Here is a 72,089-nt window from a genome sequence, read left to right on the forward strand (position 1 = left end):
TGGAGAAAAATGTGTTCATTTCATGTATGCGCGAAATGCCTTAAAAATGGCTTTAAAATGGATTTGGAGCATGGAGACGATTATCTCGGGATTGCAAGATAACCAAACAAAACTTTTAGTGGATTTCTACTTATTTTATTAAATATCATCTCCACCAAACAGGACAAGCTTGCATCTGTTATAGTTTTGGAGAAAAATGTGTTCATTTCATGTATGCGCGAAATGCCTTAAAAATGGCTTTAAAATGGATTTGGAGCATGGAGACGATTATCTCGGGATTGCAAGATAACCAAACAAAACTTTTAGTGGATTTCTACTTATTTTATTAAATATCATCTCCACCAAACAGGACAAGCTTGCATCTGTTATAGTTTTGGTGAAAAATGTGTTCATTTCATGTATGCGCGAAATGCCTTAAAAATGGCTTTAAAATGGATTTGGAGCATGGAGACGATTATCTCGGGATTGCAAGATAACCAAACAAAACTTTTAGTGGATTTCTACTTATTTTATTAAATATCATCTCCACCAAACAGGACAAGCTTGCATGTGTTATAGTTTTGGAGAAAAATGTGTTCATTTCATGTATGCGCAAAATGCCTTTGAAATGGCTTTAAAATGGATTTGGAGCATGGAGACGATTATCTCAGGATGGCAATATAAACAAACGAAACTTTTAGTAGATTTCTACTTATTTTATTAAATATTATCTCCACCAAACAGGACAAGCTTGCATCTGTTATAGTTTTGGAGAAAAATGTGTTCATTTCATGTATGCGCGAAATGCCTTAAAAATGGCTTTAAAATGGATTTGGAGCATGGAGACGATTATCTCGTGATTGCAAGATAACCAAACAAAACTTTTAGTGGATTTCTACTTATTTTATTAAATATCATCTCCACCAAACAGGACAAGCTTGCATCTGTTATAGTTTTGGAGAAAAATGTGTTCATTTCATGTATGCGCGAAATGCCTTAAAAATGGCTTTAAAATGGATTTGGAGCATGGAGACGATTATCTCGGGATTGCAAGATAACCAAACAAAACTTTTAGTGGATTTCTACTTATTTTATTAAATATCATCTCCACCAAACAGGACAAGCTTGCATCTGTTATAGTTTTGGAGAAAAATGTGTTCATTTCATGTATGCGCAAAATGCCTTTGAAATGGCTTTAAAATGGATTTGGAGCATGGAGACGATTATCTCAGGATGGCAATATAAACAAACGAAACTTTTTGTAGATTTCTACTTATTTTATTAAATATTATCTCCACCAAACAGGACAAGCTTGCATCTGTTATAGTTTTAAAGAAAAATGTGTTCATTTCATTTATGCGCGAAATGCCTTAGAAATGGGTTTTAAGAGCATTTGAAGCATGGAGACGATTATCTCGAGATTGCAAGATAACCAAACAAAACTTTTAGTGGATTTCTACTTATTTTATTAAATATCATCTCCACCAAACAGGACAAGCTTGCATCTGTTATAGTTTTGGAGAAAAATGTGTTCATTTCATGTATGCGCGAAATGCCTTAAAAATGGCTTTAAAATTGATTTGGAGCATGGAGACGATTATCTCGGGATTGCAAGATAACCAAACAAAACTTTTAGTGGATTTTTACTTATTTTATTAAATATCATCTCCACCAAACAGGACAAGCTTGCATCTGTTATAGTTTTGGAGAAAAATGTGTTCATTTCATGTATGCGCAAAATGCCTTTGAAATGGCTTTAAAATGGATTTGGAGCATGGAGACGATTATCTCAGGATGGCAATATAAGCAAACGAAACTTTTAGTAGATTTCTACTTATTTTATTAAATATTATCTCCACCAAACAGGACAAGCTTGCATCTGTTATAGTTTTGGAGAAAAATGTGTTCATTTCATGTATGCGCGAAATGCCTTAAAAATGGCTTTAAAATGGATTTGGAGCATGGAGACGATTATCTCGGGATTGCAAGATAACCAAACAAAACTTTTAGTGGATTTCTACTTATTTTATTAAATATCATCTCCACCAAACAGGACAAGCTTGCATCTGTTATAGTTTTGGAGAAAAATGTGTTCATTTCATGTATGCGCGAAATGCCTTAAAAATGGCTTTAAAATGGATTTGGAGCATGGAGACGATTATCTCGGGATTGCAAGATAACCAAACAAAACTTTTAGTGGATTTCTACTTATTTTATTAAATATCATCTCCACGAAACAGGACAAGCTTGCATCTGTTATAGTTTTAAAGAAAAATGTGTTCATTTCATGTATGCGCAAAATGCCTTTGAAATGGCTTTAAAATGGATTTGGAGCATGGAGACGATTATCTCAGGATGGCAATATAAACAAACGAAACTTTTAGTAGATTTCTACTTATTTTATTAAATATTATCTCCACCAAACAGGACAAGCTTGCATCTGTTATAGTTTTGGAGAAAAATGTGTTCATTTCATGTATGCGCGAAATGCCTTAAAAATGGCTTTAAAATGGATTTGGAGCATGGAGACGATTATCTCGGGATTGCAAGATAACCAAACAAAACTTTTAGTGGATTTCTACTTATTTTATTAAATATCATCTCCACCAAACAGGACAAGCTTGCATCTGTTATAGTTTTGGAGAAAAATGTGTTCATTTCATGTATGCGCGAAATGCCTTAAAAATGGCTTTAAAATGGATTTGGAGCATGGAGACGATTATCTCGGGATTGCAAGATAACCAAACAAAACTTTTAGTGGATTTCTACTTATTTTATTAAATATCATCTCCACCAAACAGGACAAGCTTGCATCTGTTATAGTTTTGGAGAAAAATGTGTTCATGTATGCGCGAAATGCCTTAAAAATGGCTTTAAAATGGATTTGGAGCATGGAGACGATTATCTCGGGATTGCAAGATAACCAAACAAAACTTTTAGTGGATTTCTACTTATTTTATTAAATATCATCTCCACCAAACAGGACAAGCTTGCATCTGTTATAGTTTTGGAGAAAAATGTGTTCATTTCATGTATGCGCGAAATGCCTTAAAAATGGCTTTAAAATGGATTTGGAGCATGGAGACGATTATCTCGGGATTGCAAGATAACCAAACAAAACTTTTAGTGGATTTCTACTTATTTTATTAAATATCATCTCCACCAAACAGGACAAGCTTGCATGTGTTATAGTTTTGGAGAAAAATGTGTTCATTTCATGTATGCGCAAAATGCCTTTGAAATGGCTTTAAAATGGATTTGGAGCATGGAGACGATTATCTCAGGATGGCAATATAAACAAACGAAACTTTTAGTAGATTTCTACTTATTTTATTAAATATTATCTCCACCAAACAGGACAAGCTTGCATCTGTTATAGTTTTGGAGAAAAATGTGTTCATTTCATGTATGCGCGAAATGCCTTAAAAATGGCTTTAAAATGGATTTGGAGCATGGAGACGATTATCTCGGGATTGCAAGATAACCAAACAAAACTTTTAGTGGATTTCTACTTATTTTATTAAATATCATCTCCACCAAACAGGACAAGCTTGCATCTGTTATAGTTTTGGAGAAAAATGTGTTCATTTCATGTATGCGCGAAATGCCTTAAAAATGGCTTTAAAATGGATTTGGAGCATGGAGACGATTATCTCGGGATTGCAAGATAACCAAACAAAACTTTTAGTGGATTTCTACTTATTTTATTAAATATCATCTCCACCAAACAGGACAAGCTTGCATCTGTTATAGTTTTGGAGAAAAATGTGTTCATTTCATGTATGCGCAAAATGCCTTTGAAATGGCTTTAAAATGGATTTGGAGCATGGAGACGATTATCTCAGGATGGCAATATAAACAAACGAAACTTTTAGTAGATTTCTACTTATTTTATTAAATATTATCTCCACCAAACAGGACAAGCTTGCATCTGTTATAGTTTTGGAGAAAAATGTGTTCATTTCATGTATGCGCGAAATGCCTTAAAAATGGCTTTAAAATGGATTTGGAGCATGGAGACGATTATCTCGGTATTGCAAGATAACCAAACAAAACTTTTAGTGGATTTCCACTTATTTTATTAAATATCATCTCCACCAAACAGGACAAGCTTGCATCTGTTATAGTTTTAAAGAAAAATGTGTTCATTTCATTTATGCGCGAAATGCCTTAGAAATGGGTTTTAAGAGCATTTGAAGCATGGAGACGATTATCTCGAGATTGCAAGATAACCAAACAAAACTTTTAGTGGATTTCTACTTATTTTATTAAATATCATCTCCACCAAACAGGACAAGCTTGCATCTGTTATAGTTTTGGAGAAAAATGTGTTCATTTCATGTATGCGCGAAATGCCTTAAAAATGGCTTTAAAATGGATTTGGAGCATGGAGACGATTATCTCGGGATTGCAAGATAACCAAACAAAACTTTTAGTGGATTTCTACTTATTTTATTAAATATCATCTCCACCAAACAGGACAAGCTTGCATCTGTTATAGTTTTGGAGAAAAATGTGTTCATTTCATGTATGCGCGAAATGCCTTAAAAATGGCTTTAAAATGGATTTGGAGCATGGAGACGATTATCTCGGGATTGCAAGATAACCAAACAAAACTTTTAGTGGATTTCTACTTATTTTATTAAATATCATCTCCACCAAACAGGACAAGCTTGCATGTGTTATAGTTTTGGAGAAAAATGTGTTCATTTCATGTATGCGCAAAATGCCTTTGAAATGGCTTTAAAATGGATTTGGAGCATGGAGACGATTATCTCAGGATGGCAATATAAACAAACGAAACTTTTAGTAGATTTCTACTTATTTTATTAAATATTATCTCCACCAAACAGGACAAGCTTGCATCTGTTATAGTTTTGGAGAAAAATGTGTTCATTTCATGTATGCGCGAAATGCCTTAAAAATGGCTTTAAAATGGATTTGGAGCATGGAGACGATTATCTCGGGATTGCAAGATAACCAAACAAAACTTTTAGTGGATTTCTACTTATTTTATTAAATATCATCTCCACCAAACAGGACAAGCTTGCATCTGTTATAGTTTTGGAGAAAAATGTGTTCATTTCATGTATGCGCGAAATGCCTTAAAAATGGCTTTAAAATGGATTTGGAGCATGGAGACGATTATCTCGGGATTGCAAGATAACCAAACAAAACTTTTAGTGGATTTCTACTTATTTTATTAAATATCATCTCCACCAAACAGGACAAGCTTGCATCTGTTATAGTTTTGGAGAAAAATGTGTTCATTTCATGTATGCGCAAAATGCCTTTGAAATGGCTTTAAAATGGATTTGGAGCATGGAGACGATTATCTCAGGATGGCAATATAAACAAACGAAACTTTTAGTAGATTTCTACTTCATTTATTAAATATTATCTCCACCAAACAGGACAAGCTTGCATCTGTTATAGTTTTGGAGAAAAATGTGTTCATTTCATGTATGCGCGAAATGCCTTAAAAATGGCTTTAAAATGGATTTGGAGCATGGAGACGATTATCTCGGTATTGCAAGATAACCAAACAAAACTTTTAGTGGATTTCTACTTATTTTATTAAATATCATCTCCACCAAACAGGACAAGCTTGCATCTGTTATAGTTTTAAAGAAAAATGTGTTCATTTCATTTATGCGCGAAATGCCTTAGAAATGGGTTTTAAGAGCATTTGAAGCATGGAGACGATTATCTCGAGATTGCAAGATAACCAAACAAAACTTTTAGTGGATTTCTACTTATTTTATTAAATATCATCTCCACCAAACAGGACAAGCTTGCATCTGTTATAGTTTTGGAGAAAAATGTGTTCATTTCATGTATGCGCGAAATGCCTTAAAAATGGCTTTAAAATGGATTTGGAGCATGGAGACGATTATCTCGGGATTGCAAGATAACCAAACAAAACTTTTAGTGGATTTCTACTTATTTTATTAAATATCATCTCCACCAAACAGGACAAGCTTGCATCTGTTATAGTTTTGGAGAAAAATGTGTTCATTTCATTTATGCGCGAAATGCCTTAGAAATGGGTTTTAATAGCATTTGAAGCATGGAGACGATTATCTCGAGATTGCAAGATAACCAAACAAAACTTTTAGTGGATTTCTACTTATTTTATTAAATATCATCTCCACCAAACAGGACAAGCTTGCATGTGTTATAGTTTTGGAGAAAAATGTGTTCATTTCATGTATGCGCAAAATGCCTTTGAAATGGCTTTAAAATGGATTTGGAGCATGGAGACGATTATCTCAGGATGGCAATATAAACAAACGAAACTTTTAGTAGATTTCTACTTATTTTATTAAATATTATCTCCACCAAACAGGACAAGCTTGCATCTGTTATAGTTTTGGAGAAAAATGTGTTCATTTCATGTATGCGCGAAATGCCTTAAAAATGGCTTTAAAATGGATTTGGAGCATGGAGACGATTATCTCGGGATTGCAAGATAACCAAACAAAACTTTTAGTGGATTTCTACTTATTTTATTAAATATCATCTCCACCAAACAGGACAAGCTTGCATCTGTTATAGTTTTGGAGAAAAATGTGTTCATTTCATGTATGCGCGAAATGCCTTAAAAATGGCTTTAAAATGGATTTGGAGCATGGAGACGATTATCTCGGGATTGCAAGATAACCAAACAAAACTTTTAGTGGATTTCTACTTATTTTATTAAATATCATCTCCACCAAACAGGACAAGCTTGCATCTGTTATAGTTTTGGAGAAAAATGTGTTCATTTCATGTATGCGCAAAATGCCTTTGAAACGGCTTTAAAATGGATTTGGAGCATGGAGACGATTATCTCAGGATAGCAATATAAACAAACGAAACTTTTAGTAGATTTCTACTTATTTTAATAAATATTATCTCCACCAAACAGGACAAGCTTGCATCTGTTATAGTTTTGGAGAAAAATGTGTTCATTTCATGTATGCGCGAAATGCCTTAAAAATGGCTTTAAAATGGATTTGGAGAATGGAGACGATTATCTCGGGATTGCAAGATAACCAAACAAAACTTTTAGTGGATTTCTACTTATTTTATTAAATATCATCTCCACCAAACAGGACAAGCTTGCATCTGTTATAGTTTTGGAGAAAAATGTGTTCATTTCATGTATGCGCGAAATGCCTTAAAAATGGCTTTAAAATGGATTTGGAGCATGGAGACGATTATCTCGGGATTGCAAGATAACCAAACAAAACTTTTAGTGGATTTCTACTTATTTTATTAAATATCATCTCCACCAAACAGGACAAGCTTGCATCTGTTATAGTTTTGGAGAAAAATGTGTTCATTTCATGTATGCGCAAAATGCCTTTGAAATGGCTTTAAAATGGATTTGGAGCATGGAGACGATTATCTCAGGATGGCAATATAAACAAACGAAACTTTTAGTAGATTTCTACTTATTTTATTAAATATTATCTCCACCAAACAGGACAAGCTTGCATCTGTTATAGTTTTGGAGAAAAATGTGTTCATTTCATTTATGCGCGAAATGCCTTAGAAATGGGTTTTAATAGCATTTGAAGCATGGAGACGATTATCTCGAGATTGCAAGATAACCAAACAAAACTTTTAGTGGATTTCTACTTATTTTATTAAATATCATCTCCACCAAACAGGACAAGCTTGCATCTGTTATAGTTTTGGAGAAAAATGTGTTCATTTCATGTATGCGCGAAATGCCTTAAAAATGGCTTTAAAATGGATTTGGAGCATGGAGACGATTATCTCGGGATTGCAAGATAACCAAACAAAACTTTTAGTGGATTTCTACTTATTTTATTAAATATCATCTCCACCAAACAGGACAAGCTTGCATGTGTTATAGTTTTGGAGAAAAATGTGTTCATTTCATGTATGCGCAAAATGCCTTTGAAATGGCTTTAAAATGGATTTGGAGCATGGAGACGATTATCTCAGGATGGCAATATAAACAAACGAAACTTTTAGTAGATTTCTACTTATTTTATTAAATATTATCTCCACCAAACACGACAAGCTTGCATCTGTTATAGTTTTGGAGAAAAATGTGTTCATTTCATGTATGCGCGAAATGCCTTAAAAATGGCTTTAAAATGGATTTGGAGCATGGAGACGATTATCTCGGGATTGCAAGATAACCAAACAAAACTTTTAGTGGATTTCTACTTATTTTATTAAATATCATCTCCACCAAACAGGACAAGCTTGCATCTGTTATAGTTTTGGAGAAAAATGTGTTCATTTCATGTATGCGCGAAATGCCTTAAAAATGGCTTTAAAATGGATTTGGAGCATGGAGACGATTATCTCGGGATTGCAAGATAACCAAACAAAACTTTTAGTGGATTTCTACTTATTTTATTAAATATCATCTCCACCAAACAGGACAAGCTTGCATCTGTTATAGTTTTGGAGAAAAATGTGTTCATTTCATGTATGCGCGAAATGCCTTAAAAATGGCTTTAAAATGGATTTGGAGCATGGAGACGATTATCTCGGGATTGCAAGATAACCAAACAAAACTTTTAGTGGATTTCTACTTATTTTATTAAATATCATCTCCACCAAACAGGACAAGCTTGCATCTGTTATAGTTTTGGAGAAAAATGTGTTCATTTCATGTATGCGCGAAATGCCTTAAAAATGGCTTTAAAATGGATTTGGAGCATGGAGACGATTATCTCGGGATTGCAAGATAACCAAACAAAACTTTTAGTGGATTTCTACTTATTTTATTAAATATCATCTCCACCAAACAGGACAAGCTTGCATCTGTTATAGTTTTGGAGAAAAATGTGTTCATTTCATGTATGCGCGAAATGCCTTAAAAATGGCTTTAAAATGGATTTGGAGCATGGAGACGATTATCTCGGGATTGCAAGATAACCAAACAAAACTTTTAGTGGATTTCTACTTATTTTATTAAATATCATCTCCACCAAACAGGACAAGCTTGCATGTGTTATAGTTTTGGAGAAAAATGTGTTCATTTCATGTATGCGCAAAATGCCTTTGAAATGGCTTTAAAATGGATTTGGAGCATGGAGACGATTATCTCAGGATGGCAATATAAACAAACGAAACTTTTAGTAGATTTCTACTTATTTTATTAAATATTATCTCCACCAAACAGGACAAGCTTGCATCTGTTATAGTTTTGGAGAAAAATGTGTTCATTTCATGTATGCGCGAAATGCCTTAAAAATGGCTTTAAAATGGATTTGGAGCATGGAGACGATTATCTCGTGATTGCAAGATAACCAAACAAAACTTTTAGTGGATTTCTACTTATTTTATTAAATATCATCTCCACCAAACAGGACAAGCTTGCATCTGTTATAGTTTTGGAGAAAAATGTGTTCATTTCATGTATGCGCGAAATGCCTTAAAAATGGCTTTAAAATGGATTTGGAGCATGGAGACGATTATCTCGGGATTGCAAGATAACCAAACAAAACTTTTAGTGGATTTCTACTTATTTTATTAAATATCATCTCCACCAAACAGGACAAGCTTGCATCTGTTATAGTTTTGGAGAAAAATGTGTTCATTTCATGTATGCGCAAAATGCCTTTGAAATGGCTTTAAAATGGATTTGGAGCATGGAGACGATTATCTCAGGATGGCAATATAAACAAACGAAACTTTTTGTAGATTTCTACTTATTTTATTAAATATTATCTCCACCAAACAGGACAAGCTTGCATCTGTTATAGTTTTGGAGAAAAATGTGTTCATTTCATGTATGCGCGAAATGCCTTAAAAATGGCTTTAAAATGGATTTGGAGCATGGAGACGATTATCTCGGTATTGCAAGATAACCAAACAAAACTTTTAGTGGATTTCTACTTATTTTATTAAATATCATCTCCACCAAACAGGACAAGCTTGCATCTGTTATAGTTTTAAAGAAAAATGTGTTCATTTCATTTATGCGCGAAATGCCTTAGAAATGGGTTTTAAGAGCATTTGAAGCATGGAGACGATTATCTCGAGATTGCAAGATAACCAAACAAAACTTTTAGTGGATTTCTACTTATTTTATTAAATATCATCTCCACCAAACAGGACAAGCTTGCATCTGTTATAGTTTTGGAGAAAAATGTGTTCATTTCATGTATGCGCGAAATGCCTTAAAAATGGCTTTAAAATGGATTTGGAGCATGGAGACGATTATCTCGGGATTGCAAGATAACCAAACAAAACTTTTAGTGGATTTCTACTTATTTTATTAAATATCATCTCCACCAAACAGGACAAGCTTGCATCTGTTATAGTTTTGGAGAAAAATGTGTTCATTTCATTTATGCGCAAAATGCCTTAGAAATGGGTTTTAATAGCATTTGAAGCATGGAGACGATTATCTCGAGATTGCAAGATAACCAAACAAAACTTTTAGTGGATTTCTACTTATTTTATTAAATATCATCTCCACCAAACAGGACAAGCTTGCATCTGTTATAGTTTTGGAGAAAAATGTGTTCATTTCATGTATGCGCGAAATGCCTTAAAAATGGCTTTAAAATGGATTTGGAGCATGGAGACGATTATCTCGGGATTGCAAGATAACCAAACAAAACTTTTAGTGGATTTCTACTTATTTTATTAAATATCATCTCCACCAAACAGGACAAGCTTGCATCTGTTATAGTTTTGGAGAAAAATGTGTTCATGTCATGTATGCGCGAAATGCCTTAAAAATGGCTTTAAAATGGATTTGGAGCATGGAGACGATTATCTCGGGATTGCAAGATAACCAAACAAAACTTTTAGTGGATTTCTACTTATTTTATTAAATATCATCTCCACCAAACAGGACAAGCTTGCATCTGTTATAGTTTTGGAGAAAAATGTGTTCATTTCATGTATGCGCAAAATGCCTTTGAAATGGCTTTAAAATGGATTTGGAGCATGGAGACGATTATCTCAGGATGGCAATATAAACAAACGAAACTTTTAGTAGATTTCTACTTATTTTATTAAATATTATCTCCACCAAACAGGACAAGCTTGCATCTGTTATAGTTTTGGAGAAAAATGTGTTCATTTCATGTATGCGCGAAATGCCTTAAAAATGGCTTTAAAATGGATTTGGAGCATGGAGACGATTATCTCGGGATTGCAAGATAACCAAACAAAACTTTTAGTGGATTTCTACTTATTTTATTAAATATCATCTCCACCAAACAGGACAAGCTTGCATCTGTTATAGTTTTAAAGGAAATATGTGTTCATTTCATTTATGCGCGAAATGCCTTAGAAATGGGTTTTAAGAGCATTTGAAGCATGGAGACGATTATCTCGAGATTGCAAGATAACCAAACAAAACTTTTAGTGGATTTCTACTTATTTTATTAAATATCATCTCCACCAAACAGGACAAGCTTGCATCTGTTATAGTTTTAAAGGAAATATGTGTTCATTTCATTTATGCGCGAAATGCCTTAGAAATGGGTTTTAAGAGCATTTGAAGCATGGAGACGATTATCTCGAGATTGCAAGATAACCAAACAAAACTTTTAGTGGATTTCTACTTATTTTATTAAATATCATCTCCACCAAACAGGACAAGCTTGCATCTGTTATAGTTTTGGAGAAAAATGTGTTCATTTCATGTATGCGCGAAATGCCTTAAAAATGGCTTTAAAATGGATTTGGAGCATGGAGACGATTATCTCGGGATTGCAAGATAGCCAAACAAAACTTTTAGTGGATTTCTACTTATTTTATTAAATATCATCTCCACCAAACAGGACAAGCTTGCATCTGTTATAGTTTTGGAGAAAAATGTGTTCATTTCATGTATGCGCGAAATGCCTTAAAAATGGCTTTAAAATGGATTTGGAGCATGGAGACGATTATCTCGGGATTGCAAGATAACCAAACAAAACTTTTAGTGGATTTCTACTTATTTTATTAAATATCATCTCCACCAAACAGGACAAGCTTGCATGTGTTATAGTTTTGGAGAAAAATGTGTTCATTTCATGTATGCGCAAAATGCCTTTGAAATGGCTTTAAAATGGATTTGGAGCATGGAGACGATTATCTCAGGATGGCAATATAAACAAACGAAACTTTTAGTAGATTTCTACTTATTTTATTAAATATTATCTCCACCAAACAGGACAAGCTTGCATCTGTTATAGTTTTGGAGAAAAATGTGTTCATTTCATGTATGCGCGAAATGCCTTAAAAATGGCTTTAAAATGGATTTGGAGCATGGAGACGATAATCTCGTGATTGCAAGATAACCAAACAAAACTTTTAGTGGATTTCTACTTATTTTATTAAATATCATCTCCACCAAACAGGACAAGCTTGCATCTGTTATAGTTTTGGAGAAAAATGTGTTCATTTCATGTATGCGCGAAATGCCTTAAAAATGGCTTTAAAATGGATTTGGAGCATGGAGACGATTATCTCGGGATTGCAAGATAGCCAAACAAAACTTTTAGTGGATTTCTACTTATTTTATTAAATATCATCTCCACCAAACAGGACAAGCTTGCATCTGTTATAGTTTTGGAGAAAAATGTGTTCATTTCATGTATGCGCGAAATGCCTTAGAAATGGGTTTTAAGAGCATTTGAAGCATGGAGACGATTATCTCGAGATTGCAAGATAACCAAACAAAACTTTTAGTGGATTTCTACTTATTTTATTAAATATCATCTCCACCAAACAGGACAAGCTTGCATCTGTTATAGTTTTGGAGAAAAATGTGTTCATTTCATGTATGCGCGAAATGCCTTAAAAATGGCTTTAAAATGGATTTGGAGCATGGAGACGATTATCTCGGGATTGCAAGATAGCCAAACAAAACTTTTAGTGGATTTCTACTTATTTTATTAAATATCATCTCCACCAAACAGGACAAGCTTGCATCTGTTATAGTTTTGGAGAAAAATGTGTTCATTTCATGTATGCGCGAAATGCCTTAAAAATGGCTTTAAAATGGATTTGGAGCATGGAGACGATTATCTCGGGATTGCAAGATAACCAAACAAAACTTTTAGTGGATTTCTACTTATTTTATTAAATATCATCTCCACCAAACAGGACAAGCTTGCATGTGTTATAGTTTTGGAGAAAAATGTGTTCATTTCATGTATGCGCAAAATGCCTTTGAAATGGCTTTAAAATGGATTTGGAGCATGGAGACGATTATCTCAGGATGGCAATATAAACAAACGAAACTTTTAGTAGATTTCTACTTATTTTATTAAATATTATCTCCACCAAACAGGACAAGCTTGCATCTGTTATAGTTTTGGAGAAAAATGTGTTCATTTCATGTATGCGCGAAATGCCTTAAAAATGGCTTTAAAATGGATTTGGAGCATGGAGACGATTATCTCGTGATTGCAAGATAACCAAACAAAACTTTTAGTGGATTTCTACTTATTTTATTAAATATCATCTCCACCAAACAGGACAAGCTTGCATCTGTTATAGTTTTAAAGAAAAATGTGTTCATTTCATTTATGCGCGAAATGCCTTAGAAATGGGTTTTAAGAGCATTTGAAGCATGGAGACGATTATCTCGAGATTGCAAGATAACCAAACAAAACTTTTAGTGGATTTCTACTTATTTTATTAAATATCATCTCCACCAAACAGGACAAGCTTGCATCTGTTATAGTTTTGGAGAAAAATGTGTTAATTTCATGTATGCGCGAAATGCCTTAAAAATGGCTTTAAAATGGATTTGGAGCATGGAGACGATTATCTCGGGATTGCAAGATAACCAAACAAAACTTTTAGTGGATTTCTACTTATTTTATTAAATATCATCTCCACCAAACAGGACAAGCTTGCATGTGTTATAGTTTTGGAGAAAAATGTGTTCATTTCATGTATGCGCAAAATGCCTTTGAAATGGCTTTAAAATGGATTTGGAGCATGGAGACGATTATCTCAGGATGGCAATATAAACAAACGAAACTTTTAGTAGATTTCTACTTATTTTATTAAATATTATCTCCACCAAACAGGACAAGCTTGCATCTGTTATAGTTTTGGAGAAAAATGTGTTCATTTCATGTATGCGCGAAATGCCTTAAAAATGGCTTTAAAATGGATTTGGAGCATGGAGACGATTATCTCGGGATTGCAAGATAACCAAACAAAACTTTTAGTGGATTTCTACTTATTTTATTAAATATCATCTCCACCAAACAGGACAAGCTTGCATCTGTTATAGTTTTAAAGGAAATATGTGTTCATTTCATTTATGCGCGAAATGCCTTAGAAATGGGTTTTAAGAGCATTTGAAGCATGGAGACGATTATCTCGAGATTGCAAGATAACCAAACAAAACTTTTAGTGGATTTCTACTTATTTTATTAAATATCATCTCCACCAAACAGGACAAGCTTGCATCTGTTATAGTTTTAAAGGAAATATGTGTTCATTTCATTTATGCGCGAAATGCCTTAGAAATGGGTTTTAAGAGCATTTGAAGCATGGAGACGATTATCTCGAGATTGCAAGATAACCAAACAAAACTTTTAGTGGATTTCTACTTATTTTATTAAATATCATCTCCACCAAACAGGACAAGCTTGCATCTGTTATAGTTTTGGAGAAAAATGTGTTCATTTCATGTATGCGCGAAATGCCTTAAAAATGGCTTTAAAATGGATTTGGAGCATGGAGACGATTATCTCGGGATTGCAAGATAGCCAAACAAAACTTTTAGTGGATTTCTACTTATTTTATTAAATATCATCTCCACCAAACAGGACAAGCTTGCATCTGTTATAGTTTTGGAGAAAAATGTGTTCATTTCATGTATGCGCGAAATGCCTTAAAAATGGCTTTAAAATGGATTTGGAGCATGGAGACGATTATCTCGGGATTGCAAGATAACCAAACAAAACTTTTAGTGGATTTCTACTTATTTTATTAAATATCATCTCCACCAAACAGGACAAGCTTGCATGTGTTATAGTTTTGGAGAAAAATGTGTTCATTTCATGTATGCGCAAAATGCCTTTGAAATGGCTTTAAAATGGATTTGGAGCATGGAGACGATTATCTCAGGATGGCAATATAAACAAACGAAACTTTTAGTAGATTTCTACTTATTTTATTAAATATTATCTCCACCAAACAGGACAAGCTTGCATCTGTTATAGTTTTGGAGAAAAATGTGTTCATTTCATGTATGCGCGAAATGCCTTAAAAATGGCTTTAAAATGGATTTGGAGCATGGAGACGATAATCTCGTGATTGCAAGATAACCAAACAAAACTTTTAGTGGATTTCTACTTATTTTATTAAATATCATCTCCACCAAACAGGACAAGCTTGCATCTGTTATAGTTTTGGAGAAAAATGTGTTCATTTCATGTATGCGCGAAATGCCTTAAAAATGGCTTTAAAATGGATTTGGAGCATGGAGACGATTATCTCGGGATTGCAAGATAGCCAAACAAAACTTTTAGTGGATTTCTACTTATTTTATTAAATATCATCTCCACCAAACAGGACAAGCTTGCATCTGTTATAGTTTTGGAGAAAAATGTGTTCATTTCATGTTTGCGCGAAATGCCTTAGAAATGGGTTTTAAGAGCATTTGAAGCATGGAGACGATTATCTCGAGATTGCAAGATAACCAAACAAAACTTTTAGTGGATTTCTACTTATTTTATTAAATATCATCTCCACCAAACAGGACAAGCTTGCATCTGTTATAGTTTTGGAGAAAAATGTGTTCATTTCATGTATGCGCGAAATGCCTTAAAAATGGCTTTAAAATGGATTTGGAGCATGGAGACGATTATCTTGGGATTGCAAGATAGCCAAACAAAACTTTTAGTGGATTTCTACTTATTTTATTAAATATCATCTCCACCAAACAGGACAAGCTTGCATCTGTTATAGTTTTGGAGAAAAATGTGTTCATTTCATGTATGCGCGAAATGCCTTAAAAATGGCTTTAAAATGGATTTGGAGCATGGAGACGATTATCTCGGGATTGCAAGATAACCAAACAAAACTTTTAGTGGATTTCTACTTATTTTATTAAATATCATCTCCACCAAACAGGACAAGCTTGCATGTGTTATAGTTTTGGAGAAAAATGTGTTCATTTCATGTATGCGCAAAATGCCTTTGAAATGGCTTTAAAATGGATTTGGAGCATGGAGACGATTATCTCAGGATGGCAATATAAACAAACGAAACTTTTAGTAGATTTCTACTTATTTTATTAAATATTATCTCCACCAAACAGGACAAGCTTGCATCTGTTATAGTTTTGGAGAAAAATGTGTTCATTTCATGTATGCGCGAAATGCCTTAAAAATGGCTTTAAAATGGATTTGGAGCATGGAGACGATTATCTCGTGATTGCAAGATAACCAAACAAAACTTTTAGTGGATTTCTACTTATTTTATTAAATATCATCTCCACCAAACAGGACAAGCTTGCATCTGTTATAGTTTTAAAGAAAAATGTGTTCATTTCATTTATGCGCGAAATGCCTTAGAAATGGGTTTTAAGAGCATTTGAAGCATGGAGACGATTATCTCGAGATTGCAAGATAACCAAACAAAACTTTTAGTGGATTTCTACTTATTTTATTAAATATCATCTCCACCAAACAGGACAAGCTTGCATCTGTTATAGTTTTGGAGAAAAATGTGTTCATTTCATGTATGCGCGAAATGCCTTAAAAATGGCTTTAAAATGGATTTGGAGCATGGAGACGATTATCTCGGGATTGCAAGATAACCAAACAAAACTTTTAGTGGATTTCTACTTATTTTATTAAATATCATCTCCACCAAACAGGACAAGCTTGCATGTGTTATAGTTTTGGAGAAAAATGTGTTCATTTCATGTATGCGCAAAATGCCTTTGAAATGGCTTTAAAATGGATTTGGAGCATGGAGACGATTATCTCAGGATGGCAATATAAACAAACGAAACTTTTAGTAGATTTCTACTTATTTTATTAAATATTATCTCCACCAAACAGGACAAGCTTGCATCTGTTATAGTTTTGGAGAAAAATGTGTTCATTTCATGTATGCGCGAAATGCCTTAAAAATGGCTTTAAAATGGATTTGGAGCATGGAGACGATTATCTCGGTATTGCAAGATAACCAAACAAAACTTTTAGTGGATTTCTACTTATTTTATTAAATATCATCTCCACCAAACAGGACAAGCTTGCATCTGTTATAGTTTTAAAGAAAAATGTGTTCATTTCATTTATGCGCGAAATGCCTTAGAAATGGGTTTTAAGAGCATTTGAAGCATGGAGACGATTATCTCGAGATTGCAAGATAACCAAACAAAACTTTTAGTGGATTTCTACTTATTTTATTAAATATCATCTCCACCAAACAGGACAAGCTTGCATCTGTTATAGTTTTGGAGAAAAATGTGTTCATTTCATGTATGCGCGAAATGCCTTAAAAATGGCTTTAAAATGGATTTGGAGCATGGAGACGATTATCTCGGGATTGCAAGATAACCAAACAAAACTTTTAGTGGATTTCTACTTATTTTATTAAATATCATCTCCACCAAACAGGACAAGCTTGCATCTGTTATAGTTTTGGAGAAAAATGTGTTCATTTCATTTATGCGCGAAATGCCTTAGAAATGGGTTTTAATAGCATTTGAAGCATGGAGACGATTATCTCGAGATTGCAAGATAACCAAACAAAACTTTTAGTGGATTTCTACTTATTTTATTAAATATCATCTCCACCAAACAGGACAAGCTTGCATCTGTTATAGTTTTGGAGAAAAATGTGTTCATTTCATGTATGCGCGAAATGCCTTAAAAATGGCTTTAAAATGGATTTGGAGCATGGAGACGATTATCTCGGGATTGCAAGATAACCAAACAAAACTTTTAGTGGATTTCTACTTATTTTATTAAATATCATCTCCACCAAACAGGACAAGCTTGCATCTGTTATAGTTTTGGAGAAAAATGTGTTCATGTCATGTATGCGCGAAATGCCTTAAAAATGGCTTTAAAATGGATTTGGAGCATGGAGACGATTATCTCGGGATTGCAAGATAACCAAACAAAACTTTTAGTGGATTTCTACTTATTTTATTAAATATCATCTCCACCAAACAGGACAAGCTTGCATCTGTTATAGTTTTGGAGAAAAATGTGTTCATTTCATGTATGCGCAAAATGCCTTTGAAATGGCTTTAAAATGGATTTGGAGCATGGAGACGATTATCTCAGGATGGCAATATAAACAAACGAAACTTTTAGTAGATTTCTACTTATTTTATTAAATATTATCTCCACCAAACAGGACAAGCTTGCATCTGTTATAGTTTTGGAGAAAAATGTGTTCATTTCATGTATGCGCGAAATGCCTTAAAAATGGCTTTAAAATGGATTTGGAGCATGGAGACGATTATCTCGGGATTGCAAGATAACCAAACAAAACTTTTAGTGGATTTCTACTTATTTTATTAAATATCATCTCCACCAAACAGGACAAGCTTGCATCTGTTATAGTTTTAAAGGAAATATGTGTTCATTTCATTTATGCGCGAAATGCCTTAGAAATGGGTTTTAAGAGCATTTGAAGCATGGAGACGATTATCTCGAGATTGCAAGATAACCAAACAAAACTTTTAGTGGATTTCTACTTATTTTATTAAATATCATCTCCACCAAACAGGACAAGCTTGCATCTGTTATAGTTTTGGAGAAAAATGTGTTCATTTCATGTATGCGCGAAATGCCTTAAAAATGGCTTTAAAATGGATTTGGAGCATGGAGACGATTATCTCGGGATTGCAAGATAGCCAAACAAAACTTTTAGTGGATTTCTACTTATTTTATTAAATATCATCTCCACCAAACAGGACAAGCTTGCATCTGTTATAGTTTTGGAGAAAAATGTGTTCATTTCATGTATGCGCGAAATGCCTTAAAAATGGCTTTAAAATGGATTTGGAGCATGGAGACGATTATCTCGGGATTGCAAGATAACCAAACAAAACTTTTAGTGGATTTCTACTTATTTTATTAAATATCATCTCCACCAAACAGGACAAGCTTGCATCTGTTATAGTTTTGGAGAAAAATGTGTTCATTTCATGTATGCGCAAAATGCCTTTGAAATGGCTTTAAAATGGATTTGGAGCATGGAGACGATTATCTCAGGATGGCAATATAAACAAACGAAACTTTTAGTAGATTTCTACTTATTTTATTAAATATTATCTCCACCAAACAGGACAAGCTTGCATCTGTTATAGTTTTGGAGAAAAATGTGTTCATTTCATGTATGCGCGAAATGCCTTAAAAATGGCTTTAAAATGGATTTGGAGCATGGAGACGATTATCTCGGGATTGCAAGATAACCAAACAAAACTTTTAGTGGATTTCTACTTATTTTATTAAATATCATCTCCACCAAACAGGACAAGCTTGCATCTGTTATAGTTTTGGAGAAAAATGTGTTCATTTCATGTATGCGCGAAATGCCTTAAAAATGGCTTTAAAATGGATTTGGAGCATGGAGACGATTATCTCGGGATTGAAAGATAACCAAACAAAACTTTTAGTGGATTTCTACTTATTTTATTAAATATCATCTCCACCAAACAGGACAAGCTTGCATCTGTTATAGTTTTGGAGAAAAATGTGTTCATTTCATGTATGCGCAAAATGCCTTTGAAATGGCTTTAAAATGGATTTGGAGCATGGAGACGATTATCTCAGGATGGCAATATAAACAAACGAAACTTTTAGTAGATTTCTACTTATTTTATTAAATATTATCTCCACCAAACAGGACAAGCTTGCATCTGTTATAGTTTTGGAGAAAAATGTGTTCATTTCATGTATGCGCGAAATGCCTTAAAAATGGCTTTAAAATGGATTTGGAGCATGGAGACGATTATCTCGGTATTGCAAGATAACCAAACAAAACTTTTAGTGGATTTCTACTTATTTTATTAAATATCATCTCCACCAAACAGGACAAGCTTGCATCTGTTATAGTTTTAAAGAAAAATGTGTTCATTTCATTTATGCGCGAAATGCCTTAGAAATGGGTTTTAAGAGCATTTGAAGCATGGAGACGATTATCTCGAGATTGCAAGATAACCAAACAAAACTTTTAGTGGATTTCTACTTATTTTATTAAATATCATCTCCACCAAACAGGACAAGCTTGCATCTGTTATAGTTTTGGAGAAAAATGTGTTCATTTCATGTATGCGCGAAATGCCTTAAAAATGGCTTTAAAATGGATTTGGAGCATGGAGACGATTATCTCGGGATTGCAAGATAACCAAACAAAACTTTTAGTGGATTTCTACTTATTTTATTAAATATCATCTCCACCAAACAGGACAAGCTTGCATCTGTTATAGTTTTGGAGAAAAATGTGTTCATTTCATTTATGCGCGAAATGCCTTAGAAATGGGTTTTAATAGCATTTGAAGCATGGAGACGATTATCTCGAGATTGCAAGATAACCAAACAAAACTTTTAGTGGATTTCTACTTATTTTATTAAATATCATCTCCACCAAACAGGACAAGCTTGCATGTGTTATAGTTTTGGAGAAAAATGTGTTCATTTCATGTATGCGCAAAATGCCTTTGAAATGGCTTTAAAATGGATTTGGAGCATGGAGACGATTATCTCAGGATGGCAATATAAACAAACGAAACTTTTAGTAGATTTCTACTTATTTTATTAAATATTATCTCCACCAAACAGGACAAGCTTGCATCTGTTATAGTTTTGGAGAAAAATGTGTTCATTTCATGTATGCGCGAAATGCCTTAAAAATGGCTTTAAAATGGATTTGGAGCATGGAGACGATTATCTCGGGATTGCAAGATAACCAAACAAAACTTTTAGTGGATTTCTACTTATTTTATTAAATATCATCTCCACCAAACAGGACAAGCTTGCATCTGTTATAGTTTTGGAGAAAAATGTGTTCATTTCATGTATGCGCGAAATGCCTTAAAAATGGCTTTAAAATGGATTTGGAGCATGGAGACGATTATCTCGGGATTGCAAGATAACCAAACAAAACTTTTAGTGGATTTCTACTTATTTTATTAAATATCATCTCCACCAAACAGGACAAGCTTGCATCTGTTATAGTTTTGGAGAAAAATGTGTTCATTTCATGTATGCGCAAAATGCCTTTGAAATGGCTTTAAAATGGATTTGGAGCATGGAGACGATTATCTCAGGATGGCAATATAAACAAACGAAACTTTTAGTAGATTTCTACTTATTTTAATAAATATTATCTCCACCAAACAGGACAAGCTTGCATCTGTTATAGTTTTGGAGAAAAATGTGTTCATTTCATGTATGCGCGAAATGCCTTAAAAATGGCTTTAAAATGGATTTGGAGCATGGAGACGATTATCTCGGGATTGCAAGATAACCAAACAAAACTTTTAGTGGATTTCTACTTATTTTATTAAATATCATCTCCACCAAACAGGACAAGCTTGCATCTGTTATAGTTTTGGAGAAAAATGTGTTCATTTCATGTATGCGCGAAATGCCTTAAAAATGGCTTTAAAATGGATTTGGAGCATGGAGACGATTATCTCGGGATTGCAAGATAACCAAACAAAACTTTTAGTGGATTTCTACTTATTTTATTAAATATCATCTCCACCAAACAGGACAAGCTTGCATCTGTTATAGTTTTGGAGAAAAATGTGTTCATTTCATGTATGCGCAAAATGCCTTTGAAATGGCTTTAAAATGGATTTGGAGCATGGAGACGATTATCTCAGGATGGCAATATAAACAAACGAAACTTTTAGTAGATTTCTACTTATTTTAATAAATATTATCTCCACCAAACAGGACAAGCTTGCATCTGTTATAGTTTTGGAGAAAAATGTGTTCATTTCATGTATGCGCGAAATGCCTTAAAAATGGCTTTAAAATGGATTTGGAGCATGGAGACGATTATCTCGGGATTGCAAGATAACCAAACAAAACTTTTAGTGGATTTCTACTTATTTTATTAAACATCATCTCCACGAAACAGGACAAGCTTGCATCTGTTATAGTTTTAAAGAAAAATGTGTTCATTTCATTTATGCGCGAAATGCCTTAGAAATGGGTTTTAAGAGCATTTGAAGCATGGAGACGATTATCTCGAGATTGCAAGATAACCAAACAAAACTTTTAGTGGATTTCTACTTATTTTATTAAATATCATCTCCACCAAACAGGACAAGCTTGCATCTGTTATAGTTTTGGAGAAAAATGTGTTCATTTCATGTATGCGCGAAATGCCTTAAAAATGGCTTTAAAATGGATTTGGAGCATGGAGACGATTATCTCGGGATTGCAAGATAACCAAACAAAACTTTTAGTGGATTTCTACTTATTTTATTAAATATCATCTCCACCAAACAGGACAAGCTTGCATGTGTTATAGTTTTGGAGAAAAATGTGTTCATTTCATGTATGCGCAAAATGCCTTTGAAATGGCTTTAAAATGGATTTGGAGCATGGAGACGATTATCTCAGGATGGCAATATAAACAAACGAAACTTTTAGTAGATTTTTACTTATTTTATTAAATATTATCTCCACCAAACAGGACAAGCTTGCATCTGTTATAGTTTTGGAGAAAAATGTGTTAATTTCATGTATGCGCGAAATGCCTTAAAAATGGCTTTAAAATGGATTTGGAGCATGGAGACGATTATCTCGGGATTGCAAGATAACCAAACAAAACTTTTAGTGGATTTCTACTTATTTTATTAAATATCATCTCCACCAAACAGGACAAGCTTGCATCTGTTATAGTTTTGGAGAAAAATGTGTTCATTTCATGTATGCGCAAAATGCCTTTGAAATGGCTTTAAAATGGATTTGGAGCATGGAGACGATTATCTCAGGATGGCAATATAAACAAACGAAACTTTTAGTAGATTTCTACTTATTTTATTAAATATTATCTCCACCAAACAGGACAAGCTTGCATCTGTTATAGTTTTGGAGAAAAATGTGTTCATTTCATGTATGCGCGAAATGCCATAAAAATGGCTTTAAAATGGATTTGGAGCATGGAGACGATTATCTCGGGATTGCAAGATAACCAAACAAAACTTTTAGTGGATTTCTACTTATTTTATTAAATATCATCTCCACCAAACAGGACAAGCTTGCATCTGTTATAGTTTTGGAGAAAAATGTGTTCATTTCATGTATGCGCGAAATGCCTTAAAAATGGCTTTAAAATGGATTTGGAGCATGGAGACGATTATCTCGGGATTGCAAGATAACCAAACAAAACATTTAGTGGATTTCTACTTATTTTATTAAATATCATCTCCACCAAACAGGACAAGCTTGCATCTGTTATAGTTTTGGAGAAAAATGTGTTCATTTCATGTATGCGCAAAATGCCTTTGAAATGGCTTTAAAATGGATTTGGAGCATGGAGACGATTATCTCAGGATGGCAATATAAACAAACGAAACTTTTAGTAGATTTCTACTTATTTTATTAAATATTATCTCCACCAAACAGGACAAGCTTGCATCTGTTATAGTTTTGGAGAAAAATGTGTTCATTTCATGTATGCGCGAAATGCCTTAAAAATGGCTTTAAAATGGATTTGGAGCATGGAGACGATTATCTCGGTATTGCAAGATAACCAAACAAAACTTTTAGTGGATTTCTACTTATTTTATTAAATATCATCTCCACCAAACAGGACAAGCTTGCATCTGTTATAGTTTTAAAGAAAAATGTGTTCATTTCATTTATGCGCGAAATGCCTTAGAAATGGGTTTTAAGAGCATTTGAAGCATGGAGACGATTATCTCGAGATTGCAAGATAACCAAACAAAACTTTTAGTGGATTTCTACTTATTTTATTAAATATCATCTCCACCAAACAGGACAAGCTTGCATCTGTTATAGTTTTGGAGAAAAATGTGTTCATTTCATGTATGCGCGAAATGCCTTAAAAATGGCTTTAAAATGGATTTGGAGCATGGAGACGATTATCTCGGGATTGCAAGATAACCAAACAAAACTTTTAGTGGATTTCTACTTATTTTATTAAATATCATCTCCACCAAACAGGACAAGCTTGCATCTGTTATAGTTTTGGAGAAAAATGTGTTCATTTCATGTATGCGCGAAATGCCTTAAAAATGGCTTTAAAATGGATTTGGAGCATGGAGACGATTATCTCGGGATTGCAAGATAACCAAACAAAACTTTTAGTGGATTTCTACTTATTTTATTAAATATCATCTCCACCAAACAGGACAAGCTTGCATCTGTTATAGTTTTGGAGAAAAATGTGTTCATTTCATGTATGCGCAAAATGCCTTTGAAATGGCTTTAAAATGGATTTGGAGCATGAAGACGATTATCTCAGGATGGCAATATAAACAAACGAAACTTTTAGTAGATTTCTACTTATTTTATTAAATATTATCTCCACCAAACAGGACAAGCTTGCATCTGTTATAGTTTTGGAGAAAAATGTGTTCATTTCATGTATGCGCGAAATGCCTTAAAAATGGCTTTAAAATGGATTTGGAGCATGGAGACGATTATCTCGGGATTGCAAGATAACCAAACAAAACTTTTAGTGGATTTCTACTTATTTTATTAAATATCATCTCCACCAAACAGGACAAGCTTGCATGTGTTATAGTTTTGGAGAAAAATGTGTTCATTTCATGTATGCGCAAAATGCCTTTGAAATGGCTTTAAAATGGATTTGGAGCATGGAGACGATTATCTCAGGATGGCAATATAAACAAACGAAACTTTTAGTAGATTTCTACTTATTTTATTAAATATTATCTCCACCAAACAGGACAAGCTTGCATCTGTTATAGTTTTGGAGAAAAATGTGTTCATTTCATGTATGTGCGAAATGCCTTAAAAATGGCTTTAAAATGGATTTGGAGCATGGAGACGATTATCTCGGGATTGCAAGATAACCAAACAAAACTTTTAGTGGATTTCTACTTATTTTATTAAATATCATCTCCACCAAACAGGACAAGCTTGCATCTGTTATAGTTTTGGAGAAAAATGTGTTCATTTCATGTATGCGCGAAATGCCTTAAAAATGGCTTTAAAATGGATTTGGAGCATGGAGACGATTATCTCGGGATTGCAAGATAACCAAACAAAACTTTTAGTGGATTTCTACTTATTTTATTAAATATCATCTCCACCAAACAGGACAAGCTTGCATCTGTTATAGTTTTAAAGAAAAATGTGTTCATTTCATTTATGCGCGAAATGCCTTAGAAATGGGTTTTAAGAGCATTTGAAGCATGGAGACGATTATCTCGAGATTGCAAGATAACCAAACAAAACTTTTAGTGGATTTCTACTTATTTTATTAAATATCATCTCCACCAAACAGGACAAGCTTGCATCTGTTATAGTTTTGGAGAAAAATGTGTTCATTTCATGTATGCGCGAAATGCCTTAAAAATGGCTTTAAAATGGATTTGGAGCATGGAGACGATTATCTCGGGATTGCAAGATAACCAAACAAAACTTTTAGTGGTTTTCTACTTATTTTATTAAATATCATCTCCACCAAACAGGACAAGCTTGCATCTGTTATAGTTTTGGAGAAAAATGTGTTCATTTCATTTATGCGCGAAATGCCTTAGAAATGGGTTTTAATAGCATTTGAAGCATGGAGACGATTATCTCGAGATTGCAAGATAACCAAACAAAACTTTTAGTGGATTTCTACTTATTTTATTAAATATCATCTCCACCAAACAGGACAAGCTTGCATCTGTTATAGTTTTGGAGAAAAATGTGTTCATTTCATGTATGCGCGAAATGCCTTAAAAATGGCTTTAAAATGGATTTGGAGCATGGAGACGATTATCTCGGGATTGCAAGATAACCAAACAAAACTTTTAGTGGATTTCTACTTATTTTATTAAATATCATCTCCACCAAACAGGACAAGCTTGCATGTGTTATAGTTTTGGAGAAAAATGTGTTCATTTCATGTATGCGCAAAATGCCTTTGAAATGGCTTTAAAATGGATTTGGAGCATGGAGACGATTATCTCAGGATGGCAATATAAACAAACGAAACTTTTAGTAGATTTCTACTTATTTTATTAAATATTATCTCCACCAAACAGGACAAGCTTGCATCTGTTATAGTTTTGGAGAAAAATGTGTTCATTTCATGTATGCGCGAAATGCCTTAAAAATGGCTTTAAAATGGATTTGGAGCATGGAGACGATTATCTCGGGATTGCAAGATAACCAAACAAAACTTTTAGTGGATTTCTACTTATTTTATTAAATATCATCTCCACCAAACAGGACAAGCTTGCATCTGTTATAGTTTTGGAGAAAAATGTGTTCATTTCATGTATGCGCGAAATGCCTTAAAAATGGCTTTAAAATGGATTTGGAGCATGGAGACGATTATCTCGGGATTGCAAGATAACCAAACAAAACTTTTAGTGGATTTCTACTTATTTTATTAAATATCATCTCCACCAACCAGGACAAGCTTGCATCTGTTATAGTTTTAAAGAAAAATGTGTTCATTTCATTTATGCGCGAAATGCCTTAGAAATGGGTTTTAAGAGCATTTGAAGCATGGAGACGATTATCTCGAGATTGCAAGATAACCAAACAAAACTTTTAGTGGATTTCTACTTATTTTATTAAATATCATCTCCACCAAACAGGACAAGCTTGCATCTGTTATAGTTTTGGAGAAAAATGTGTTCATTTCATTTATGCGCGAAATGCCTTAAAAATGGCTTTAAAATGGATTTGGAGCATGGAGACGATTATCTCGGGATTGCAAGATAACCAAACAAAACTTTTAGTGGTTTTCTACTTATTTTATTAAATATCATCTCCACCAAACAGGACAAGCTTGCATCTGTTATAGTTTTGGAGAAAAATGTGTTCATTTCATTTATGCGCGAAATGCCTTAGAAATGGGTTTTAATAGCATTTGAAGCATGGAGACGATTATCTCGAGATTGCAAGATAACCAAACAAAACTTTTAGTGGATTTCTACTTATTTTATTAAATATCATCTCCACCAAACAGGACAAGCTTGCATCTGTTATAGTTTTGGAGAAAAATGTGTTCATTTCATGTATGCGCGAAATGCCTTAAAAATGGCTTTAAAATGGATTTGGAGCATGGAGACGATTATCTCGGGATTGCAAGATAACCAAACAAAACTTTTAGTGGATTTCTACTTATTTTATTAAATATCATCTCCACCAAACAGGACAAGCTTGCATCTGTTATAGTTTTGGAGAAAAATGTGTTCATTTCATGTATGCGCAAAATGCCTTTGAAATGGCTTTAAAATGGATTTGGAGCATGGAGACGATTATCTCAGGATGGCAATATAAACAAACGAAACTTTTAGTAGATTTCTACTTATTTTATTAAATATTATCTCCACCAAACAGGACAAGCTTGCATCTGTTATAGTTTTGGAGAAAAATGTGTTCATTTCATGTATGCGCGAAATGCCTTAAAAATGGCTTTAAAATGGATTTGGAGCATGGAGACGATTATCTCGGGATTGCAAGATAACCAAACAAAACTTTTAGTGGATTTCTACTTATTTTATTAAATATCATCTCCACCAAACAGGACAAGCTTGCATCTGTTATAGTTTTAAAGAAAAATGTGTTCATTTCATTTATGCGCGAAATGCCTTAGAAATGGGTTTTAAGAGCATTTGAAGCATGGAGACGATTATCTCGAGATTGCAAGATAACCAAACAAAACTTTTAGTGGATTTCTACTTATTTTATTAAATATCATCTCCACCAAACAGGACAAGCTTGCATCTGTTATAGTTTTGGAGAAAAATGTGTTCATTTCATGTATGCGCGAAATGCCTTAAAAATGGCTTTAAAATGGATTTGGAGCATGGAGACGATTATCTCGGGATTGCAAGATAACCAAACAAAACTTTTAGTGGTTTTCTACTTATTTTATTAAATATCATCTCCACCAAACAGGACAAGCTTGCATCTGTTATAGTTTTGGAGAAAAATGTGTTCATTTCATTTATGCGCGAAATGCCTTAGAAATGGGTTTTAATAGCATTTGAAGCATGGAGACGATTATCTCGAGATTGCAAGATAACCAAACAAAACTTTTAGTGGATTTCTACTTATTTTATTAAATATCATCTCCACCAAACAGGACAAGCTTGCATCTGTTATAGTTTTGGAGAAAAATGTGTTCATTTCATGTATGCGCGAAATGCCTTAAAAATGGCTTTAAAATGGATTTGGAGCATGGAGACGATTATCTCGGGATTGCAAGATAACCGAACAAAACTTTTAGTGGATTTCTACTTATTTTATTAAATATCATCTCCACCAAACAGGACAAGCTTGCATGTGTTATAGTTTTGGAGAAAAATGTGTTCATTTCATGTATGCGCAAAATGCCTTTGAAATGGCTTTAAAATGGATTTGGAGCATGGAGACGATTATCTCAGGATGGCAATATAAACAAACGAAACTTTTAGTAGATTTCTACTTATTTTATTAAATATTATCTCCACCAAACAGGACAAGCTTGCATCTGTTATAGTTTTGGAGAAAAATGTGTTCATTTCATGTATGCGCGAAATGCCTTAAAAATGGCTTTAAAATGGATTTGGAGCATGGAGACGATTATCTCGGGATTGCAAGATAACCAAACAAAACTTTTAGTGGATTTCTACTTATTTTATTAAATATCATCTCCACCAAACAGGACAAGCTTGCATCTGTTATAGTTTTGGAGAAAAATGTGTTCATTTCATGTATGCGCGAAATGCCTTAAAAATGGCTTTAAAATGGATTTGGAGCATGGAGACGATTATCTCGGGATTGCAAGATAACAAAACAAAACTTTTAGTGGATTTCTACTTATTTTATTAAATATCATCTCCACCAAACAGGACAAGCTTGCATCTGTTATAGTTTTGGAGAAAAATGTGTTCATTTCATGTATGCGCAAAATGCCTTTGAAATGGCTTTAAAATGGATTTGGAGCATGGAGACGATTATCTCAGGATGGCAATATAAACAAACGAAACTTTTAGTAGATTTCTACTTATTTTATTAAATATCATCTCCACCAAACAGGACAAGCTTGCATCTGTTATAGTTTTGGAGAAAAATGTGTTCATTTCATGTATGCGCGAAATGCCTTAAAAATGGCTTTAAAATGGATTTGGAGCATGGAGACGATTATCTCGGGATTGCAAGATAACCAAACAAAACTTTTAGTGGATTTCTACTTATTTTATTAAATATCATCTCCACCAAACAGGACAAGCTTGCATCTGTTATAGTTTTAAAGAAAAATGTGTTCATTTCATTTATGCGCGAAATGCCTTAGAAATGGGTTTTAAGAGCATTTGAAGCATGGAGACGATTATCTCGAGATTGCAAGATAACCAAACAAAACTTTTAGTGGATTTCTACTTATTTTATTAAATATCATCTCCACCAAACAGGACAAGCTTGCATCTGTTATAGTTTTGGAGAAAAATGTGTTCATTTCATGTATGCGCGAAATGCCTTAAAAATGGCTTTAAAATGGATTTGGAGCATGGAGACGATTATCTCGGGATTGCAAGATAACCAAACAAAACTTTTAGTGGATTTCTACTTATTTTATTAAATATCATCTCCACCAAACAGGACAAGCTTGCATCTGTTATAGTTTTGGAGAAAAATGTGTTCATTTCATTTATGCGCGAAATGCCTTAGAAATGGGTTTTAATAGCATTTGAAGCATGGAGACGATTATCTCGAGATTGCAAGATAACCAAACAAAACTTTTAGTGGATTTCTACTTATTTTATTAAATATCATCTCCACCAAACAGGACAAGCTTGCATCTGTTATAGTTTTGGAGAAAAATGTGTTCATTTCATGTATGCGCGAAATGCCTTAAAAATGGCTTTAAAATGGATTTGGAGCATGGAGACGATTATCTCGGGATTGCAAGATAACCAAACAAAACTTTTAGTGGATTTCTACTTATTTTATTAAATATCATCTCCACCAAACAGGACAAGCTTGCATCTGTTATAGTTTTAAAGAAAAATGTGTTCATTTCATTTATGCGCGAAATGCCTTAGAAATGGGTTTTAAGAGCATTTGAAGCATGGAGACGATTATCTCGAGATTGCAAGATAACCAAACAAAACTTTTAGTGGATTTCTACTTATTTTATTAAATATCATCTCCACCAAACAGGACAAGCTTGCATCTGTTATAGTTTTGGAGAAAAATGTGTTCATTTCATGTATGCGCGAAATGCCTTAAAAATGGCTTTAAAATGGATTTGGAGCATGGAGACGATTATCTCGGGATTGCAAGATAACCAAACAAAACTTTTAGTGGATTTCTACTTATTTTATTAAATATCATCTCCACCAAACAGGACAAGCTTGCATCTGTTATAGTTTTGGAGAAAAATGTGTTCATTTCATTTATGCGCGAAATGCCTTAGAAATGGGTTTTAATAGCATTTGAAGCATGGAGACGATTATCTCGAGATTGCAAGATAACCAAACAAAACTTTTAGTGGATTTCTACTTATTTTATTAAATATCATCTCCACCAAACAGGACAAGCTTGCATCTGTTATAGTTTTGGAGAAAAATGTGTTCATTTCATGTATGCGCGAAATGCCTTAAAAATGGCTTTAAAATGGATTTGGAGCATGGAGACGATTATCTCGGGATTGCAAGATAACCAAACAAAACTTTTAGTGGATTTCTACTTATTTTATTAAATATCATCTCCACCAAACAGGACAAGCTTGCATGTGTTATAGTTTTGGAGAAAAATGTGTTCATTTCATGTATGCGCAAAATGCCTTTGAAATGGCTTTAAAATGGATTTGGAGCATGGAGACGATTATCTCAGGATGGCAATATAAACAAACGAAACTTTTAGTAGATTTCTACTTATTTTATTAAATATTATCTCCACCAAACAGGACAAGCTTGCATCTGTTATAGTTTTGGAGAAAAATGTGTTCATTTCATGTATGCGCGAAATGCCTTAAAAATGGCTTTAAAATGGATTTGGAGCATGGAGACGATTATCTCGGGATTGCAAGATAACCAAACAAAACTTTTAGTGGATTTCTACTTATTTTATTAAATATCATCTCCACCAAACAGGACAAGCTTGCATCTGTTATAGTTTTGGAGAAAAATGTGTTCATTTCATGTATGCGCGAAATGCCTTAAAAATGGCTTTAAAATGGATTTGGAGCATGGAGACGATTATCTCGGGATTGCAAGATAACAAAACAAAACTTTTAGTGGTTTTCTACTTATTTTATTAAATATCATCTCCACCAAACAGGACAAGCTTGCATCTGTTATAGTTTTGGAGAAAAATGTGTTCATTTCATGTATGCGCAAAATGCCTTTGAAATGGCTTTAAAATGGATTTGGAGCATGGAGACGATTATCTCAGGATGGCAATATAAACAAACGAAACTTTTAGTAGATTTCTACTTATTTTATTAAATATCATCTCCACCAAACAGGACAAGCTTGCATCTGTTATAGTTTTGGAGAAAAATGTGTTCATTTCATGTATGCGCGAAATGCCTTAAAAATGGCTTTAAAATGGATTTGGAGCATGGAGACGATTATCTCGGGATTGCAAGATAACCAAACAAAACTTTTAGTGGATTTCTACTTATTTTATTAAATATCATCTCCACCAAACAGGACAAGCTTGCATCTGTTATAGTTTTAAAGAAAAATGTGTTCATTTCATTTATGCGCGAAATGCCTTAGAAATGGGTTTTAAGAGCATTTGAAGCATGGAGACGATTATCTCGAGATTGCAAGATAACCAAACAAAACTTTTAGTGGATTTCTACTTATTTTATTAAATATCATCTCCACCAAACAGGACAAGCTTGCATCTGTTATAGTTTTGGAGAAAAATGTGTTCATTTCATGTATGCGCGAAATGCCTTAAAAATGGCTTTAAAATGGATTTGGAGCATGGAGACGATTATCTCGGAATTGCAAGATAACCAAACAAAACTTTTAGTGGATTTCTACTTATTTTATTAAATATCATCTCCACCAAACAGGACAAGCTTGCATCTGTTATAGTTTTGGAGAAAAATGTGTTCATTTCATTTATGCGCGAAATGCCTTAGAAATGGGTTTTAATAGCATTTGAAGCATGGAGACGATTATCTCGAGATTGCAAGATAACCAAACAAAACTTTTAGTGGATTTCTACTTATTTTATTAAATATCATCTCCACCAAACAGGACAAGCTTGCATCTGTTATAGTTTTGGAGAAAAATGTGTTCATTTCATGTATGCGCGAAATGCCTTAAAAATGGCTTTAAAATGGATTTGGAGCATGGAGACGATTATCTCGGGATTGCAAGATAACCAAACAAAACTTTTAGTGGATTTCTACTTATTTTATTAAATATCATCTCCACCAAACAGGACAAGCTTGCATGTGTTATAGTTTTGGAGAAAAATGTGTTCATTTCATGTATGCGCAAAATGCCTTTGAAATGGCTTTAAAATGGATTTGGAGCATGGAGACGATTATCTCAGGATGGCAATATAAACAAACGAAACTTTTAGTAGATTTCTACTTATTTTATTAAATATTATCTCCACCAAACAGGACAAGCTTGCATCTGTTATAGTTTTGGAGAAAAATGTGTTCATTTCATGTATGCGCGAAATGCCTTAAAAATGGCTTTAAAATGGATTTGGAGCATGGAGACGATTATCTCGGGATTGCAAGATAACCAAACAAAACTTTTAGTGGATTTCTACTTATTTTATTAAATATCATCTCCACCAAACAGGACAAGCTTGCATCTGTTATAGTTTTGGAGAAAAATGTGTTCATTTCATGTATGCGCAAAATGCCTTTGAAATGGCTTTAAAATGGATTTGGAGCATGGAGACGATTATCTCAGGATGGCAATATAAACAAACGAAACTTTTAGTAGATTTCTACTTATTTTATTAAATATTATCTCCACCAAACAGGACAAGCTTGCATCTGTTATAGTTTTGGAGAAAAATGTGTTCATTTCATGTATGCGCGAAATGCCTTAAAAATGGCTTTAAAATGGATTTGGAGCATGGAGACGATTATCTCGGGATTGCAAGATAACCAAACAAAACGTTTAGTGGATTTCTACTTATTTTATTAAATATCATCTCCACCAAACAGGACAAGGTTTCATCTGTTATAGTTTTAAAGAAAAATGTGTTCATTTCATTTATGCGCGAAATGCCTTAGAAATGGGTTTTAAGAGCATTTGAAGCATGGAGACGATTATCTCGAGATTGCAAGATAACCAAACAAAACTTTTAGTGGATTTCTACTTATTTTATTAAATATCATCTCCACCAAACAGGACAAGCTTGCATCTGTTATAGTTTTGGAGAAAAATGTGTTCATTTCATGTATGCGCGAAATGCCTTAAAATGGCTTTAAAATGGATTTGGAGCATGGAGACGATTATCTCGGGATTGCAAGATAACCAAACAAAACTTTTAGTGGATTTCTACTTATTTTATTAAATATCATCTCCACCAAACAGGACAAGCTTGCATGTGTTATAGTTTTGGAGAAAAATGTGTTCATTTCATGTATGCGCAAAATGCCTTTGAAATGGCTTTAAAATGAATTTGGAGCATGGAGACGATTATCTCAGGATGGCAATATAAACAAACGAAACTGTTAGTAGATTTCTACTTATTTTATTAAATATTATCTCCACCAAACAGGACAAGCTTGCATCTGTTATAGTTTTGGAGAAAAATGTGTTCATTTCATGTATGCGCGAAATGCCTTAAAAATGGCTTTAAAATGGATTTGGAGCATGGAGACGATTATCTCGGGATTGCAAGATAACCAAACAAAACTTTTAGTGGATTTCTACTTATTTTATTAAATATCATCTCCACCAAACAGGACAAGCTTGCATGTGTTATAGTTTTGGAGAAAAATGTGTTTATTTCATGTATGCGCAAAATGCCTTTGAAATGGCTTTAAAATGGATTTGGAGCATGGAGACGATTATCTCAGGATGGCAATATAAACAAACGAAACTTTTAGTAGATTTCTACTTATTTTATTAAATATTATCTCCACCAAACAGGACAAGCTTGCATCTGTTATAGTTTTGGAGAAAAATGTGTTCATTTCATGTATGCGCGAAATGCCTTAAAAATGGCTTTAAAATGGATTTGGAGCATGGAGACGATTATCTCGGGATTGCAAGATAACCAAACAAAACTTTTAGTGGATTTCTACTTATTTTATTAAATATCATCTCCACCAAACAGGACAAGCTTGAATCTGTTATAGTTTTGGAGAAAAATGTGTTCATTTCATGTATGCGCGAAATGCCTTAAAAATGGCTTTAAAATGGATTTGGAGCATGGAGACGATTATCTCGGGATTGCAAGATAACCAAACAAAACTTTTAGTGGATTTCTACTTATTTTATTAAATATCATCTCCACCAAACAGGACAAGCTTGCATCTGTTATAGTTTTGGAGAAAAATGTGTTCATTTCATTTATGCGCGAAATGCCTTAGAAATGGGTTTTAAGAGCATTTGAAGCATGGAGACGATTATCTCGAGATTGCAAGATAACCAAACAAAACTTTTAGTGGATTTCTACTTATTTTATTAAATATCATCTCCACCAAACAGGACAAGCTTGCATCTGTTATAGTTTTGGAGAAAAATGTGTTCATTTCATGTATGCGCGAAATGCCTTAAAAATGGCTTTAAAATGGATTTAGAGCATGGAGACGATTATCTCGGGATTGCAAGATAACCAAACAAAACTTTTAGTGGATTTCTACTTATTTTATTAAATTTCATCTCCACCAAACAGGACAAGCTTGAATCTGTTATAGTTTTGGAGAAAAATGTGTTCATTTCATTTATGCGCGAAATGCCTTAGAAATGGGTTTTAATAGCATTTGAAGCATGGAGACGATTATCTCGAGATTGCAAGATAACCAAACAAAACTTTTAGTGGATTTCTACTTATTTTATTAAATATCATCTCCACCAAACAGGACAAGCTTGCATCTGTTATAGTTTTGGAGAAAAATGTGTTCATTTCATGTATGCGCGAAATGCCATAAAAATGGCTTTAAAATGGATTTGGAGCATGGAGACGATTATCTCGGGATTGCAAGATAACCAAACAAAACTTTTAGTGGATTTCTACTTATTTTATTAAATATCATCTCCACCAAACAGGACAATCTTGAATGTGTTATAGTTTTGGAGAAAAATGTGTTCATTTCATGTATGCGCAAAATGCCTTTGAAATGGCTTTAAAATGGATTTGGAGCATGGAGACGATTATCTCAGGATGGCAATATAAACAAACGAAACTTTTAGTAGATTTCTACTTATTTTATTAAATATTATCTCCACCAAACAGGACAAGCTTGCATCTGTTATAGTTTTGGAGAAAAATGTGTTCATTTCATGTATGCGCAAAATGCCTTTGAAATGGCTTTAAAATGGATTTGGAGCATGGAGACGATTATCTCAGGATGGCAATATAAACAAACGAAACGTTTAGTAGATTTCTACTTATTTTATTAAATATTATCTCCACCAAACAGGACAAGCTTGCATCTGTTATAGTTTTGGAGAAAAATGTGTTCATTTCATGTATGCGCGAAATGCCTTAAAAATGGCTTTAAAATGGATTTGGAGCATGGAGACGATTATCTCGGGATTGCAAGATAACCAAACAAAACTTTTAGTGGATTTCTACTTATTTTATTAAATATCATCTCCACCAAACAGGACAAGCTTGCATCTGTTATAGTTTTGGAGAAAAATGTGTTCATTTCATTTATGCGCGAAATGCCTTAGAAATGGGTTTTAATAGCATTTGAAGCATGGAGACGATTATCTCGAGATTGCAAGATAGCCAAACAAAACTTTTAGTGGATTTCTACTTATTTTATTAAATATCATCTCCACCAAACAGGACAAGCTTGCATCTGTTATAGTTTTGGAGAAAAATGTGTTCATTTCATGTATGCGCGAAATGCCTTAAAAATGGCTTTAAAATGGATTTGGAGCATGGAGACGATTATCTCGGGATTGCAAGATAACCAAACAAAACTTTTAGTGGATTTCTACTTATTTTATTAAATATCATCTCCACCAAACAGGACAAGCTTGCATGTGTTATAGTTTTGGAGAAAAATGTGTTCATTTCATGTATGCGCAAAATGCCTTTGAAATGGCTTTAAAATGGATTTGGAGCATGGAGACGATTATCTCAGGATGGCAATATAAACAAACGAAACTTTTAGTAGATTTCTACTTATTTTATTAAATATTATATCCACCAAACAGGACAAGCTTGCATCTGTTATAGTTTTGGAGAAAAATGTGTTCATTTCATGTATGCGCGAAATGCCTTAAAAATGGCTTTAAAATGGATTTGGAGCATGGAGACGATTATCTCGGGATTGCAAGATAACCAAACAAAACTTTTAGTGGATTTCTACTTATTTTATTAAATATCATCTCCACCAAACAGGACAAGCTTGCATCTGTTATAGTTTTGGAGAAAAATGTGTTCATTTCATGTATGCGCGAAATGCCTTAAAAATGGCTTTAAAATGGATTTGGAGCATGGAGACGATTATCTCGGGATTGCAAGATAACCAAACAAAACTTTTAGTGGATTTCTACTTATTTTATTAAATATCATCTCCACCAAACAGGACAAGCTTGCATCTGTTATAGTTTTGGAGAAAAATGTGTTCATTTCATGTATGCGCAAAATGCCTTTGAAATGGCTTTAAAATGGATTTGGAGCATGGAGACGATTATCTCAGGATGGCAATATAAACAAACGAAACTTTTAGTAGATTTCTACTTATTTTATTAAATATTATCTCCACCAAACAGGACAAGCTTGCATCTGTTATAGTTTTGGAGAAAAATGTGTTCATTTCATGTATGCGCGAAATGCCTTAAAAATGGCTTTAAAATGGATTTGGAGCATGGAGACGATTATCTCGGGATTGCAAGATAACCAAACAAAACTTTTAGTGGATTTCTACTTATTTTATTAAATCCATCTCCACCAAACAGAACAAGCTTGCATCTGTTATAGTTTTAAAGAAAAATGTGTTCATTTCATGTATGCGCGAAATGCCTTAAAAATGGCTTTAAAATGGATTTGGAGCATGGAGACGATTATCTCGGGATTGCAAGATAACCAAACAAAAGTTTTAGTGGATTTCTACTTATTTTATTAAATATCATCTCCACCAAACAGGACAAGCTTTCATCTGTTATAGTTTTGGAGAAAAATGTGTTCATTTCATTTATGCGCGAAATGCCTTAGAAATGGGTTTTAATAGCATTTGAAGCATGGAGACGATTATCTCGAGTTTGCAAGATAGCCAAACAAAACTTTTAGTGGATTTCTACTTATTTTATTAAATATCATCTCCACCAAACAGGACAAGCTTGCATCTGTTATAGTTTTGGAGAAAAATGTGTTCATTTCATGTATGCGCGAAATGCCTTAAAAATGGCTTTAAAATGGATTTGGAGCATGGAGACGATTATCTCGGGATTGCAAGATAACCAAACAAAACTTTTAGTGGATTTCTACTTATTTTATTAAATATCATCTCCACCAAACAGGACAAGCTTGCATGTGTTATAGTTTTGGAGAAAAATGTGTTCATTTCATGTATGCGCAAAATGCCTTTGAAATGGCTTTAAAATGGATTTGGAGCATGGAGACGATTATCTCAGGATGGCAATATAAACAAACGAAACTTTTAGTAGATTTCTACTTATTTTATTAAATATTATCTCCACCAAACAGGACAAGCTTGCATCTGTTATAGTTTTGGAGAAAAATGTGTTCATTTCATGTATGCGCGAAATGCCTTAAAAATGGCTTTAAAATGGATTTGGAGCATGGAGACGATTATCTCGGGATTGCAAGATAACCAAACAAAACTTTTAGTGGATTTCTACTTATTTTATTAAATATCATCTCCACCAAACAGGACAAGCTTGCATCTGTTATAGTTTTGGAGAAAAATGTGTTCATTTCATGTATGCGCGAAATGCCTTAAAAATGGCTTTAAAATGGATTTGGAGCATGGAGACGATTATCTCGGGATTGCAAGATAACCAAACAAAACTTTTAGTGGATTTCTACTTATTTTATCAAATATCATCTCCACCAAACAGGACAAGCTTGCATCTGTTATAGTTTTGGAGAAAAATGTGTTCATTTCATGTATGCGCAAAATGCCTTTGAAATGGCTTTAAAATGGATTTGGAGCATGGAGACGATTATCTCAGGATGGCAATATAAACAAACGAAACTTTTAGTAGATTTCTACTTATTTTATTAAATATTATCTCCACCAAACAGGACAAGCTTGCATCTGTTATAGTTTTGGAGAAAAATGTGTTCATTTCATGTATGCGCGAAATGCCTTAAAATGGCTTTAAAATGGATTTGGAGCATGGAGACGATTATCTCGGGATTGCAAGATAACCAAACAAAACTTTTAGTGGATTTCTACTTATTTTATTAAATATCATCTCCACCAAACAGGACAAGCTTGCATCTGTTATAGTTTTAAAGAAAAATGTGTTCATTTCATTTATGCGCGAAATGCCTTAGAAATGGGTTTTAAGAGCATTTGAAGCATGGAGACGATTATCTCGAGATTGCAAGATAACCAAACAAAACTTTTAGTGGATTTCTACTTATTTTATTAAATATCATCTCCACCAAACAGGACAAGCTTGCATCTGTTATAGTTTTGGAGAAAAATGTGTTCATTTCATGTATGCGCGAAATGCCTTAAAAATGGCTTTAAAATGGATTTGGAGCATGGAGACGATTATCTCGGGATTGCAAGATAACCAAACAAAACCTTTAGTGGATTTCTACTTATTTTATTAAATATCATCTCCACCAAACAGGACAAGCTTGCATCTGTTATAGTTTTGGAGAAAAATGTGTTCATTTCATGTATGCGCGAAATGCCTTAAAAATGGCTTTAAAATGGATTTGGAGCATGGAGACGATTATCTCGGGATTGCAAGATAACCAAACAAAACTTTTAGTGGATTTCTACTTATTTTATTAAATATCATCTCCACCAAACAGGACAAGATTGCATCTGTTATAGTTTTGGAGAAAAATGTGTTCATTTCATGTATGCGCAAAATGCCTTTGAAATGGCTTTAAAATGGATTTGGAGCATGGAGACGATTATCTCAGGATGGCAATATAAACAAACGAAACTTTTAGTAGATTTCTACTTATTTTATTAAATATTATCTCCACCAAACAGGACAAGCTTGCATCTGTTATAGTTTTGGAGAAAAATGTGTTCATTTCATGTATGCGCGAAATGCCTTAAAAATGGCTTTAAAATGGATTTGGAGCATGGAGACGATTATCTCGGGATTGCAAGATAACCAAACAAAACTTTTAGTGGATTTCTACTTATTTTATTAAATATCATCTCCACCAAACAGGACAAGCTTGCATCTGTTATAGTTTTGGAGAAAAATGTGTTCATTTCATGTATGCGCGAAATGCCTTAAAAATGGCTTTAAAATGGATTTGGAGCATGGAGACGATTATCTCGGGATTGCAAGATAACCAAACAAAACTTTTAGTGGATTTCTACTTATTTTATTAAATATCATCTGCACCAAACAGGACAAGCTTGCATCTGTTATAGTTTTGGAGAAAAATGTGTTCATTTCATGTATGCGCAAAATGCCTTTGAAATGGCTTTAAAATGGATTTGGAGCATGGAGACGATTATCTCAGGATGGCAATATAAACAAACGAAACTTTTAGTAGATTTCTACTTATTTTATTAAATATTATCTCCACCAAACAGGACAAGCTTGCATCTGTTATAGTTTTGGAGAAAAATGTGTTCATTTCATGTATGCGCGAAATGCCTTAAAAATGGCTTTAAAATGGATTTGGAGCATGGAGACGATTATCTCGGGATTGCAAGATAACCAAACAAAACTTTTAGTGGATTTCTACTTATTTTATTAAATATCATCTCCACCAAACAGGACAAGCTTGCATGTGTTATAGTTTTGGAGAAAAATGTGTTCATTTCATGTATGCGCAAAATGCCTTTGAAATGGCTTTAAAATGGATTTGGAGCATGGAGACGATTATCTCAGGATGGCAAGATAAACAAACGAAACTTTTAGTAGATTTCTACTTATTTTATTAAATATTATCTCCACCAAACAGGACAAGCTTGCATCTGTTATAGTTTTGGAGAAAAATGTGTTCATTTCATGTATGCGCGAAATGCCTTAAAAATGGCTTTAAAATGGATTTGGAGCATGGAGACGATTATCTCGGGATTGCAAGATAACCAAACAAAACTTTTAGTGGATTTCTACTTATTTTATTAAATATCATCTCCACCAAACAGGACAAGCTTGCATCTGTTATAGTTTTGGAGAAAAATGTGTTCATTTCATGTATGCGCGAAATGCCTTAAAAATGGCTTTAAAATGGATTTGGAGCATGGAGACGATTATCTCAAGATTGCAAGATAACCAAACAAAACTTTTAGTGGATTTCTACTTATTTTATTAAATATCATCTCCACCAAACAGGACAAGCTTGCATCTGTTATAGTTTTGGAGAAAAATGTGTTCATTTCATGTATGCGCAAAATGCCTTTGAAATGGCTTTAAAATGGATTTGGAGCATGGAGACGATTATCTCAGGATGGCAATATAAACAAACGAAACTTTTAGTAGATTTCTACTTATTTTATTAAATATTATCTCCACCAAACAGGACAAGCTTGCATCTGTTATAGTTTTGGAGAAAAATGTGTTCATTTCATGTATGCGCGAAATGCCTTAAAAATGGCTTTAAAATAGATTTGGAGCATGGAGACGATTATCTCGGGATTGCAAGATAACCAAATAAAACTTTTAGTGGATTTCTACTTATTTTATTAAATATCATCTCCACCAAACAGGACAAGCTTGCATCTGTTATAGTTTTAAAGAAAAATGTGTTCATTTCATTTATGCGCGAAATGCCTTAGAAATGGGTTTTAAGAGCATTTGAAGCATGGGGACGATTATCTCGAGATTGCAAGATAACCAAACAAAACTTTTAGTGGATTTCTACTTATTTTATTAAATATCATCTCCACCAAACAGGACAAGCTTGCATCTGTTATAGTTTTGGAGAAAAATGTGTTCATTTCATGTATGCGCGAAATGCCTTAAAAATGGCTTTAAAATGGATTTGGAGCATGGAGACGATTATCTCGGGATTGCAAGATAACCAAACAAAACTTTTAGTGGATTTCTACTTATTTTATTAAATATCATCTCCACCAAACAGGACAAGCTTGCATCTGTTATAGTTTTGGAGAAAAATGTGTTCATTTCATGTATGCGCAAAATGCCTTTGAAATGGCTTTAAAATGGATTTGGAGCATGGAGACGATTATCTCAGGATGGCAATATAAACAAACGAAACTTTTAGTAGATTTCTACTTATTTTATTAAATATTATCTCCACCAAACAGGACAAGCTTGCATCTGTTATAGTTTTGGAGAAAAATGTGTTCATTTCATGTATGCGCGAAATGCCTTAAAAATGGCTTTAAAATGGATTTGGAGCATGGAGACGATTATCTCGGGATTGCAAGATAACCAAACAAAACTTTTAGTGGATTTCTACTTATTTTATTAAATATCATCTCCACCAAACAGGACAAGCTTGCATCTGTTATAGTTTTGGAGAAAAATGTGTTCATTTCATGTATGCGCGAAATGCCTTAAAAATGGCTTTAAAATGGATTTGGAGCATGGAGACGATTATCTCAAGATTGCAAGATAACCAAACAAAACTTTTAGTGGATTTCTACTTATTTTATTAAATATCATCTCCACCAAACAGGACAAGCTTGCATCTGTTATAGTTTTGGAGAAAAATGTGTTCATTTCATGTATGCGCAAAATGCCTTTGAAATGGCTTTAAAATGGATTTGGAGCATGGAGACGATTATCTCAGGATGGCAATATAAACAAACGAAACTTTTAGTAGATTTCTACTTATTTTATTAAATATTATCTCCACCAAACAGGACAAGCTTGCATCTGTTATAGTTTTGGAGAAAAATGTGTTCATTTCATGTATGCGCGAAATGCCTTAAAAATGGCTTTAAAATGGATTTGGAGCATGGAGACGATTATCTCGGGATTGCAAGATAACCAAATAAAACTTTTAGTGGATTTCTACTTATTTTATTAAATATCATCTCCACCAAACAGGACAAGCTTGCATCTGTTATAGTTTTAACGAAAAATGTGTTCATTTCATTTATGCGCGAAATGCCTTAGAAATGGGTTTTAAGAGCATTTGAAGCATGGAGACGATTATCTCGAGATTGCAAGATAACCAAACAAAACTTTTAGTGGATTTCTACTTATTTTATTAAATATCATCTCCACCAAACAGGACAAGCTTGCATCTGTTATAGTTTTGGAGAAAAATGTGTTCATTTCATGTATGCGCGAAATGCCTTAAAAATGGCTTTAAAATGGATTTGGAGCATGGAGACGATTATCTCGGGATTGCAAGATAACCAAACAAAACTTTTAGTGGATTTCTACTTATTTTATTAAATATCATCTCCACCAAACAGGACAAGCTTGCATGTGTTATAGTTTTGGAGAAAAATGTGTTCATTTCATGTATGCGCAAAATGCCTTTGAAATGGCTTTAAAATGGATTTGGAGCATGGAGACGATTATCTCAGGATGGCAAGATAAACAAACGAAACTTTTAGTAGATTTCTACTTATTTTATTAAATATTATCTCCACCAAACAGGACAAGCTTGCATCTGTTATAGTTTTGGAGAAAAATGTGTTCATTTCATGTATGCGCGAAATGCCTTAAAAATGGCTTTAAAATGGATTTGGAGCATGGAGACGATTATCTCGGGATTGCAAGATAACCAAACAAAACTTTTAGTGGATTTCTACTTATTTTATTAAATATCATCTCCACCAAACAGGACAAGCTTGCATCTGTTATAGTTTTGGAGAAAAATGTGTTCATTTCATGTATGCGCGAAATGCCTTAAAAATGGCTTTAAAATGGATTTGGAGCATGGAGACGATTATCTCAAGATTGCAAGATAACCAAACAAAACTTTTAGTGGATTTCTACTTATTTTATTAAATATCATCTCCACCAAACAGGACAAGCTTGCATCTGTTATAGTTTTGGAGAAAAATGTGTTCATTTCATGTATGCGCAAAATGCCTTTGAAATGGCTTTAAAATGGATTTGGAGCATGGAGACGATTATCTCAGGATGGCAATATAAACAAACGAAACTTTTAGTAGATTTCTACTTATTTTATTAAATATTATCTCCACCAAACAGGACAAGCTTGCATCTGTTATAGTTTTGGAGAAAAATGTGTTCATTTCATGTATGCGCGAAATGCCTTAAAAATGGCTTTAAAATAGATTTGGAGCATGGAGACGATTATCTCGGGATTGCAAGATAACCAAATAAAACTTTTAGTGGATTTCTACTTATTTTATTAAATATCATCTCCACCAAACAGGACAAGCTTGCATCTGTTATAGTTTTAAAGAAAAATGTGTTCATTTCATTTATGCGCGAAATGCCTTAGAAATGGGTTTTAAGAGCATTTGAAGCATGGGGACGATTATCTCGAGATTGCAAGATAACCAAACAAAACTTTTAGTGGATTTCTACTTATTTTATTAAATATCATCTCCACCAAACAGGACAAGCTTGCATCTGTTATAGTTTTGGAGAAAAATGTGTTCATTTCATGTATGCGCGAAATGCCTTAAAAATGGCTTTAAAATGGATTTGGAGCATGGAGACGATTATCTCGGGATTGCAAGATAACCAAACAAAACTTTTAGTGGATTTCTACTTATTTTATTAAATATCATCTCCACCAAACAGGACAAGCTTGCATCTGTTATAGTTTTGGAGAAAAATGTGTTCATTTCATGTATGCGCAAAATGCCTTTGAAATGGCTTTAAAATGGATTTGGAGCATGGAGACGATTATCTCAGGATGGCAATATAAACAAACGAAACTTTTAGTAGATTTCTACTTATTTTATTAAATATTATCTCCACCAAACAGGACAAGCTTGCATCTGTTATAGTTTTGGAGAAAAATGTGTTCATTTCATGTATGCGCGAAATGCCTTAAAAATGGCTTTAAAATGGATTTGGAGCATGGAGACGATTATCTCGGGATTGCAAGATAACCAAACAAAACTTTTAGTGGATTTCTACTTATTTTATTAAATATCATCTCCACCAAACAGGACAAGCTTGCATCTGTTATAGTTTTGGAGAAAAATGTGTTCATTTCATGTATGCGCGAAATGCCTTAAAAATGGCTTTAAAATGGATTTGGAGCATGGAGACGATTATCTCAAGATTGCAAGATAACCAAACAAAACTTTTAGTGGATTTCTACTTATTTTATTAAATATCATCTCCACCAAACAGGACAAGCTTGCATCTGTTATAGTTTTGGAGAAAAATGTGTTCATTTCATGTATGCGCAAAATGCCTTTGAAATGGCTTTAAAATGGATTTGGAGCATGGAGACGATTATCTCAGGATGGCAATATAAACAAACGAAACTTTTAGTAGATTTCTACTTATTTTATTAAATATTATCTCCACCAAACAGGACAAGCTTGCATCTGTTATAGTTTTGGAGAAAAATGTGTTCATTTCATGTATGCGCGAAATGCCTTAAAAATGGCTTTAAAATGGATTTGGAGCATGGAGACGATTATCTCGGGATTGCAAGATAACCAAATAAAACTTTTAGTGGATTTCTACTTATTTTATTAAATATCATCTCCACCAAACAGGACAAGCTTGCATCTGTTATAGTTTTAAAGAAAAATGTGTTCATTTCATTTATGCGCGAAATGCCTTAGAAATGGGTTTTAAGAGCATTTGAAGCATGGAGACGATTATCTCGAGATTGCAAGATAACCAAACAAAACTTTTAGTGGATTTCTACTTATTTTATTAAATATCATCTCCACCAAACAGGACAAGCTTGCATCTGTTATAGTTTTGGAGAAAAATGTGTTCATTTCATGTATGCGCGAAATGCCTTAAAAATGGCTTTAAAATGGATTTGGAGCATGGAGACGATTATCTCGGGATTGCAAGATAACCAAACAAAACTTTTAGTGCATTTCTACTTATTTTATTAAATATCATCTCCACCAAACAGGACAAGCTTGCATCTGTTATAGTTTTGGAGAAAAATGTGTTCATTTCATGTATGCGCAAAATGCCTTTGAAATGGCTTTAAAATGGATTTGGAGCATGGAGACGATTATCTCAGGATGGCAATATAAACAAACGAAACTTTTAGTAGATTTCTACTTATTTTATTAAATATTATCTCCACCAAACAGGACAAGCTTGCATCTGTTATAGTTTTGGAGAAAAATGTGTTCATTTCATGTATGCGCGAAATGCCTTAAAAATGGCTTTAAAATGGATTTGGAGCATGGAGACGATTATCTCGGGATTGCAAGATAACCAAACAAAACTTTTAGTGGATTTCTACTTATTTTATTAAATATCATCTCCACCAAACAGGACAAGCTTGCATCTGTTATAGTTTTAAAGAAAAATGTGTTCATTTCATTTATGCGCGAAATGCCTTAGAAATGGGTTTTAAGAGCATTTGAAGCATGGAGACGATTATCTCGAGATTGCAAGATAACCAAACAAAACTTTAAGTGGATTTCTACTTATTTTATTAAATATCATCTCCACCAAACAGGACACGCTTGCATCTGTTATAGTTTTGGAGAAAAATGTGTTCATTTCATGTATGCGCGAAATGCCTTAAAAATGGCTTTAAAATGGATTTGGAGCATGGAGACGATTATCTCGGGATTGCAAGATAACCAAACAAAACTTTTAGTGGATTTCTACTTATTTTATTAAATATCATCTCCACCAAACAGGACAAGCTTGCATCTGTTATAGTTTTGGAGAAAAATGTGTTCATTTCATTTATGCGCGAAATGCCTTAGAAATGGGTTTTAATAGCATTTGAAGCATGGAGACGATTATCTCGAGATTGCAAGATAACCAAACAAAACTTTTAGTGGATTTCTACTTATTTTATTAAATATCATCTCCACCAAACAGGACAAGCTTGCATCTGTTATAGTTTTGGAGAAAAATGTGTTCATTTCATGTATGCGCGAAATGCCTTAAAAATGGCTTTAAAATGGATTTGGAGCATGGAGACGATTATCTCGGGATTGCAAGATAACCAAACAAAACTTTTAGTGGATTTCTACTTATTTTATTAAATATCATCTCCACCAAACAGGACAAGCTTGCATCTGTTATAGTTTTGGAGAAAAATGTGTTCATTTCATGTATGCGCGAAATGCCTTAAAAATGGCTTTAAAATGGATTTGGAGCATGGAGACGATTATCTCGGGATTGCAAGATAACCAAACAAAACTTTTAGTGTATTTCTACTTATTTTATTAAATATCATCTCCACCAAACAGGACAAGCTTGCATCTGTTATAGTTTTGGAGAAAAATGTGTTCATTTCATGTATGCGCAAAATGCCTTTGAAATGGCTTTAAAATGGATTTGGAGCATGGAGACGATTATCTCAGGATGGCAATATAAACAAACGAAACTTTTAGTAGATTTCTACTTATTTTATTAAATATTATCTCCACCAAACAGGACAAGCTTGCATCTGTTATAGTTTTGGAGAAAAATGTGTTCATTTCATGTATGCGCGAAATGCCTTAAAAATGGCTTTAAAATGGATTTGGAGCATGGAGACGATTATCTCGGGATTGCAAGATAACCAAACAAAACTTTTAGTGGATTTCTACTTATTTTATTAAATTTCATCTCCACCAAACAGGACAAGCTTGCATCTGTTATAGTTTTAAAGAAAAATGTGTTCATTTCATGTATGCGCGAAATGCCTTAAAAATGGCTTTAAAATGGATTTGGAGCATGGAGACGATTATCTCGGGATTGCAAGATAACCAAACAAAACTTTTAGTGGATTTCTACTTATTTTATTAAATATCATCTCCACCAAACAGGACAAGCTTGCATCTGTTATAGTTTTGGAGAAAAATGTGTTCATTTCATGTATGCGCGAAATGCCTTAAAAATGGCTTTAAAATGGATTTGGAGCATGGAGACGATTATCTCGGGATTGCAAGATAACCAAACAAAACTTTTAGTGGATTTCTACTTATTTTATTAAATATCATCTCCACCAAACAGGACAAGCTTGCATCTGTTATAGTTTTGGAGAAAAATGTGTTCATTTCATTTATGCGCGAAATGCCTTAGAAATGGGTTTTAATAGCATTTGAAGCATGGAGACGATTATCTCGAGATTGCAAGATAACCAAACAAAACTTTTAGTGGATTTCTACTTATTTTATTAAATATCATCTCCACCAAACAGGACAAGCTTGCATCTGTTATAGTTTTGGAGAAAAATGTGTTCATTTCATGTATGCGCGAAATGCCTTAAAAATGGCTTTAAAATGGATTTGGAGCATGGAGACGATTATCTCGGGATTGCAAGATAACCAAACAAAACTTTTAGTGGATTTCTACTTATTTTATTAAATATTATCTCCACCAAACAGGACAAGCTTGCATGTGTTATAGTTTTGGACAAAAATGTGTTCATTTCATGTATGCGCAAAATGCCTTTGAAATGGCTTTAAAATGGATTTGGAGCATGGAGACGATTATCTCAGGATGGCAATATAAACAAACGAAACTTTTAGTAGATTTCTACTTATTTTATTAAATATTATCTCCACCAAACAGGACAAGCTTGCATCTGTTATAGTTTTGGAGAAAAATGTGTTCATTTCATGTATGCGCGAAATGCCTTAAAAATGGCTTTAAAATGGATTTGGAGCATGGAGACGATTATCTCGGGATTGCAAGATAACCAAACAAAACTTTTAGTGGATTTCTACTTATTTTATTAAATATCATCTCCACCAAACAGGACAAGCTTGCATCTGTTATAGTTTTGGAGAAAAATGTGTTCATTTCATGTATGCGCGAAATGCCTTAAAATGGCTTTAAAATGGATTTGGAGCATGGAGACGATTATCTCGGGATTGCAAGATAACCAAACAAAACTTTTAGTGGATTTCTACTTATTTTATTAAATATCATCTGCACCAAACAGGACAAGCTTGCATCTGTTATAGTTTTGGAGAAAAATGTGTTCATTTCATGTATGCGCAAAATGCCTTTGAAATGGCTTTAAAATGGATTTGGAGCATGGAGACGATTATCTCAGGATGGCAATATAAACAAACGAAACTTTTAGTAGATTTCTACTTATTTTATTAAATATTATCTCCACCAAACAGGACAAGCTTGCATCTGTTATAGTTTTGGAGAAAAATGTGTTCATTTCATGTATGCGCGAAATGCCTTAAAAATGGCTTTAAAATGGATTTGGAGCATGGAGACGATTATCTCGGGATTGCAAGATAACCAAACAAAACTTTTAGTGGATTTCTACTTATGTTATTAAATATCATCTCCACCAAACAGGACAAGCTTGCATCTGTTATAGTTTTTTGAGAAAAATGTGTTCATTTCATGTATGCGCGAAATGCCTTAAAAATGGCTTTAAAGTGGATTTGGAGCATGGAGACGATTATCTCGGGATTGCAAGATAACCAAACAAAACTTTTAGTGGATTTCTACTTATTTTATTAAATATCATCTCCACCAAACAGGACAAGCTTGCATCTGTTATAGTTTTGGAGAAAAATGTGTTCATTTCATGTATGCGCGAAATGCCTTAAAAATGGCTTTAAAATGGATTTGGAGCATGGAGACGATTATCTCGGGATTGCAAGATAACCAAACAAAACTTTTAGTGGATTTCTACTTATTTTATTAAATATCATCTCCACCAAACATGACAAGCTTGCATCTGTTATAGTTTTGGAGAAAAATGTGTTCATTTCATGTATGCGCGAAATGCCTTAAAAATGGCTTTAAAATGGATTTGGAGCATGGAGACGATTATCTCGGGATTGCAAGATAACCAAACAAAACTTTTAGTGGATTTCTACTTATTTTATTAAATATCATCTCCACCAAACAGGACAAGCTTGCATCTGTTATAGTTTTGGAGAAAAATGTGTTCATTTCATGTATGCGCAAAATGCCTTTGAAATGGCTTTAAAATGGATTTGGAGCATGGAGACGATTATCTCAGGATGGCAATATAAACAAACGAAACTTTTAGTAGATTTCTACTTATTTTATTAAATATTATCTCCACCAAACAGGACAAGCTTGCATCTGTTATAGTTTTGGAGAAAAATGTGTTCATTTCATGTATGCGCGAAATGCCTTAAAAATGGCTTTAAAATGGATTTGGAGCATGGAGACGATTATCTCGGGATTGCAAGATAACCAAACAAAACTTTTAGTGGATTTCTACTTATTTTATTAAATATCATCTCCACCAAACAGGACAAGCTTGCATCTGTTATAGTTTTAAAGAAAAATGTGTTCATTTCATTTATGCGCGAAATGCCTTAGAAATGGGTTTTAAGAGCATTTGAAGCATGGAGACGATTATCTCGAGATTGCAAGATAACCAAACAAAACTTTTAGTGGATTTCTACTTATTTTATTAAATATCATCTCCACCAAACAGGACAAGCTTGCATCTGTTATAGTTTTGGAGAAAAATGTGTTCATTTCATGTATGCGCGAAATGCCTTAAAAATGGCTTTAAAATGGATTTGGAGCATGGAGACGATTATCTCGGGATTGCAAGATAACAAACAAAACTTTTAGTTGATTTCTACTTATTTTATTAAATATCATCTCCACCAAACAGGACAAGCTTGCATCTGTTATAGTTTTGGAGAAAAATGTGTTCATTTCATGTATGCGCGAAATGCCTTAAAAATGGCTTTAAAATGGATTTGGAGCATGGAGACGATTATCTCGGGATTGCAAGATAACCAAACAAAACTTTTAGTGGATTTCTACTTATTTTATTAAATATCATCTCCACCAAACAGGACAAGCTTGCATCTGTTATAGTTTTGGAGAAAAATGTGTTCATTTCATTTATGCGCGAAATGCCTTAGAAATGGGTTTTAATAGCATTTGAAGCATGGAGACGATTATCTCGAGATTGCAAGATAACCAAACAAAACTTTTAGTGGATTTCTACTTATTTTATTAAATATCATCTCCACCAAACAGGACAAGCTTGCATCTGTTATAGTTTTGGAGAAAAATGTGTTAATTTCATGTATGCGCGAAATGCCTTAAAAATGGCTTTAAAATGGATTTGGAGCATGGAGATTATTATCTCGGGATTGCAAGATAACCAAACAAAACTTTTAGTGGATTTCTACTTATTTTATTAAATATCATCTCCACCAAACAGGACAAGCTTGCATCTGTTATAGTTTTGGAGAAAAATGTGTTCATTTCATGTATGCGCGAAATGCCTTAAAAATGGCTTTAAAATGGATTTGGAGCATGGAGACGATTATCTCGGGATTGCAAGATAACCAAACAAAACTTTTAGTGGATTTCTACTTATTTTATTAAATATCATCTCCACCAAACAGGACAAGCTTGCATCTGTTATAGTTTTGGAGAAAAATGTGTTCATTTCATGTATGCGCGAAATGCCTTAAAAATGGCTTTAAAATGGATTTGGAGCATGGAGACGATTATCTCGGGATTGCAAGATAACCAAACAAAATTTTTAGTGGATTTCTACTTATTTTATTAAATATCATCTCCACCAAACAGGACAAGCTTGCATCTGTTATAGTTTTGGAGAAAAATGTGTTCATTTCATGTATGCGCAAAATGCCTTTGAAATGGCTTTAAAATGGATTTGGAGCATGGAGACGATTATCTCAGGATGGCAATATAAACAAACGAAACTTTTAGTAGATTTCTACTTATTTTATTAAATATTATCTCCACCAAACAGGACAAGCTTGCATCTGTTATAGTTTTGGAGAAAAATGTGTTCATTTCATGTATGCGCGAAATGCCTTAAAAATGGCTTTAAAATGGATTTGGAGCATGGAGACGATTATCTCGGGATTGCAAGATAACCAAACAAAACTTTTAGTGGATTTCTACTTATTTTAATAAATATCATCTCCACCAAACAGGACAAGCTTGCATCTGTTATAGTTTTAAAGAAAAATGTGTTCATTTCATTTATGCGCGAAATGCCTTAGAAATGGGTTTTAAGAGCATTTGAAGCATGGAGACGATTATCTCGAGATTGCAAGATAACCAAACAAAACTTTTAGTGGATTTCTACTTATTTTATTAAATATCATCTCCACCAAACAGGACAAGCTTGCATCTGTTATAGTTTTGGAGAAAAATGTGTTCATTTCATGTATGCGCGAAATGCCTTAAAAATGGCTTTAAAATGGATTTGGAGCATGGAGACGATTATCTCGGGATTGCAAGATAACCAAACAAAACTTTTAGTGGATTTCTACTTATTTTATTAAATATCATCTCCACCAAACAGGACAAGCTTGCATCTGTTATAGTTTTGGAGAAAAATGTGTTCATTTCATTTATGCGCGAAATGCCTTAGAAATGGGTTTTAATAGCATTTGAAGCATGGAGACGATTATCTCGAGATTGCAAGATAACCAAACAAAACTTTTAGTGGATTTCTACTTATTTTATTAAATATCATCTCCACCAAACAGGACAAGCTTGCATCTGTTATAGTTTTGGAGAAAAATGTGTTCATTTCATGTATGCGCGAAATGCCTTAAAAATGGCTTTAAAATGGATTTGGAGCATGGAGACGATTATCTCGGGATTGCAAGATAACCAAACAAAACTTTTAGTGGATTTCTACTTATTTTATTAAATATCATCTCCACCAAACGACAAGCTTGCATCTGTTATAGTTTTGGAGAAAAATGTGTTCATTTCATGTATGCGCGAAATGCCTTAAAAATGGCTTTAAAATGGATTTGGAGCATGGAGACGATTATCTCGGGATTGCAAGATAACCAAACAAAACTTTTAGTGGATTTCTACTTATTTTATTAAATATCATCTGCACCAAACAGGACAAGCTTGCATCTGTTATAGTTTTGGAGAAAAATGTGTTCATTTCATGTATGCGCAAAATGCCTTTGAAATGGCTTTAAAATGGATTTGGAGCATGGAGACGATTATCTCAGGATGGCAATATAAACAAACGAAACTTTTAGTAGATTTCTACTTATTTTATTAAATATTATCTCCACCAAACAGGACAAGCTTGCATCTGTTATAGTTTTGGAGAAAAATGTGTTCATTTCATGTATGCGCGAAATGCCTTAAAAATGGCTTTAAAATGGATTTGGAGCATGGAGACGATTATCTCGGGATTGCAAGATAACCAAACAAAACGTTTAGTGGATTTCTACTTATTTTATTAAATATCATCTCCACCAAACAGGACAAGCTTGCATGTGTTATAGTTTTGGAGAAAAATGTGTTCATTTCATGTATGCGCAAAATGCCTTTGAAATGGCTTTAAAATGGATTTGGAGCATGGAGACGATTATCTCAGGATGGCAATATAAACAAACGAAACTTTTAGTAGATTTCTACTTATTTTATTAAATATTATCTCCACCAAACAGGACAAGCTTGCATCTGTTATAGTTTTGGAGAAAAATGTGTTCATTTCATGTATGCGCGAAATGCCTTAAAAATGGCTTTAAAATGGATTTGGAGCATGGAGACGATTATCTCGGGATTGCAAGATAACCAAACAAAACTTTTAGTGGATTTCTACTTATTTTATTAAATATCATCTCCACCAAACAGGACAAGCTTGCATCTGTTATAGTTTTGGAGAAAAATGTGTTCATTTCATGTATGCGCGAAATGCCTTAAAAATGGCTTTAAAATGGATTTGGAGCATGGAGACGATTATCTCGGGATTGCAAGATAACCAAACAAAACTTTTAGTGGATTTCTACTTATTTTATTAAATATCATCTCCACCAAACAGGACAAGCTTGCATCTGTTATAGTTTTGGAGAAAAATGTGTTCATTTCATGTATGCGCAAAATGCCTTTGAAATGGCTTTAAAATGGATTTGGAGCATGGAGACGATTATCTCAGGATGGCAATATAAACAAACGAAACTTTTAGTAGATTTCTACTTATTTTATTAAATATTATCTCCACCAAACAGGACAAGCTTGCATCTGTTATAGTTTTGGAGAAAAATGTGTTCATTTCATGTATGCGCGAAATGCCTTAAAAATGGCTTTAAAATGGATTTGGAGCATGGAGACGATTATCTCGGGATTGCAAGATAACCAAATAAAACTTTTAGTGGATTTCTACTTATTTTATTAAATATCATCTCCACCAAACAGGACAAGCTTGCATCTGTTATAGTTTTAAAGAAAAATGTGTTCATTTCATTTATGCGCGAAATGCCTTAGAAATGGGTTTTAAGAGCATTTGAAGCATGGAGACGATTATCTCGAGATTGCAAGATAACCAAACAAAACGTTTAGTGGATTTCTACTTATTTTATTAAATATCATCTCCACCAAACAGGACAAGCTTGCATCTGTTATAGTTTTGGAGAAAAATGTGTTCATTTCATGTATGCGCAAAATGCCTTTGAAATGGCTTTAAAATGGATTTGGAGCATGGAGACGATTATCTCAGGATGGCAATATAAACAAACGAAACTTTTAGTAGATTTCTACTTATTTTATTAAATATTATCTCCACCAAACAGGACAAGCTTGCATCTGTTATAGTTTTGGAGAAAAATGTGTTCATTTCATGTATGCGCGAAATGTCTTAAAAATGGCTTTAAAATGGATTTGGAGCATGGAGACGATTATCTCGGGATTGGAAGATAACCAAACAAAACTTTTAGTGGATTTCTACTTATTTTATTAAATATCATCTCCACCAAACAGGACAAGCTTGCATCTGTTATAGTTTTGGAGAAAAATGTGTTCATTTCATGTATGCGCGAAATGCCTTAAAAATGGCTTTAAATTGGATTTGGAGCATGGAGACGATTATCTCGGGATTGCAAGATAACCAAACAAAACTTTTAGTGGATTTCTACTTATTTTATTAAATATCATCTCCACCAAACAGGACAAGCTTGCATCTGTTATAGTTTTGGAGAAAAATGTGTTCATTTCATGTATGCGCAAAATGCCTTTGAAATGGCTTTAAAATGGATTTGGAGCATGGAGACGATTATCTCAGGATGGCAATATAAACAAACGAAACTTTTAGTAGATTTCTACTTATTTTATTAAATATTATCTCCACCAAACAGGACAAGCTTGCATCTGTTATAGTTTTGGAGAAAAATGTGTTCATTTCATGTATGCGCGAAATGCCTTAAAAATGGCTTTAAAATGGATTTGGAGCATGGAGACGATTATCTCGGGATTGCAAGATAACCAAACAAAACTTTTAGTGGATTTCTACTTATTTTATTAAATATCATCTCCACCAAACAGGACAAGCTTGCATCTGTTATAGTTTTAAAGAAAAATGTGTTCATTTCATTTATGCGCGAAATGCCTTAGAAATGGGTTTTTAGAGCATTTGAAGCATGGAGACGATTATCTCGAGATTGCAAGATAACCAAACAAAACTTTTAGTGGATTTCTACTTATTTTATTAAATATCATCTCCACCAAACAGGACAAGCTTGCATCTGTTATAGTTTTGGAGAAAAATGTGTTCATTTCATGTATGCGCGAAATGCCTTAAAATGGCTTTAAAATGGATTTGGAGCATGGAGACGATTATCTCGGGATTGCAAGATAACCAAACAAAACTTTTAGTGGATTTCTACTTATTTTATTAAATATCATCTCCACCAAACAGGACAAGCTTGCATCTGTTATAGTTTTGGAGAAAAATGTGTTCATTTCATTTATGCGCGAAATGCCTTAGAAATGGGTTTTAATAGCATTTGAAGCATGGAGACGATTATCTCGAGATTGCAAGATAACCAAACAAAACTTTTAGTGGATTTCTACTTATTTTATTAAATATCATCTCCACCAAACAGGACAAGCTTGCATCTGTTATAGTTTTGGAGAAAAATGTGTTAATTTCATGTATGCGCGAAATGCCTTAAAAATGGCTTTAAAATGGATTTGGAGCATGGAGACGATTATCTCGGGATTGCAAGATAACCAAACAAAACTTTTAGTGGATTTCTACTTATTTTATTAAATATCATCTCCACCAAACAGGACAAGCTTGCATCTGTTATAGTTTTGGAGAAAAATGTGTTCATTTCATGTATGCGCGAAATGCCTTAAAAATGGCTTTAAAATGGATTTGGAGCATGGAGACGATTATCTCGGGATTGCAAGATAACCAAACAAAACTTTTAGTGGATTTCTACTTATTTTATTAAATATCATCTCCACCAAACAGGACAAGCTTGCATCTGTTATAGTTTTGGAGAAAAATGTGTTCATTTCATGTATGCGCAAAATGCCTTTGAAATGGCTTTAAAATGGATTTGGAGCATGGAGACGATTATCTCAGGATGGCAATATAAACAAACGAAACTTTTAGTAGATTTCTACTTATTTTATTAAATATTATCTCCACCAAACAGGACAAGCTTGCATCTGTTATAGTTTTGGAGAAAAATGTGTTCATTTCATGTATGCGCGAAATGCCTTAAAAATGGCTTTAAAATGGATTTGGAGCATGGAGACGATTATCTCGGGATTGCAAGATAACCAAACAAAACTTTTAGTGGATTTCTACTTATTTTATTAAATATCATCTCCACCAAACAGGACAAGCTTGCATCTGTTATAGTTTTAAAGAAAAATGTGTTCATTTCATTTATGCGCGAAATGCCTTAGAAATGGGTTTTAAGAGCATTTGAAGCATGGAGACGATTATCTCGAGATTGCAAGATAACCAAACAAAACTTTTAGTGGATTTCTACTTATTTTATTAAATATCATCTCCACCAAACAGGACAAGCTTGCATCTGTTATAGTTTTGGAGAAAAATGTGTTCATTTCATGTATGCGCGAAATGCCTTAAAAATGGCTTTAAAATGGATTTGGAGCATGGAGACGATTATCTCGGGATTGCAAGATAACCAAACAAAACTTTTAGTGGATTTCTACTTATTTTATTAAATATCATCTGCACCAAACAGGACAAGCTTGCATCTGTTATAGTTTTGGAGAAAAATGTGTTCATTTCATGTATGCGCAAAATGCCTTTGAAATGGCTTTAAAATGGATTTGGAGCATGGAGACGATTATCTCAGGATGGCAATATAAACAAACGAAACTTTTAGTAGATTTCTACTTATTTTATTAAATATTATCTCCACCAAACAGGACAAGCTTGCATCTGTTATAGTTTTGGAGAAAAATGTGTTCATTTCATGTATGCGCGAAATGCCTTAAAAATGGCTTTAAAATGGATTTGGAGCATGGAGACGATTATCTCGGGACTGCAAGATAACCAAACAAAACTTTTAGTGCATTTCTACTTATTTTATTAAATATCATCTCCACCAAACAGGACAAGCTTGCATGTGTTATAGTTTTGAGGAGAAAAATGTGTTCATTTCATGTATGCGCAAAATGCCTTTGAAATGGCTTTAAAATGGATTTGGAGCATGGAGACGATTATCTCAGGATGGCAATATAAACAAACGAAACTTTTAGTAGATTTCTACTTATTTTATTAAATATTATCTCCACCAAACAGGACAAGCTTGCATCTGTTATAGTTTTGGAGAAAAATGTGTTCATTTCATGTATGCGCGAAATGCCTTAAAAATGGCTTTAAAATGGATTTGGAGCATGGAGACGATTATCTCGGGATTGCAAGATAACCAAACAAAACTTTTAGTGGATTTCTACTTATTTTATTAAATATCATCTCCACCAAACAGGACAAGCTTGCATGTGTTATAGTTTTGGAGAAAAATGTGTTCATTTCATGTATGCGCAAAATGCCTTTGAAATGGCTTTAAAATGGATTTGGAGCATGGAGACGATTATCTCAGGATGGCAATATAAACAAACGAAACTTTTAGTAGATTTCTACTTATTTTATTAAATATTATCTCCACCAAACAGGACAAGCTTGCATCTGTTATAGTTTTGGAGAAAAATGTGTTCATTTCATGTATGCGCGAAATGCCTTAAAAATGGCTTTAAAATGGATTTGGAGCATGGAGACGATTATCTCGGGATTGCAAGATAACCAAACAAAACTTTTAGTGGATTTCTACTTTTTTTATTAAATATCATCTCCACCAAACAGGACAAGCTTGCATCTGTTATAGTTTTGGAGAAAAATGTGTTCATTTCATGTATGCGCGAAATGCCTTAAAAATGGCTTTAAAATGGATTTGGAGCATGGAGACGATTATCTCGGGATTGCAAGATAACCAAACAAAACTTTTAGTGGATTTCTACTTATTTTATTAAATGTCATCTCCACCAAACAGGACAAGCTTGCATCTGTTATAGTTTTGGAGAAAAATGTGTTCATTTCATGTATGCGCGAAATGCCTTAAAAATGGCTTTAAAATGGATTTGGAGCATGGAGACGATTATCTCGGGATTGCAAGATAACCAAACAAAACTTTTAGTGGATTTCTACTTATTTTATTAAATATCATCTCCACCAAACAGGACAAGCTTGCATCTGTTATAGTTTTGGAGAAAAATGTGTTCATTTCATGTATGCGCAAAATGCCTTTGAAATGGCTTTAAAATGGATTTGGAGCATGGAGACGATTATCTCAGGATGGCAATATAAACAAACGAAACTTTTAGTAGATTTCTACTTATTTTATTAAATATTATCTCCACCAAACAGGACAAGCTTGCATCTGTTATAGTTTTGGAGAAAAATGTGTTCATTTCATGTATGCGCGAAATGCCTTAAAAATGGCTTTAAAATGGATTTGGAGCATGGAGACGATTATCTCGGGATTGCAAGATAACCAAATAAAACTTTTAGTGGATTTCTACTTATTTTATTAAATATCATCTCCACCAAACAGGACAAGCTTGCATCTGTTATAGTTTTAAAGAAAAATGTGTTCATTTCATTTATGCGCGAAATGCCTTAGAAATGGTTTTAAGAGCATTTGAAGCATGGAGACGATTATCTCGAGATTGCAAGATAACCAAACAAAACTTTTAGTGGATTTCTACTTATTTTATTAAATATCATCTCCACCAAACAGGACAAGCTTGCATCTGTTATAGTTTTGGAGAAAAATGTGTTCATTTCATGTATGCGCAAAATGCCTTTGAAATGGCTTTAAAATGGATTTGGAGCATGGAGACGATTATCTCAGGATGGCAATATAAACAAACGAAACTTTTAGTAGATTTCTACTTATTTTATTAAATATTATCTCCACCAAACAGGACAAGCTTGCATCTGTTATAGTTTTGGAGAAAAATGTGTTCATTTCATGTATGCGCGAAATGCCTTAAAATGGCTTTAAAATGGATTTGGAGCATGGAGACGATTATCTCGGGATTGCAAGATAACCAAACAAAACTTTTAGTGGATTTCTACTTATTTTATTAAATATCATCTCCACCAAACAGGACAAGCTTGCATCTGTTATAGTTTTGGAGAAAAATGTGTTCATTTCATTTATGCGCGAAATGCCTTAGAAATGGGTTTTAATAGCATTTGAAGAATGGAGACGATTATCTCGAGATTGCAAGATAACCAAACAAAACTTTTAGTGGATTTCTACTTATTTTATTAAATATCATCTCCACCAAACAGGACAAGCTTGCATCTGTTATAGTTTTGGAGAAAAATGTGTTAATTTCATGTATGCGCGAAATGCCTTAAAAATGGCTTTAAAATGGATTTGGAGCATGGAGACGATTATCTCGGGATTGCAAGATAACCAAACAAAACTTTTAGTGGATTTCTACTTATTTTATTAAATATCATCTCCACCAAACAGGACAAGCTTGCATCTGTTATAGTTTTGGAGAAAAATGTGTTCATTTCATGTATGCGCGAAATGCCTTAAAAATGGCTTTAAAATGGATTTGGAGCATGGAGACGATTATCTCGGGATTGCAAGATAACCAAACAAAACTTTTAGTGGATTTCTACTTATATTATTAAATATCATCTCCACCAAACAGGACAAGCTTGCATCTGTTATAGTTTTGGAGAAAAATGTGTTCATTTCATGTATGCGCGAAATGCCTTAAAAATGGCTTTAAAATGGATTTGGATCATGGAGACGATTATCTCGGGATTGCAAGATAACCAAACAAAATTTTTAGTGGATTTCTACTTATTTTATTAAATATCATCTCCACCAAACAGGACAAGCTTGCATCTGTTATAGTTTTGGAGAAAAATGTGTTCATTTCATGTATGCGCAAAATGCCTTTGAAATGGCTTTAAAATGGATTTGGAGCATGGAGACGATTATCTCAGGATGGCAATATAAACAAACGAAACTTTTAGTAGATTTCTACTTAATTTATTAAATATTATCTCCACCAAACAGGACAAGCTTGCATCTGTTATAGTTTTGGAGAAAAATGTGTTCATTTCATGTATGCGCGAAATGCCTTAAAAATGGCTTTAAAATGGATTTGGAGCATGGAGACGATTATCTCGGGATTGCAAGATAACCAAACAAAACTTTTAGTGGATTTCTACTTATTTTATTAAATATCATCTCCACCAAACAGGACAAGCTTGCATCTGTTATAGTTTTAAAGAAAAATGTGTTCATTTCATTTATGCGCGAAATGCCTTAGAAATGGGTTTTAAGAGCATTTGAAGCATGGAGACGATTATCTCGAGATTGCAAGATAACCAAACAAAACTTTTAGTGGATTTCTACTTATTTTATTAAATATCATCTCCACCAAACAGGACAAGCTTGCATCTGTTATAGTTTTGGAGAAAAATGTGTTCATTTCATGTATGCGCGAAATGCCTTAAAAATGGCTTTAAAATGGATTTGGAGCATGGAGACGATTATCTCGGGATTGCAAGATAACCAAACAAAACTTTTAGTGGATTTCTACTTATTTTATTAAATATCATCTGCACCAAACAGGACAAGCTTGCATCTGTTATAGTTTTGGAGAAAAATGTGTTCATTTCATGTATGCGCAAAATGCCTTTGAAATGGCTTTAAAATGGATTTGGAGCATGGAGACGATTATCTCGGGATTGCAAGATAACCAAACAAAACTTTTAGTGGATTTCTACTTATTTTATTAAATATCATCTCCACCAAACAGGACAAGCTTGCATCTGTTATAGTTTTGGAGAAAAATGTGTTCATTTCATTTATGCGCAAAATGCCTTAGAAATGGGTTTTAATAGCATTTGAAGCATGGAGACGATTATCTCGAGATTTCAAGATAACCAAACAAAACTTTTAGTGGATTTCTACTTATTTTATTAAATATCATCTCCACCAAACAGGACAAGCTTGCATCTGTTATAGTTTTGGAGAAAAATGTGTTCATTTCATGTATGCGCGAAATGCCTTAAAAATGGCTTTAAAATGGATTTGGAGCATGGAGACGATTATCTCGGGATTGCAAGATAACCAAACAAAACTTTTAGTGGATTTCTACTTATTTTATTAAATATTATCTCCACCAAACAGGACAAGCTTGCATGTGTTATAGTTTTGGAGAAAAATGTGTTCATTTCATGTATGCGCAAAATGCCTTTGAAATGGCTTTAAAATGGATTTGGAGCATGGAGACGATTATCTCAGTATGGCAATATAAACAAACGAAACTTTTAGTAGATTTCTACTTATTTTATTAAATATTATCTCCACCAAACAGGACAAGCTTGCATCTGTTATAGTTTTGGAGAAAAATGTGTTCATTTCATGTATGCGCGAAATGCCTTAAAAATGGCTTTAAAATGGATTTGGAGCATGGAGACGATTATCTCGGGATTGCAAGATAACCAAACAAAACTTTTAGTGGATTTCTACTTATTTTATTAAATATCATCTCCACCAAACAGGACAAGCTTGCATCTGTTATAGTTTTGGAGAAAAATGTGTTCATTTCATGTATGCGCGAAATGCCTTAAAAATGGCTTTAAAATGGATTTGGAGCATGGAGACGATTATCTCGGGATTGCAAGATAACCAAACAAAACTTTTAGTGGATTTCTACTTATTTTATTAAATATCATCTGCACCAAACAGGACAAGCTTGCATCTGTTATAGTTTTGGAGAAAAATGTGTTCATTTCATGTATGCGCAAAATGCCTTTGAAATGGCTTTAAAATGGATTTGGAGCATGGAGACGATTATCTCAGGATGGCAATATAAACAAACGAAACTTTTAGTAGATTTCTACTTATTTTATTAAATATTATCTCCACCAAACAGGACAAGCTTGCATCTGTTATAGTTTTGGAGAAAAATGTGTTCATTTCATGTATGCGCGAAATGCCTTAAAATGGCTTTAAAATGGATTTGGAGCATGGAGACGATTATCTCGGGATTGCAAGATAACCAAACAAAACTTTTAGTGGATTTCTACTTATTTTATTAAATATCATCTCCACCAAACAGGACAAGCTTGCATGTGTTATAGTTTTGGAGAAAAATGTGTTCATTTCATGTATGCGCAAAATGCCTTTGAAATGGCTTTAAAATGGATTTGGAGCATGGAGACGATTATCTCAGGATGGCAATATAAACAAACGAAACTTTTAGTAGATTTCTACTTATTTTATTAAATATTATCTCCACCAAACAGGACAAGCTTGCATCTGTTATAGTTTTGGAGAAAAATGTGTTCATTTCATGTATGCGCGAAATGCCTTAAAAATGGCTTTAAAATGGATTTGGAGCATGGAGACGATTATCTCGGGATTGCAAGATAACCAAACAAAACTTTTAGTGGATTTCTACTTTTTTTATTAAATATCATCTCCACCAAACAGGACAAGCTTGCATCTGTTATAGTTTTGGAGAAAAATGTGTTCATTTCATGTATGCGCAAAATGCCTTTGAAATGGCTTTAAAATGGATTTGGAGCATGGAGACGATTATCTCAGGATGGCAATATAAACAAACGAAACTTTTAGTAGTTTTCTACTTATTTTATTAAATATTATCTCCACCAAACAGGACAAGCTTGCATCTGTTATAGTTTTGGAGAAAAATGTGTTCATTTCATGTATGCGCGAAATGCCTTAAAAATGGCTTTAAAATGGATTTGGAGCATGGAGACGATTATCTCGGGATTGCAAGATAACCAAATAAAACTTTTAGTGGATTTCTACTTATTTTATTAAATATCATCTCCACCAAACAGGACAAGCTTGCATCTGTTATAGTTTTAAAGAAAAATGTGTTCATTTCATTTATGCGCGAAATGCCTTAGAAATGGTTTTAAGAGCATTTGAAGCATGGAGACGATTATCTCGAGATTGCAAGATAACCAAACAAAACTTTTAGTGGATTTCTACTTATTTTTTTAAATATCATCTCCACCAAACAGGACAAGCTTGCATCTGTTATAGTTTTGGAGAAAAATGTGTTCATTTCATGTATGCGCAAAATGCCTTTGAAATGGCTTTAAAATGGATTTGGAGCATGGAGACGATTATCTCAGGATGGCAATATAAACAAACGAAACTTTTAGTAGATTTCTACTTATTTTATTAAATATTATCTCCACCAAACAGGACAAGCTTGCATCTGTTATAGTTTTGGAGAAAAATGTGTTCATTTCATGTATGCGCGAAATGCCTTAAAAATGGCTTTAAAATGGATTTGGAGCATGGAGACGATTATCTCGGGATTGCAAGATAACCAAACAAAACTTTTAGTGGATTTCTACTTATTTTATTAAATATCATCTCCACCAAACAGGACAAGCTTGCATCTGTTATAGTTTTAAAGAAAAATGTGTTCATTTCATTTATGCGCGAAATGCCTTAGAAATGGGTTTTAAGAGCATTTGAAGCATGGAGACGATTATCTCGAGATTGCAAGATAACCAAACAAAACTTTTAGTGGATTTCTACTTATTTTAGTAAATATCATCTCCACCAAACAGGACAAGCTTGCATCTGTTATAGTTTTGGAGAAAAATGTGTTCATTTCATGTATGCGCAAAATGCCTTTGAAATGGCTTTAAAATGGATTTGGAGCATGGAGACGATTATCTCAGGATGGCAATATAAACAAACGAAACTTTTAGTAGATTTCTACTTATTTTATTAAATATTATCTCCACCAAACAGGACAAGCTTGCATCTGTTATAGTTTTGGAGAAAAATGTGTTCATTTCATGTATGCGCGAAATGCCTTAAAAATGGCTTTAAAATGGATTTGGAGCATGGAGACGATTATCTCGGGATTGCAAGATAACCAAACAAAACTTTTAGTGGATTTCTACTTATTTTATTAAATATCATCTCCACCAAACAGGACAAGCTTGCATCTGTTATAGTTTTGGAGAAAAATGTGTTCATTTCATGTATGCGCGAAATGCCTTAAAAATGGCTTTAAAATGGATTTGGAGCATGGAGACGATTATCTCGGGATTGCAAGATAACCAAACAAAACTTTTAGTGGATTTCTACTTATTTTATTAAATATCATCTCCACCAAACAGGACAAGCTTGCATCTGTTATAGTTTTGGAGAAAAATGTGTTCATTTCATGTATGCGCAAAATGCCTTTGAAATGGCTTTAAAATGGATTTGGAGCATGGAGACGATTATCTCAGGATGGCAATATAAACAAACGAAACTTTTAGTAGATTTCTACTTATTTTATTAAATATTATCTCCACCAAACAGGACAAGCTTGCATCTGTTATAGTTTTGGAGAAAAATGTGTTCATTTCATGTATGCGCGAAATGCCTTAAAAATGGCTTTAAAATGGATTTGGAGCATGGAGACGATTATCTCGGGATTGCAAGATAACCAAACAAAACTTTTAGTGGATTTCTACTTATTTTATTAAATATCATCTCCACCAAACAGGACAAGCTTGCATCTGTTATAGTTTTAAAGAAAAATGTGTTCATTTCATTTATGCGCGAAATGCCTTAGAAATGGGTTTTAAGAGCATTTGAAGCATGGAGACGATTATCTCGAGATTGCAAGATAACCAAACAAAACTTTTAGTGGATTTCTACTTATTTTATTAAATATCATCTCCACCAAACAGGACAAGCTTGCATCTGTTATAGTTTTGGAGAAAAATGTGTTCATTTCATGTATGCGCGAAATGCCTTAAAAATGGCTTTAAAATGGATTTGGAGCATGGAGACGATTATCTCGGGATTGCAAGATAACCAAACAAAACTTTTAGTGGATTTCTACTTATTTTATTAAATATCATCTCCACCAAACAGGACAAGCTTGCATCTGTTATAGTTTTGGAGAAAAATGTGTTCATTTCATTTATGCGCGAAATGCCTTAGAAATGGGTTTTAATAGCATTTGAAGCATGGAGACGATTATCTCGAGATTGCAAGATAACCAAACAAAACTTTTAGTGGATTTCTACTTATTTTATTAAATATCATCTCCACCAAACAGGACAAGCTTGCATCTGTTATAGTTTTGGAGAAAAATGTGTTCATTTCATGTATGCGCGAAATGCCTTAAAAATGGCTTTAAAATGGATTTGGAGCATGGAGACGATTATCTCGGGATTGCAAGATAACCAAACAAAACTTTTAGTGGATTTCTACTTATTTTATTAAATATCATCTCCACCAAACAGGACAAGCTTGCATCTGTTATAGTTTTGGAGAAAAATGTGTTCATTTCATGTATGCGCGAAATGCCTTAAAAATGGCTTTAAAATGGATTTGGAGCATGGAGACGATTATCTCGGGATTGCAAGATAACCAAACAAAACTTTTAGTGGATTTCTACTTATTTTATTAAATATCATCTCCACCAAACAGGACAAGCTTGCATCTGTTATAGTTTTGGAGAAAAATGTGTTCATTTCATGTATGCGCGAAATGCCTTAAAAATGGCTTTAAAATGGATTTGGAGCATGGAGACGATTATCTCGGGATTGCAAGATAACCAAACAAAACTTTTAGTGGATTTCTACTTATTTTATTAAATATCATCTCCACCAAACAGGACAAGCTTGCATCTGTTATAGTTTTGGAGAAAAATGTGTTCATTTCATGTATGCGCAAAATGCCTTTGAAATGGCTTTAAAATGGATTTGGAGCATGGAGACGATTATCTCAGGATGGCAATATAAACAAACGAAACTTTTAGTAGATTTCTACTTATTTTATTAAATATTATCTCCACCAAACAGGACAAGCTTGCATGTGTTATAGTTTTGGAGAAAAATGTGTTCATTTCATGTATGCGCAAAATGCCTTTGAAATGGCTTTAAAATGGATTTGGAGCATGGAGACGATTATCTCAGGATGGCAATATAAACAAACGAAACTTTTAGTAGATTTCTACTTATTTTATTAAATATTATCTCCACCAAACAGGACAAGCTTGCATCTGTTATAGTTTTGGAGAAAAATGTGTTCATTTCATGTATGCGCGAAATGCCTTAAAAATGGCTTTAAAATGGATTTGGAGCATGGAGACGATTATCTCGGGATTGCAAGATAACCAAACAAAACTTTTAGTGGATTTCTACTTATTTTATTAAATATCATCTCCACCAAACAGGACAAGCTTGCACCTGTTATAGTTTTGGAGAAAAATGTGTTCATTTCATGTATGCGCGAAATGCCTTAAAAATGGCTTTAAAATGGATTTGGAGCATGGAGACGATTATCTCGGGATTGCAAGATAACCAAACAAAACTTTTAGTGGATTTCTACTTATTTTATTAAATATCATCTGCACCAAACAGGACAAGCTTGCATCTGTTATAGTTTTGGAGAAAAATGTGTTCATTTCATGTATGCGCAAAATGCCTTTGAAATGGCTTTAAAATGGATTTGGAGCATGGAGACGATTATCTCAGGATGGCAATATAAACAAACGAAACTTTTAGTAGATTTCTACTTATTTTATTAAATATTATCTCCACCAAACAGAACAAGCTTGCATCTGTTATAGTTTTGGAGAAAAATGTGTTCATTTCATGTATGCGCGAAATGCCTTAAAAATGGCTTTAAAATGGATTTGGAGCATGGAGACGATTATCTCGGGATTGCAAGATAACCAAACAAAACTTTTAGTGGATTTCTACTTATTTTATTAAATATCATCTCCACCAAACAGGACAAGCTTGCTTGTGTTATAGTTTTGGAGAAAAATGTGTTCATTTCATGTATGCGCAAAATGCCTTTGAAATGGCTTTAAAATGGATTTGGAGCATGGAGACGATTATCTCAGGATGGCAATATAAACAAACGAAACTTTTAGTAGATTTCTACTTATTTTATTAAATATTATCTCCACCAAACAGGACAAGCTTGCATCTGTTATAGTTTTGGAGAAAAATGTGTTCATTTCATGTATGCGCGAAATGCCTTAAAAATGGCTTTAAAATGGATTTGGAGCATGGAGACGATTATCTCGGGATTGCAAGATAACCAAACAAAACTTTTAGTGGATTTCTACTTATTTTATTAAATATCATCTCCACCAAACAGGACAAGCTTGCATGTGTTATAGTTTTGGAGAAAAATGTGTTCATTTCATGTATGCGCAAAATGCCTTTGAAATGGCTTTAAAATGGATTTGGAGCATGGAGACGATTATCTCAGGATGGCAATATAAACAAACGAAACTTTTAGTAGATTTCTACTTATTTTATTAAATATTATCTCCACCAAACAGGACAAGCTTGCATCTGTTATAGTTTTGGAGAAAAATGTGTTCATTTCATGTATGCGCGAAATGCCTTAAAAATGGCTTTAAAATGGATTTGGAGCATGGAGACGATTATCTCGGGATTGCAAGATAACCAAACAAAACGTTTAGTGGATTTCTACTTATTTTATTAAATATCATCTCCACCAAACAGGACAAGCTTGCATCTGTTATAGTTTTGGAGAAAAATGTGTTCATTTCATGTATGCGCGAAATGCCTTAAAAATGGCTTTAAAATGGATTTGGAGCATGGAGACGATTATCTCGGGATTGCAAGATAACCAAACAAAACTTTTAGTGGATTTCTACTTATTTTATTAAATATCATCTCCACCAAACAGGACAAGCTTGCATCTGTTATAGTTTTGGAGAAAAATGTGTTCATTTCATGTATGCGCAAAATGCCTTTGAAATGGCTTTAAAATGGATTTGGAGCATGGAGACGATTATCTCAGGATGGCAATATAAACAAACGAAACTTTTAGTAGATTTCTACTTATTTTATTAAATATTATCTCCACCAAACAGGACAAGCTTGCATCTGTTATAGTTTTGGAGAAAAAAGTGTTCATTTCATGTATGCGCGAAATGCCTTAAAAATGGCTTTAAAATGGATTTGGAGCATGGAGACGATTATCTCGGGATTGCAAGATAACCAAACAAAACTTTTAGTGGATTTCTACTTATTTTATTAAATATCATCTCCACCAAACAGGACAAGCTTGCATCTGTTATAGTTTTAAAGAAAAATGTGTTCATTTCATTTATGCGCGAAATGCCTTAGAAATGGGTTTTAAGAGCATTTGAAGCATGGAGACGATTATCTCGAGATTGCAAGATAACCAAACAAAACTTTTAGTGGATTTCTACTTATTTTATTAAATATCATCTCCACCAAACAGGACAAGCTTGCATCTGTTATAGTTTTGGAGAAAAATGTGTTCATTTCATGTATGCGCGAAATGCCTTAAAAATGGCTTTAAAATGGATTTGGAGCATGGAGACGATTATCTCGGGATTGCAAGATAACCAAACAAAACTTTTAGTGGATTTCTACTTATTTTATTAAATATCATCTCCACCAAACAGGACAAGCTTGCATCTGTTATAGTTTTGGAGAAAAATGTGTTCATTTCATTTATGCGCGAAATGCCTTAGAAATGGGTTTTAATAGCATTTGAAGCATGGAGACGATTATCCGAGATTGCAAGATAACCAAACAAAACTTTTAGTGGATTTCTACTTATTTTATTAAATATCATCTCCACCAAACAGGACAAGCTTGCATCTGTTATAGTTTTAAAGAAAAATGTGTTCATTTCATTTATGCGCGAAATGCCTTAGAAATGGGTTTTAAGAGCATTTGAAGCATGGAGACGATTATCTCGAGATTGCAAGATAACTAAACAAAACTTTTAGTGGATTTCTACTTATTTTATTAAATATCATCTCCACCAAACAGGACAAGCTTGCATCTGTTATAGTTTTGGAGAAAAATGTGTTCATTTCATGTATGCGCGAAATGCCTTAAAAATGGCTTTAAAATGGATTTGGAGCATGGAGACGATTATCTCGGGATTGCAAGATAACCAAACAAAACTTTTAGTGGATTTCTACTTATTTTATTAAATATCATCTCCACCAAACAGGACAAGCTTGCATCTGTTATAGTTTTGGAGAAAAATGTGTTCATTTCATGTATGCGCGAAATGCCTTAAAAATGGCTTTAAAATGGATTTGGAGCATGGAGACGATTATCTCAGGATGGCAATATAAACAAACGAAACTTTTAGTAGATTTCTACTTATTTTATTAAATATTATCTCCACCAAACAGGACAAGCTTGCATCTGTTATAGTTTTGGAGAAAAATGTGTTCATTTCATGTATGCGCGAAATGCCTTAAAAATGGCTTTAAAATGGATTTGGAGCATGGAGACGATTATCTCGGGATTGCAAGATAACCAAACAAAACTTTTAGTGGATTTCTACTTATTTTCTTAAATATCATCTCCACCAAACAGGACAAGCTTGCATCTGTTATAGTTTTAAAGAAAAATGTGTTCATTTCATTTATGCGCGAAATGCCTTAGAAATGGGTTTTAAGAGCATTTGAAGCATGGAGACGATTATCTCGAGATTGCAAGATAACCAAACAAAACTTTTAGTGGATTTCTACTTATTTTATTAAATATCATCTCCACCAAACAGGGCAAGCTTGCATCTGTTATAGTTTTGGAGAAAAATGTGTTCATTTCATGTATGCGCAAAATGCCTTTGAAATGGCTTTAAAATGGATTTGGAGCATGGAGACGATTATCTCAGGATGGCAATATAAACAAACGAAACTTTTAGTAGATTTCTACTTATTTTATTAAATATTATCTCCACCAAACAGGACAAGCTTGCATCTGTTATAGTTTTGGAGAAAAATGTGTTCATTTCATGTATGCGCGAAATGCCTTAAAAATGGCTTTAAAATGGATTTGGAGCATGGAGACGATTATCTCGGGATTGCAAGATAACCAAACAAAACTTTTAGTGGATTTCTACTTATTTTATTAAATATCATCTCCACCAAACAGGACAAGCTTGCATCTGTTATAGTTTTGGAGAAAAATGTGTTCATTTCATGTATGCGCAAAATGCCTTTGAAATGGCTTTAAAATGGATTTGGAGCATGGAGACGATTATCTCAGGATGGCAATATAAACAAACGAAACTTTTAGTAGATTTCTACTTATTTTATTAAATATTATCTCCACCAAACAGGACAAGCTTGCATCTGTTATAGTTTTGGAGAAAAATGTGTTCATTTCATGTATGCGCGAAATGCCTTAAAAATGGCTTTAAAATGGATTTGGAGCATGGAGACGATTATCTCGGGATTGCAAGATAACCAAACAAAACTTTTAGTGGATTTCTACTTATTTTATTAAATATCATCTCCACCAAACAGGACAAGCTTGCATCTGTTATAGTTTTAAAGAAAAATGTGTTCATTTCATTTATGCGCGAAATGCCTTAGAAATGGGTTTTAAGAGCATTTGAAGCATGGAGACGATTATCTCGAGATTGCAAGATAACCAAACAAAACTTTTAGTGGATTTCTACTTATTTTATTAAATATCATCTCCACCAAACAGGACAAGCTTGCATCTGTTATAGTTTTGGAGAAAAATGTGTTCATTTCATGTATGCGCGAAATGCCTTAAAAATGGCTTTAAAATGGATTTGGAGCATGGAGACGATTATCTCGGGATTGCAAGATAACCAAACAAAACTTTTAGTGGATTTCTACTTATTTTATTAAATATCATCTCCACCAAACAGGACAAGCTTGCATCTGTTATAGTTTTGGAGAAAAATGTGTTCATTTCATTTATGCGCGAAATGCCTTAGAAATGGGTTTTAATAGCATTTGAAGCATGGAGACGATTATCTCGAGATTGCAAGATAACCAAACAAAACTTTTAGTGGATTTCTACTTATTTTATTAAATATCATCTCCACCAAACAGGACAAGCTTGCATCTGTTATAGTTTTGGAGAAAAATGTGTTCATTTCATGTATGCGCGAAATGCCTTAAAAATGGCTTTAAAATGGATTTGGAGCATGGAGACGATTATCTCGGGATTGCAAGATAACCAAACAAAACTTTTAGTGGATTTCTACTTATTTTATTAAATATCATCTCCACCAAACAGGACAAGCTTGCATCTGTTATAGTTTTGGAGAAAAATGTGTTCATTTCATGTATGCGCGAAATGCCTTAAAAATGGCTTTAAAATGGATTTGGAGCATGGAGACGATTATCTCGGGATTGCAAGATAACCAAACAAAACTTTTAGTGGATTTCTACTTATTTTATTAAATATCATCTCCACCAAACAGGACAAGCTTGCATCTGTTATAGTTTTGGAGAAAAATGTGTTCATTTCATGTATGCGCGAAATGCCTTAAAAATGGCTTTAAAATGGATTTGGAGCATGGAGACGATTATCTCGGGATTGCAAGATAACCAAACAAAACTTTTAGTGGATTTCTACTTATTTTATTAAATATCATCTCCACCAAACAGGACAAGCTTGCATCTGTTATAGTTTTGGAGAAAAATGTGTTCATTTCATGTATGCGCAAAATGCCTTTGAAATGGCTTTAAAATGGATTTGGAGCATGGAGACGATTATCTCAGGATGGCAATATAAACAAACGAAACTTTTAGTAGATTTCTACTTATTTTATTAAATATTATCTCCACCAAACAGGACAAGCTTGCATGTGTTATAGTTTTGGAGAAAAATGTGTTCATTTCATGTATGCGCAAAATGCCTTTGAAATGGCTTTAAAATGGATTTGGAGCATGGAGACGATTATCTCAGGATGGCAATATAAACAAACGAAACTTTTAGTAGATTTCTACTTATTTTATTAAATATTATCTCCACCAAACAGGACAAGCTTGCATCTGTTATAGTTTTGGAGAAAAATGTGTTCATTTCATGTATGCGCGAAATGCCTTAAAAATGGCTTTAAAATGGATTTGGAGCATGGAGACGATTATCTCGGGATTGCAAGATAACCAAACAAAACTTTTAGTGGATTTCTACTTATTTTATTAAATATCATCTCCACCAAACAGGACAAGCTTGCATGTGTTATAGTTTTGGAGAAAAATGTGTTCATTTCATGTATGCGCAAAATGCCTTTGAAATGGCTTTAAAATGGATTTGGAGCATGGAGACGATTATCTCAGGATGGCAATATAAACAAACGAAACTTTTAGTAGATTTCTACTTATTTTATTAAATATTATCTCCACCAAACAGGACAAGCTTGCATCTGTTATAGTTTTGGAGAAAAATGTGTTCATTTCATGTATGCGCGAAATGCCTTAAAAATGGCTTTAAAATGGATTTGGAGCATGGAGACGATTATCTCGGGATTGCAAGATAACC

The sequence above is a fragment of the Anomaloglossus baeobatrachus genome, unplaced genomic scaffold (assembly GCF_048569485.1).
Source record: "Anomaloglossus baeobatrachus isolate aAnoBae1 unplaced genomic scaffold, aAnoBae1.hap1 Scaffold_34, whole genome shotgun sequence".
Taxonomy (NCBI): Eukaryota; Metazoa; Chordata; class Amphibia; order Anura; family Aromobatidae; genus Anomaloglossus; species Anomaloglossus baeobatrachus.